This window comes from Neltuma alba, unplaced genomic scaffold, assembly GCF_004799145.2.
Source record: "Neltuma alba isolate B1F8T4 unplaced genomic scaffold, ASM479914v2 tig00010844_pilon, whole genome shotgun sequence".
Classification (NCBI taxonomy): Eukaryota; Viridiplantae; Streptophyta; class Magnoliopsida; order Fabales; family Fabaceae; genus Neltuma; species Neltuma alba.
Genome location: NW_021635641.1, coordinates 1 through 72,089, shown reverse-complemented (window position 1 = coordinate 72,089; position 72,089 = coordinate 1). Strand labels below are relative to the sequence as shown.

General features: G+C 32.4%; 2 protein-coding genes and 1 pseudogene across 5 annotated transcripts; all 3 read left to right on the top strand.

Annotated features, from left to right (window-relative positions):
• Window positions 1-2,419: 2,419 nt before the first annotated feature.
• On the top strand, window positions 2,420-10,775 carry LOC114759430 (G-type lectin S-receptor-like serine/threonine-protein kinase RKS1). Of its 4 annotated transcripts, none has more exons than XM_028948604.1 (9): window positions 2,420-2,849; window positions 3,227-3,330; window positions 6,131-7,492; window positions 7,585-7,716; window positions 8,548-8,723; window positions 8,892-9,102; window positions 9,625-9,862; window positions 9,945-10,095; window positions 10,245-10,775. In XM_028948604.1, exons 3-9 carry the CDS (start codon window positions 6,202-6,204, stop codon window positions 10,539-10,541), a joined length of 2,496 nt encoding a protein of 831 aa, XP_028804437.1. In that variant the 5' UTR covers window positions 2,420-2,849; window positions 3,227-3,330; window positions 6,131-6,201; the 3' UTR covers window positions 10,542-10,775. The 4 variants fall into 4 exon arrangements, with proteins under 4 accessions (XP_028804437.1, XP_028804436.1, XP_028804435.1 ...); XM_028948603.1 differs by having other exon boundaries at window positions 2,420-2,870; XM_028948602.1 differs by lacking the exons at window positions 2,420-2,849; window positions 3,227-3,330 and having other exon boundaries at window positions 5,855-7,492.
• A 33,321-nt stretch (window positions 10,776-44,096) lies between these two features.
• LOC114759433 (cystathionine beta-lyase, chloroplastic-like) lies at window positions 44,097-48,463 on the top strand. Its single transcript, XM_028948606.1, has 12 exons — window positions 44,097-44,160; window positions 44,277-44,392; window positions 44,491-44,561; window positions 44,650-44,741; window positions 44,926-45,016; window positions 45,148-45,259; window positions 45,370-45,466; window positions 45,728-45,809; window positions 46,550-46,667; window positions 47,016-47,123; window positions 47,214-47,316; window positions 48,288-48,463. The coding sequence occupies exons 2-12, from the start codon at window positions 44,303-44,305 to the stop codon at window positions 48,461-48,463; spliced, it is 1,140 nt and encodes a 379-aa protein (XP_028804439.1). The 5' UTR covers window positions 44,097-44,160; window positions 44,277-44,302.
• A 15,132-nt stretch (window positions 48,464-63,595) lies between these two features.
• On the top strand, window positions 63,596-67,930 carry LOC114759431 (cystathionine beta-lyase, chloroplastic-like; annotated as a pseudogene).
• The last annotated feature ends 4,159 nt before the right edge of the window (window positions 67,931-72,089 follow it).

The following is a 72,089-nucleotide window of genomic DNA, read 5'->3' as shown; positions in this document are numbered from 1 at the left end:
CTTTTTGGAATGTATATTAATGATAGAATAGCTTTACATGTGATTATGGTATGATTATAGTGAAAAACGAAATGCTGTTAGAATTAGTGAAAAAGGGGATAAAAATGGTCTAGATTTGACCAAACTTTGACCAACGAAGACCCTGGTCAAATGGTTGATTTTTCCCTGAAATTTGGCATGCAAATAGATCTTATTTTTCCCTTTAAAATGAGTGGTAAAGCGTCACAATCGGAGCTCTGTGTAAGAAGTTATGCCTTTTCAAAGTTAGGCAAAAATCCTGGAAAATAGAAAAATGACCAAATGAACAGTACTTTTTGAAATTGAAAACGGATGCGTTTCTGATTAAAGCGGAACCTGAGGTCATTTTTCCTTGATAGATGATGTTAAGAGCTTCGAGTGAGACTTGAAATGACCTTGTTTCGATTTTTCTAGAATTAGTTATGATTTTTCAAAGTTATGCTAAGTTTAAGGTTACAGTGAATAGTAATGCGAGAAAAGAAATTTTCAAATTCAGGTTTTTCAACCCAGTAACCTTAAATTGCGTTTCCGAATGTCTTAACTTGGCACAATATAAGGTCATAAACGTAAGGTGTTACAGGTCCAACTTAGAATTATTTATTTACTATTTATCATTTACTATTTACTATTTATTATTTTTAGTTATCTGTGTTGGTTGTGGAAACTTATATGGTGCTGTGGCAAACCATACTGAATGAGCATGAAATTGTGAAATATCATCTTGTGAGTTATAGTTGAGAATGTCATATATAAATTGAATAGCTATGGATGTGAATATGATAAATTACTATGAATTGTGATTGGATAATATTCTGGGGAGGAGATTGTGCAGAAGCATATGATATTGTGACCACGTGGTAGGCCGCCATATGGCGCTCTATGGCTGGCCCATATTACCAGGGCAGTAACCCTGGGCTTGCGACACTCCAGAGGTATCCCAGGGTAGTAACCCTTTCTGGAGGAACCCATGGCCCTTGTGTGCTCTGTCAACGTTGGCCGGTCCGCATCACACTTGTGGGAAGCTTGTGAGAGTCAGTTATGACGTGGGTAGCAATTAGCTCATAGGTTCAGTCGGCAGTTATAAGGAGGTTATAAGGTGGAACTGGAAATTTAATGTATTGTGATAATGTGACAACTATGATGCATTTTATTTAGTTTGAATATTATGACCTAATGTGATCTTGAATGATATGTCTGTTTGCGTGCTATTCATATGCCATTGGTAACTATTGATTTTGAACTGTTAGTCCTACTTGGAATCTCGTAAGGGTACTGGTAGGTAAGGTGGGTAGAATTTATGTTACTGAGACAGTGGTCTCATTCCGTTACTTCACCAATTTCAGGTGAGAGCAGCAGGGGAGATGCAGCGGGGAAGGCACTGTAAGCGTGAGGTCACTTACACTAGTGACTGCGCTTCGATTCTAGAATTTATGTTTGGTTTACGTTTAATTGCCACCCAGGAGCCATGATGTTCTTTAAACTGTTATTGGCTTATTTTAGACTTGTTATTACCACTAGAGTGATTTGCTTCTTTAGCTATGGATATTTTTATTGATTGCTTTAGGGGCCTTCGACCCACAACTGAACATTGCGGCAACTGCATTTGAATAAGTAGGTCATTTAGTGATGCTTTTCTTATGATTTATTTTATATCATGTCTATGTTAACCAGGTATGTTGGGGATTTAAATAACCATGTTAGGGGTTAAGCTTTTTTTTTTTCTAACATGGTTAAGGTGAAGTAGTAAGTATGATATTTTTTTTATAACCATGATATGTGCTTGGGTATGGTATCTCTTTTTATATATCATGGTTATTTAGCGAACTAAAACAAAAGTTAAGATTCTTCTTTTATGTACCTTAGTAAACACACACATGTGCTACTTGTATGTTTAAGTATGGCATAGCTTTATTTGGGATATTACACCAAGTGGTTTGGGGTCAACAAATATAAATATTTTGTCTCTGCTCTCTTTTAACTCATTGCTAATTCATTTCAGATCTCATTTTCTACATTGCTTCATTCTCCCAACTTGTCAACGTTGCACTGTTTTCGATTGGGAAAAAGGTTTTAATAAAGTTTTATAAGGTACCTAATTCACTTCCCTTCTTGAGTGTTGGCCATACTGCAAGAAGCATAGTAGACGAGCCAAGGAACCAGCCTAGAAACATTATTTTAATGGCACAATTCGCATGACAAGTATTTATGCTCTTATTTATGCGTTTAGTTAAGCTCTTCAAGCAAATTGAACTTACTGTTCAAGGCCAGGAACAATCGTATTTAGTCAGATACTCAGCGACAGAATAATGGGATGCATTGGCCAATTAAGCACTCAAAAGTAGTAAAGAGATATGGGGAAGCAAAATTATTGGACACAATGTCTGTACAAACTTGACTGCCGCTCAAGCATTTTATCAAACATATGCCAGGCGTATACTATAAATTGAGCTGAAACATAACAGTTGTGTGGCTTTTCCGATCAAACTCTCTCTGGCTTTTCTTCTCTCTGCGGCTCTCCTCTCTCGACCTCTTTTCCTCTCTATCGATAGGAGTCACGAACTTCTCTTCCCGATGAGAAATCATATTGAATTGTCTATTTTACATCACCATTTGCTTGATTGAACCTTCCCCCATCATCATTTTTATGCGTCTCTGTATCACTGTTTCAACTGCGCATCCGGCCAGGCTTCTGTTTTCAGCCAACGTTCATAATGGAAGACAAGGGAAGAGATAGGTTAGCCGATAGCTTCCTCAATTTTTCTTCAGCCGTCATGCCTCCTCCTTTTCTCGCTTTATCGCTCTGCTTCTTGACGCCAAAGTGGAAAACTCAGGTCAGGGATTTTACAATTAAGGTGTGGATCGAAAACGGTTCACCATTTTCCATTTCGTATCTAATAATCTATAATAAACGTGATTCTTAGGAGGAACTTTTGAAGGGAAATTGAACTCTGTGGATCCACTTTACCTTCCGTACCCTAAGTCTATTCTTGTTGTTGTTACCCAGAAAGTTGTTTGTCCAAGCTGCTGAAAATTTGGTGCTAAAAAAATGTAGAAAATGGGGTTCAGATGATCGATAATACTCCTCTGCATGTTTCGTATTACAGAGTTCATATTTCTTTATGGTAAATGGTATGGGTATGGTTATACTTACATGGACGATATTTATCTGATAACAAACACAATGTTATGGTAATTTCTTCGTGTTCAGATTCATGGTTTGAATTGGCTCGTTGATATTTGATTATGAATTTCAAGTGACTGACCCTTTGCTGAAGGATTTTGAGTAGTATGCCCGCCTCAGATCAGACTCAGGTATGGTCCTAGTTCTTCCCCTTTTCGCCCAATAGTTCGATCCTCATGGGTATATATTGGAATAGGTGGTGGATTATGAATGTGATAAAAGCAAAACTCATTTCGGACTTCTTGCATTTACTTATTTTAATTGTTTATAAGCATGTTCATATAAATTGGAAAAAAAATTATTATATATTTATCTAGTATTTCACAAATTATAATTGAAAAGTTGTTGAGCATACCTGAATTCATATTATTCATATTGGATCTCCTACATATGTGAATTGAATCCTATACACGCCACTTATTTACCAATTTCCATGAGATTCTGGGGAAAAAATTTATTAAAAAAAAATAGTACTGAATGAAAATTGCTATTTATGTGGAAGACAAAATGACCAATATATTGAGCATTTGATGGATATATATGAGAAGGATAATCATAATTATTTATTGTTTCTTCCGGTTCTAAATATAAGACCTATTTTATAGAGTAAATTACACAGGTTTTATAATTAGGACACGATGAGTATATTAGAATTAGGAGTGTTCAATTTGTCTCGTCCCGGTCCCGGTGAGTTTGGGACGGGATAGGACGGAACAAAAAAAATTTCGAGACGGAACAAAAACAGGACAGGACGGGACACTAACTGGAACGAGGCAGGACGCGCCGGTTGTTTTTTTAAAAATAATTTATTAATAATTATTATTAGATTATTCAATTTACTTATTAATAATAATTTTTATTTTTATGATGATTTTTAGCTCTTAAGTTATAGTATTATCTCAATAAAATCTCCTTTCTCATTATAAAGTCATTATATAGTGTTTTTTTTACGGTATTTTTTTATAGTATTATTTTTACACTTTTTTTATACTATATAATTGAGCTTTCTACAGAATATTTTTTTACAATGTTTTAATCTTTAGAAGCTCAATAAAAAATAAACATTATAACATAAAAAAATTCATATAAAAATTATAGTATTTTTTTTTAAAAAAAAGAGGAAGCGGGATGAGATGAGACACGAGACAAAATCCCAATCCTGTTCCTGTTCACCTGGACTGGACAGGATCAGGACAGGCCTGTCCCGGTCCCGTCTCGTCCCGTGAACACCCCTAATTAGAATATAAGTACACGTGAGTCAGATTTTATACAGAGATCAAGCTATATGTTGAAATTGTTCAAAATTCTTCGTTTCGTTCAGAATTGTGATCGTTGTGTTTTCAAATTTTACTTGTGGAATGGGAGGTGGGAATATTCTGCCTTTGAAAATTTTGCTTGTCAAAATGAATGTGCGGAAAAATATGACAAGCCCATTAGTGGTTTTCCACCTTATAAGTAATTACAAAGATTAATCACTTGCCTTTTATGGCAAGCTTATGGGCATATTCATGCACTTTCGAAGATGGAAATATCGGTCATTAGACTATATGTTGAAACTATTAAAAATTCTCCTTGCTTCATTGAGAAGTGTGAGTGTTATTTTTTGAAAATTTTACTTGTTGAATGGGAGGTTGGAATATTTTATTATTAAAATTTTGCTTGTCAGGATGAAAGTGTAGAAAATATGTCGAGGCCATTTTTTTTTTGGCCAAAATGTCGACGTCAATTCAAAAACAAGTTTATAGACTCATAACTTTTTCAGAAGATTGTTTTTTTAATTAATTTCATTTTTTTTTGGCCAAAATCATTTATATGTATTTCTGACATTATATTTTTTATTTCAAATTTTAGATGTAATGAAATCAAATCTGAATCTTGAAAACAAAATGCTGGCAGAAAGAAAGAGGTTTTGTTCCTTTGCTTGCTTCTAAAATATTTCATCAAGGCAATGATATATTATATGTTTTAAAATTTTAATTGACTCTTGTTTTTTCTTCATTTTAAACTAAATCTTAGAAACACAACTTACCTAATAAATAATGTGCCACTCAAACAAATTTTAATAAATTTTTTCAACGAAAATTTTCTTTTAAATTAGAACCAAGCGATGACTATTTAGTTAACTAAAAGGAAGTTTTAATCTTCGTTGTTTAATTTTAATTCTAATTTATTTAATAAAAATTACCTGGACAATATCTCCTTGTCAAATTGTAGTTATGGCTTTATTAGCACCATTGTGAAAACAAGCGTGACATGTGTCAGCTTTGAGATGACTTATTCAGTATCACAAGACTTTGTCAATTGGAACAACTTTTGAGAAATAGATATTCAAAGATTATATGCTGCGAGAAAGTTGAAAATTGAAAAAAACCATTCACGGAAGATCATAGCTTCTGTGTCTCGCGGCTGCTGGGCTCTGATGCTCAAAAGTCAATTGACTTCAACTTTTCTTGTGCCAGCCAGAAGCGTCTTGATGGCCAGCAGCTCGTGTGAGGATTTTTTTTTTCTTTTTCAGAAAACACCATTAAATTATTTTATAGACCTAATTAATTAATTTGAGTAGATTAAAAATATTAGTTAAATTAGTTAATATGATATATTTTTTTAAGACACCCTAAATATTTTTCTTAACCCATTTCTTTCCTCTCCTATTTAATTATTGTTGGAGGAGTATCAATAGGATTAATCTGAAAAGAAAATTGATAAACATGTTAAGTATGTCTTACATATAATAACAATATCTCTTATATTAAGTTTTGTTTTTTTTTTGCTACGTGATATTTTGTACAAACTTCTTCGCATAATTTAACAGCTTGTCTTTTGATGAGATATGCGCACGCGCACACACGGATTGTTAGATTACGTACTCAAGTTCCTTTCTTGCTTTCCTATCCGAGATGCTTCACTTTATTAACCATCGCTGGTCGCCAGAACCAAATTTGCAACAGCACTGGTGGTTCTTGGTGAAGTTAGGGGTAGACCAGGTCCCAGGACAACTAATCATGGCAGCAAAAGAACTGCTTACTTTGTTTGTCATAATCCATCACTGCTTCTTGTTTTGCGCAGCTACTGATATCATAACCACTGACAAGCCTCTAAGTGATGGTGATATTCTCATTTCTAAGGAAAATAAGTTTGCTCTTGGGTTCTTCGCTCCAGGCAAATCAAACTATCGCTATGTAGGAATTTGGTACTACAATTTGCAACAGCAGACTGTTGTTTGGGTTTCAAATAGAGACAATCCCATGAATGACACCTCTGGAGTTCTCTCTATCAGCTCAAATGGAAATCTGGTTCTGCATGGTAACTATTCTGACATGCCCCTCTGGTCTACGAATGCTTCTGTCACTGTTCCAAATACAAAAGTTATGGCTCAACTCACAGATTTAGGTAACCTCGTTTTGATTCAAAATGATTCCAAAACTATTATCTGGCAGAGCTTTGATCATCCTACCGATACCTTGCTTCCGTATGCCAGAATTGGAGTCAACAAAAGAACTGGTCAGAGTGAGTTCTTGCAGTCATGGAAGACCGAGGATGATCCTGGAACAGGAAGCTTCTCTGTTGGGTTCAATACTAGTGGGAAATCCCAGTTGTTCTTGTACAATAATAATGCCCCATGGTGGCGTATTGGATCCTTCAACGGCGAAATGTATGTTGGCAATCCGTTTATGAAACAAGCAATGGCAAGTGATTTCAATATGACCATCTTGGATGATGACAATGAGGTTGCGTTTAGATATAACGCTTTTGACAAGACAATTATTGTGCGGGCGGTAGCTCTTCAATCTGGATCTTTTCAAGTACTGATATGGGATTCTAATAAGATACAATGGAATCGATACTGGTATGGTCCAAAAGTAGATTGTGACATGTATGGTTCCTGTGGGGCCAATGGAAACTGTGACTCTTATGACTATGCGTATTTCAAGTGTTTCTGCCTACCTGGGTTTGAACCCAAAAATCCAACAGATTGGTATCAACATTTCCATCGAACAGAGGGTTGTGTGAGGAAGAAAGGGCCATCCGTGTGTGGGAATAATGGAGAAGGCTTTGTCAGAGTAGAAAGGGTTAAAATTCCTGATACAGCTTTAGCAAATGTTAATATGAATATGAGTGTGGAAGAATGTAAACAAGAGTGCTTGAGAAACTGTTCTTGTAATGCCTATGCAGCTGCAGATGTGAGAAATGGAGGAAGTGGGTGCTTAGCTTGGCATGGGACTTTGACGGACACAATGGTATTAAGTGATGAAGGCCATGATTTATATGTTCGTGTTGATGCCACTGAACTTGGTAATTACAATATTTTAATTCTTTGTTTATTTATTTTTCCTCCTCTGTTTTATGCTCTGTGTTTATGACTTCTTTCTTCCAACTCTTCCCAGCAAAATATGCTAGGAAATCAAAAGGAGAGCTTTCCAAGTTTGGGAAAGTGGGAATAGCAATGGCTTGTGTCGCTTTGATTGCTCTTCTCACCACCTTATCTGTATATTGCATTCGGAAGAGAAAAACAAGAGGTGACTATTTCATTTCATGTCTGACTTCCTTATGGTTTGTAATTTGGATGTTCTTTCACTTAATAACGACTCTTTTTCACTAGGACCAAAAGTCATTATTTAGCCGATTTATTTCGTTTTGCCTATACGCAGTTTTATATGTTTCTCCGCCATTTTCCCTTAGTTTGTTCTATGTTGTTTGGGTAGTCTCTTCCTTGGTTTTTTTGTTAAGGATAAGTTGCATTTGTTAAGTACATGAGCAATAAAGTCACATTTGTTAAGGATATTGCCAGAGAATTTGATCGAAACCTTCGTGTTTTTATTGATTACAGCTGTATTAGATGTTTTCGAGACAAAATTACTTGTTTAATCACAGTTTTGCCACCCAACACATTGATAAAGGTAAATAAGAAAACAAGAAAGACACGGCAATCTCAACAAGTCCTCTGACCAAAAGAAATCTCAGCAGGTCCCACCTCATACGCATTAACTTAGTCGCCTAACACATACTCTGTTGCCAACTCACCCCTCCTACTTGTCTTTTTTCTGCTATAAATTTGGGCTGGCATTCCAAGTCCAATATTATCCCCAAACCCATCAGAATTGTTGGGTGCTCAAAAGTCAAAAGTCAATGATAATGGATTAATACCCATGAAGGGCTCAAAAGTCCGTGCCAAATGACTTATTAAAATAGCAAAAACGCTAGGGGAGCATGGTCATCTAATTCTTCAAGCATTAATCTTGAAATAAACTTTTTTTGGATAAAGGGTTAAATGCTTTTTCCTCCCTTCTTGATACTACATTTTCAAATGTTCTTACAGACACTTCATTTCTTGTTTTTATTAATCTCAGATGAAATTGGAGAGCAAGAATTAGAGTTAGATTCCCCAACGAATCAAGAACGATATGGTGAAGATGGAGGACAATCAAGCTTAACATTTTTCAGCATCAAAACCATAATGACTGCAACAAACAATTTCTCAAATGAGAATCAACTAGGGCAGGGTGGATTTGGTTCTGTATACAAGGTAAGTGAACTGTTCAAAAATCCTGTTGCTATGCAGTTGGTAATGTAAGGGAACTCTGAGGCAGGTTGTCTTGCACATCAATAAATAGCAAGGTAGTAATAAGCCCACTTATTATATTTTTATATCTCATATTGGTTATAGTATGATATAAATCTTATGATATCTCAGGGCTTACTAGATAATGGACTAGATATAGCAGTGAAAAGATTGTCACAAGGTTCTGGACAAGGGATTGGAGAGTTCAAGAATGAAATTAGATTAATTGCAATGCTGCAACATAGGAATCTTGTTAAGTTGCTTGGGTATTGCATTCATAAGGAAGAAAGGATGTTGATATATGAATACCTACCCAACAAAAGCTTGGACTTCTTTCTCTTTGGTGCGTGTTCTTCTCCTTCTCTTTCTTTAGACTAATTTTGCTTTCAGATATCACACTTTCAATTAACATACCTCAATAAATTAGAGAATTGTGAAAAAAAATTTATATGCGTAGTCTCCCCCCCCCCAAAAAAAAATCATCAAATTTGGAATATACTCAAGATTTCTAATCTATTCTTGTGAAATCATAGAAATGTTTAGTGGCAATACTTTGAAAGGGCTCAGTATTCGTTTTCAACTCTTCATCAATATGTATCAAAGACAGCTATAGGAATGTATAATCAGTAAGTGCTACTTTTTTAGACTTAACGTTTTCACAATTACAAGGGTTCTATATGATTCCAATGAGTTTCTAGGAATCGAAGCTAGATAAGATTCTTGAAAATATTTTTTCTTGCATAAAAAATAAAATTTTATAGCCTTGAACGCCTATTGTATCATACTTGATTTGTGTATGTGTTCGAACTAGATTAGCTTAGCTTTCCATCATTTTCAATGTTAATTATTTTATGGTTCATTGCAGACTCAAATCATAGAATGTCATTAGATTGGGACACACGTTTTCATATTATTTTTGGAATTGCTCGAGGTCTTCTCTATCTTCATCAAGATTCAAGACTGAAAATAATTCATAGAGACCTTAAAGTTAGTAATGTTCTTTTAGATGCTACAATGAATCCCAAAATTTCAGATTTTGGCATGGCTAGAATATTTGGTGAGGATCAAGTCCAAGCAAAAACTCGACGAATTGTTGGAACATAGTAAGGACAAAACCATTCCACAAATTCTAAAACAAAACAATTGGGTTTCACAACAATGTTGTAACTATTTTCCTTATTTCAGTGGTTACATGTCTCCAGAATATGCAATGGCAGGACAATATTCAACAAAGTCTGATGTTTTTAGCTTTGGTGTTCTTTTGCTGGAGATTATCAGTGGCAAGAGAAATACCTATTGTGATAAAGAAAGATCATCCCTAAATTTGATTGGGCAGGTAACCAAATAAAACTACAATAGTGAAATTTAAACATAATCATTGATCTTTTCCTTCTCCTCTCATAACCTTGAAAGCTCCGGAACCAATTTTATTGAATTTTGGTGCCACCATTTTAAGTAATAATATGGCATTCACTTAATTTGTAGGTGTGGGACTTATGGGGAGAAGGAAAAGCCTTGGACATAATGGACTCAACACTTGGCAAATCATATCCTCTTGACACATCCCTAAGGTGTATACAAATTGGGCTCTTGTGTGTGCAAGAAAGTGCCTTCTATAGACCATCCATGTTAGACGTCATTTTCATGCTTGGCAATGAAGTAAGCATACCATCACCTCACAAGCCTGCTTTCCTATTCAATTATGAAATAAAGCATTTAGAGTCTTCATCATCGGGAGATCCTTCAATAAACGTTATGACTACTTCAATCGATGCTCGGTAACCATGACTTGGGAGATATGAGAAATGTACTCAATCGATCATCTTATGTCTTTTTTGTTGTTAGATACTTAGATTTGGAATTTTGGATTATTCTACTTGACTTTGTATCAAGGTTTGTATTATAATGCATAGATAACTAAAAAATGTTCTTTTTATTTGGAAAAAAGGGTATTGTAGTTGCCGTAATTGAATGGCTTTATAGGTGAAGTTAATTCTTTGGTTTGTATAGTTTGCATCATTTGTTGATTTGGTTCCTATAATTTACTATTCTTAGTTCTAGACATAAAATTTAGTTTGCAATATGCAATTTACACTACAAACTAGATCTTATATTTTAAATTAAATATAGTATTTCGTTTTAATGTTATCACTATATCGAAATGCTTCAATGTTACTCCCATTGCTTTTGAAACAATAAATCATCAATCCCCACCGTGTTTCCTATTATCAACATCATCAAAAGTAAGAGGAGATATGGATCTCTATCTCGTTAGAAAAACTGTCTATAAGCTTTCTCAAATTCATTCAATTACATAACTAAGCCAATTTCATTGCGGGCCAAGCAGTAAAAAACATTTCGAATGGAGGAAAGCCAATAGAAAGAATGGTAAAAAGATAAATTTATTTATTATAATACTAAAAAAAAGCACCATACATCATTAAAAAAAATATTACATGCAAAAATGTACATGAACATTTTAAATCGAGGCAAAAATGTCATCTCATAGACAGATGCTTTGTGCGGAAAAAAAAAAAAAAGCTTCATAATCTATTGTTTGGAATAAACTCCAAACTTACGAGTCAAAATAAAATCCAAACAATCAATTAATTCGTCTTATTAATCCCTCTGGGAAATAGAAAAAACCAATCACTTATAGCCGGCTTAATTGCTGCCGGAATTTCATAGCCAGAATAATGAGATAGAGGAAGGAGTAGAGAATCTCAAAGCAGACGCATAATTTATTTATTAGAGTGAATAAAGCAGTTATACAATGATAGAAACAAAGCAAATCCGAACTAAATGAGGAACCTGTTTTTTTTTTTCCTTTTCTTTTTTCTTCGTCATAATCTAAACAAAGGAACCAAAGCAGAATAATGAAGGCCCTAGTATATCAAATATTACTTGTCCCACTTCTATCACCACAATCTCATTACATTCCACAGGATCATACAGTTCCTCACTTGAAAAATAAATCTTCTATTCTGTAGCTGCAACAACTGCTGGACCTTCCACGTGATGATGATGTATTTCATCCATCAGATTATTAATTATGCATGTAATAATGTGTTATAAGAGATTAACCAACCATTTATCATTAAAAATTTTAGATCTTAAAAACAAGGCGACTCCTAGGCCCTTCATATTCATAAAAACGAGGATGGCATAATAACAGCCGATGGAGCACCAAGCATTTAATGAAGAATGACATTTTTGGCTAGTTTTGAAATGTCCACGTGTATTTTTTTTATGTGACATTTTATTAAGATATTTGGTACTTGTTTTTAATATTATAATAAGTAAATTTGTCATTTATCTGTAGAAAAATATTAATTACGATTACCAGTCCTAAATATAAGATTTCGTTTATAGTCTATAAATAAGATCTTATAATTAGGAAAGGAGGCAGTACAAATATAGAAGAGTATTATGCATTCAATACACAAACAAGGGCTTAGAATATTCTTATAAACAAAACAATCTAGAAGCTGGGTTATTGGTTTTCTGGCCTAGTTTGCAGACCATGTAATATTCCTGTCATGACAATACACATTTAGTCCTTGTAGCATTCTTTTCCCTGCAACTCACAAAGACTAATTATCTATAATTATAAAACATTACGGAAAAAAACAACTCATTACTAATAGAATTACCGATAAAAAATTATTCCGTCGCTATTTTTTGATAGATTACTGACAAAAAAATTTATTTAGTCGCTAATCTGCCAATCAATTTTTAGTGACGGAATTTTTCCATCATAAATTTTGTCACTAATCTTTGCTATGAACTTTTTAGTTAAAGAATTTTCCCTCACTAATTTTTGTCACTAAATTGTTTGTCACGAAATTTCTTATCATTAATTTTGTTGCCAAATCTATTATATCACAATTCTGTTATTAATTTTAAATTTTATAATTTTATATTACAATTCTTTGGAAAAACTATTCTTGAGGTACTTGTAGTTTCCTTTAATTTTTAATTTGGCACTTATGTATTTTTCTTCTTATTGAATATTTTAATTTTACTCTTGTAATACCATTAAACCTTAAAACTTTGTTCTATTAGCATTATTAGATCATATACAAATAAATATTTATTTTGTTAGCATTATTAGACCATATATAAAAACTAATTGTGCTAAGAGAGTAAAACTGAATGATTTAATATGGAAAGAAAAACTCACATGTACGAAATTAAAAATTGAAGAAAACTAAAGATATTTCAAGAATGGTTTTCGCTAATCCTTTTTTTTTTTTGCCACCATTTTAGATTATGATCCTACAACCATTTATATGATAGTTCTTTTATCATTAATATAAGACTTATTTAATTAATTTGATTATATTAAAGAAGTTAGATAAGTTAGTTAATTATAAGAAACATGACGTATTTTTTCTAACATACTATTATCATCTTCCTTAATATCTCCCATTCTCCTATTTAATTATAGTTGAGGGAGTATCTATGGGGATTACTTGGGAAAAAAGAGATAAATATGATAAATAGATCTTACATTTAGAATCAAAATCAATTCAATAATTAAGTTCTATATTAAGAATAGGAAGAGTAAAATAATTAATAATACAATAATTTAAATATATTTTTAATTGTAAAATAAATTAATATATTTGGGAGTTGGCGTTAATAAAGGTATCATGATCACTTATCTCATCGATAGATGCTTGCTAAAATAGAAAGATGATTTCTTAGAAAATTTGTTTTATGGTCAATTAAAATCAATTCCTCTTGATCATAATAATCGTTAAACAAATAGATAAAAATATTAATTGCTATAAATAAAGAAGAAAAAGTAGAGAGTTAGAGGGAAGAGAATATAAGAGTATTTCCTATTCCATTCAAGGTCCTCAATACATGATACATGCCCTCTATCTATAGCCATGACTTTACAAATTCAACAAAATCTACAGATTAATAGGAGATAATTGTGAGATCATAAAGATAAGATACGATAAAGAAGATAATAGAAGAGATATGGACATCTATACAAATATTATTATGTTCATGACACCCCTTCTTGGATGTCTATTATATGAATGTGCCTCATTAAAAGACTTCATTCAAGAAACAGTCTGTGGGACAAAGCCTAATAGAAAACTATTAATTACTACCTCTGATTCTAACTATAAGACCTTATTTATAGTTTATAAATAAGGTCTTATAATTAGGATCGGAGATGATACAAATATAGAAGGATATTATGCATTCAATACACATAGGGGTCTAGAATATTCTTGAAAACACGACAATCTAGAAGTTGGGTTATTGGTTTCTGGCCTAGTTTGCAGACCATGTAATATTCCTTTCATAACAATACACATTTAGTCCTTGTAACGTTATTTTCCCTACAGATCATAAAGACCAATTATGTATGATTAAAACACTACAGAAAAACAAATCATTGCTAATGGAATTAGAAATAAAAAATTATTTTGTCGCTAATTTATGATAGATTACTAACAAAAATTTAGTCTATAATCCTCCAATAAATTTTTAGTGACAAAATTTTTCCATCACAAATTTTATCACTAATCTTTGTTATGAAATTCTTGGTGACAGAATTTTTCCCCGCTAAGTTTTGTCACTAAATTGTTTGTCATGAAATTTCTTATCGCTAATTCTGTTGCCAAATCTATTTTGTTGTAATTCTATCATTAATTTTAAATTTTATTATCTTAAATTATAATTTTTTGAGAAAACCATTCTTGAGGTACTTATAGTTTCATTCAATTTTTAATTTGGTACTTTTGTGTTTTTTCTGCTTATTGAATCTTTTAATTTTACTCTTTCAACATCATTAAATCTTAAAATTTTGTTCTATTAGCATTATTAGACCATATACAAAAACTAATTGTGCTAAGAGAGTAAAATTGAATGATTTGATATGGAAAGAAAAACTCATATGTACGAAATTAAAAATTGAAGAAAACTATAAATACTTTATTTTCACTAATCCTTTTTTTCTTTGCTAACATTTTAGATTATAATCCTGCAACCATTTATATAATATTTCTTTGATCCTTAACATAAAACTTATTTAACTAATTTAATTAAATTAAAAAAGTTAGCTAAATTAGTTAATTATAAAAAAATGACATGTTTTTCCTAAAATACTATTATTGTCTTTCTTAATATCCCCCCATCTTATCCCATTTGATTATGGTTAAGGAGTATCCACGGAAATAATTTAAAAAAATTTGATAAATATGAGAAACATGTCTTACATTTAAAACCAAAATCAATTCAATATTTAACTCTTATGTTAAGAATGGAGAAGTAACATAATAATAATATAATAATTTAAATATATTTTTAATTGTAAAATAAATTAATATCTTTGTCATGTTGGTGTTAATAAATGTATGATAGTCATTCATATCATCATTAGATGCTTGATAAAATAAAAAGACAATTTTTTAGAGAATCTATTTCATGGTCAATTAAAATCAATTCCTCTTGATCATAATAATCATTAAACAAATAAGATAAAAAATATTAATTGTTATAAATAAAGAAGAAAGAGTAGAGTTAGATGTAAGAGAATATAAAAGTATTTATCATTCCATTTAAGGTCCTAAATACATTATACATGCCCTCTATTTAGAGCCATGTACTACTAAAAAAAACACTTTTAACGTCGCCAAATAACGACAGTTAATCAAAAAACGACATGAAAAAAAAAGGCGGTGACATTTTTGTAAATAAGTTGATTAAGTCATGATTTTTCACGGTGGTTTTCCTAATAACCACCATGGAAAGTTTTAAATTAACCCTACACGGCGCGTTTGGTTTCTCTCATTTTCATTTTCGTTTCAGTTGTGCCGTGATCCCCCTCTGTCCCACTACCGAAAAACTTCCATTACCGGCCATTCCCCCCACTCCCCCGCCGTTTAAACTCCTCCATTTAGCTTGTGGTGTCTTGTCACTGTCTGCCACCGTTTGAACGCCCCTCTTTTCACATTTGAATCATCTCTACTCTGTGAGTATCTTCTTCTTTCATTCTTTTCAATTTTTCTTCGTTTCTTGAATGTTTTGACCATAAAAATATGTTATATTTCAAATGGGTTTGTTAGATTTACATTGTAGTTGGCTTGTATTGTTGATTTTGCATTTTTTATGTACTTGAACCATTGATTGGTGGGCATTTGTGAGAAAACCTCAATTCCTTCCTATATACTGTATTAGAAATATGTTTTAAATGTTTGAGGTTGATTAGTTTTGAAGTTTTGATTTTTTTTATAATTTTTTGATATTTATTTCGAATTTTTGGTAGTTTTTTGTAGTAAATTTGAGAATTTAGTAATAAATAATCTGTTTGGTATTTTGTGATTTTTTTTTTCGTAAAGAACTTTAATTGATAGTAAATTGTTGTTTAAAATTTCATTGTAAATAGATATCATCTGTGTTCCTGTTTGGGATTCAAAAGTTTTAGCTTTAAGAATCTTTATTCATTGAATTGGCTTGAAATTGAATTTTTATTTTTGTTTTATTTGTTATATTTCTTCAAATTTATCATGTTGAAATATGTTATGAAGAATTTTTTTTTATTAAAATAATTTTTTTAACTATTTTACAAAACTTATATATGTTTGTTTGATTTTTTCTTTGTTAACATTTCGTTCATTCACTATATATACTAATTTTTAAGAAATTACTTAATATAATTTTTAAAAATAATTATATATTTCACTTTTTTATTATAATATATTTAATAAGATAAATAGGGGTTGAGAAAATTTTAATTTTGATTAAAAATTTTGAGTTTTTTTTTTCTAATTTGGTGTTTAATTTGTACATAGTTGTTAAGGGGAAATTCTATCAAATTTTTTATTTTTAAAAGAGTGACATTCCCTTTAATTTGTAATTAAGTGTTAGTCAATTTTAATTTATTGACTAACATTTAATGATATTATTAATTCAATATTTGAATTAAGGAATTAGAATTGAGCTTGACAACTACGTTCATTGACTCTATAGAACAATGAATCATAGTTGGATGAAAGCTAAGAGAATTAGCAAGGAATATGAGGATGGGGTTGAAAGGTTTCTTGAGTTTACTCAGAGAAATGCCCTTAGTAAAAGAGATAGATTGTATTATTGTCCTTGTGTCAAATGTTTAAACAATAGTCGACAAAGTATTTCTGAGATAAAAGAGCATCTTATCTGTGATGGGATAAATTTGAGGTATATAAATTGGATATGGCATGAAGAAATTAGAAAGACTACACTGTCTGCAAAGGAGAAGGTTGTGAATGAAGACTTTGGTGATAGAATTTCGAATATGTTTTGTGAGATAAGGTCTGAATCCTCTACATAGTTCTCTCCCACGTTTGAAACTTTATGTAATGATGCAGAGACGCCTTTATACCCAGGGTGCAGATATGATTACATAAGGTTGACAACCCAGTTGAAACTGATGAACTTGAAGGCAAGAAATGGTTGGATCGATGCTAGTTTCACAGAATTGCTTGAACTACTGAGTGATATTCTTCCAAAAGGGAATTCACTTCCAAAATGAATGTATGAGGCAAAGAAAATTTTGTGTCTAATGGGTTTGGAATATGAGAAGATACATGAGTGTCCTAATGACTGCATATTATTCAGAAATGATTATAAAGGGTTGAATAAGTGCCTTACATGTGTGACTTCAAGATACAAAGTGAAGAAAGATGATGGTGATTATAATGAGATGACCAAAGGTTCTCCTTTGAAGGTTCTATGGTATCTTCCAATAATACTACAATTTAAGCGTCTATTTGCTAATGCCACAGATGCAAAGAACTTGAGATGGCATTTTGATGAGAAAATATGTGATAGAAAGCTTCGTCACCCAACAGATTCTCCTAAATGGAAAACAATAGATCAAAAATTTTCTCAATTTGGTGGTGAGCCAAGAAACCTTTGGCTAGGGCTTTGTACGGACAAAATTAACCCATATGGTAATCTTAGTAGTACACACAGTGCTTGGCTAGTACTCCTCGCACTGTACAGCTTGCCTCTTTGGTTATGTATGACAAGAAAGTATATCATGCTATCTTTGATGATCTCGGGGCCAAAACAGCCAGGAAACGATATCGATGTGTATTTGGCACCTTTGATTGATGATCTGAAGAAATTATGGAAAGAAAGTGTTGATGTGTTTGATGCATATAAACAAGAGACTTTCAATTTACGTGCCATGATCTTCACCACAATAAATGACTTTCCGGCATATAAAAATTTGTCAGGATACAGTGTTAAGGGGCATGAAGCATGTCCAATATGCAAAGAAGGCACCCACTATATGCAACTTAAACATGGCAGGAAGATGGTATACCTTGGTCACAGAAGGCTTCTTAGTTGGTATCACCCTTACCGTAGATTGAAAAAGGCATTTAATGGCTCACAAGAATATGAAATAGCTCCAAGACCATTAACTAGAGAAGAAGTTTATTAGCGGGTGGAGGGAATTAATGTGGTCTTTGGTAAAAAGAAGAAGAAGACTGCTGGTGAGAGGAATATATAAAAAAACAGATCTATCTTTTTTGATCTTCCATATTAACAAAGTCTTGATATGAAGCATAGTTTAGATGTGATGCATGTGGAGAAGAATGTGTGTGAGAGTCTTGTTGGTAAACTTTTGTATATAAGTGGAAAGACTAAGGATGGAATCAATGCAAGACGAGACTTAGTCAAAATTGGAATAAGAAATATCCTTCACCCACAAGAAAAGAGATGGTAAAAGGGCTTATTTACATCCAACTGCACACACATTATCAAAAGAAGAGAAAAGAAGTTTCTGTGGTTTTGTCAATAGTATTAAGGTGCCACAAGGTTATTCTTCTAATTTAGGCAAACTTGTTTCAATTCAAGATTTGAAGATAAGGGGAATGAAGTCTCATGATTGTCACGTGTTGATGTAACAATTACTTCCACTTGCTATTCGAGGCATTATGACAACCGATGTGAGAAATACTATTACAAGACTATGTATGTTTTTTAGTGCCATTTGTAGCAAAGTCATTGATCCTGCTGAGTTGGATGAATTAGAAAATGCCTTATGTGATCCTCTCTCAATTGGAAATACATTTTCCTCCATCATTTTTTGATATTATAGTCCACTTGATAACTCATCTTGTGCGAGAGCTAAGACTTTGTGGCCCTGTGTGTTTAAGATAGATGTACCCTTTTGAGAGATACATGAAAATCCTAAAAAGGTACTCTAAGAATCCTTATCAGCCTGAGGCATCAATTGTTGAGAGATATATAGCTGAGGAGGCAGTTGAGTTTTGTAACGCATATCTTGATAGGATAAAGGCAGTTGGTCTTCCTCAATCTCAACATGATCAGGGGAGAAGCAAGGGAACACGGGGTGTTGTAGTGAGGTCTATGTCAAGAGAAGTTGTAATGCAGGCACATCTATACATTTTAAACAACATGGATGAAGTTTTGCCTTACTTGAATGCTCACAAGAATATGCTAAAGAACTTGAATCCAAGAGAGAACGATATGCAACTAGCTAATGAACATAATAAGTCATTTGCAGAGTGGTTCAAGCAAGAAGTGTTAAAAGATGGCAATCCTTCTGAGACAAAACAAAGGCTAGCTGCAGGGCCTTCTTTTGAGGTTTTGTGTTGGGGTAGATATGACATAAATGGTTATTCATTTTACACAAAAACCTAAGACAATAAGAGTACCATGCAGAATAGTGGGGTGATGGTAGTAGCAGAAGCTATGCATTTTGCTAGTTCTAAAGACAGAAACCCAATGTTAGCGGCAATATCCTATTATAGAATAATAGAAGAGATATGGGAGGTTAGTTATATCAAGTTTAAAGTTCCCGTCTTCAAATGTAAGTGGATTAATAGTAATGTTGTGCAAGTGGATGAAGAATTTAGATTTGTTTCGGTTGATCTTGAGAGGTTTGGATATGGAGATAAGCCATTTATTTTGACAAGTCAAGCAAAACAAGTATTTTTCATTCCCGATCTAGCAACAAAAAAAAATTTGTCTATCGTGTTTCAAGGTAAAAGGCAAGGAGTTGGTGGAGATGATGGTGACTTAGAGTTTAATCTTGATGAAACCCCTCCTTTCACAGCTACTTGACCTAAAACAGTTGAATTAGATTTGGTAGATGATGACTATGCTCTTAGAGATGATCATTGTGAAGGAATTTGGGAGGGTAATCGTTGTAAGGCTTAAATGAATTATTTGATTTTTTTGTTAAATATACTTAATAATGTTTTATATTAACTTGATATTTCTTATTCTTACATTTATTAATTCATTGTTCTTCAAACAGGAAATGGACGGATCCGGTCAACAGGGTTCTGGTGATGACGGCTCTTTTACTAGCCAAAGAAAGGGTAGAGGGCCAACTCGTATGAGGCATTTGGCTTTACGTGATGAGACCACATAGCCTATGAGGATTATAGTGGAGTTTGATGATGATTTGAAGCCTATCGGAAAGACTGGGGCTCAATTTACTAGTTATGTGGGTTATCTCGCATGCAGTAAGATTGGGATTGACATTTCTAACTGGAATAACATGGACAAAGATTTGAAGCAAAATATTTGGGAGGATATTTTGGTATATTATGAATTGTTTTCTCTACTTGTTTCAATTATAATTGCTTATTTACTTTATAACTCTATGCTATTGTATTGCAGCTGACATTTGATATTCCCACCACTAGAATTAATTATAAATTTTCAAAGTTGAGCAAAAATTCTAGAATTTCTGCATGAATAATAACTGCGAAGCAAAATTTTCAGGTTTGATCTTCTTGAATCTAAGGCCATCATCTAAAGTGGTCCTAATTGACAAGAAACAGACCTTAAGGATGAAAAATAATGAGATTTATGCTAGAAAAGTTAGAAAGAAAACCCTAAGACCAAGAGAAAGGGTTGAGGTTTAAGAGAGCTAGTCTTGAACTTTATGTAATCTAGTGGTTCTAATGGATTGTATGATCATTATGACTATGTTTAGGACTTTGGAACATCCAAGAGGATGTTTGATGATGTTGACCGAATGTCCACATGGTTGGAAAGTCAAGGGAGTCAAAGGAAAAGTAAGAAGAAAGCTTGAGGTGCAAGGTAGTGAACTTACCTATTATCATTGCTTGATGTTGTATGCTTGTGTATTTCTGTATATGATGTTTGAATGTTGTTGTGACATGTATTGGCTTCTGTAAATACTATTTATGATGAGTAGATTATGGCTCTATGGCCTTGCATCAAGAAGGTAGCTTTAAGCATGCTAATATGTCACTAACTAACAAGAGAACAAGCAAGTTGCATGTAGTGCATTAGCATCCATCTAGCATGATTAATATGGTACTGTTTGCTACTGAGATCCCCCAAATCTCACCCCTCCCTAACCAACCATTTAGGTCAATCAATGATGGGCAATAATGGCATGAGAAGCAAGGAGAAGAAAGTGAAGAATTTTTCATGTTAATGAATCATATTATTATTCAATGTGTAATCCTCCTATTATGTAATTTATGTTATGGATGCCAATTATGCCATGTATTTAATTATAACATTTATGGAATGAATAGAAATGTATAAGAATGAATAGGAAAGAGTAAGTCCAAGTTATGTATGTCAAAAAAATAAAAAGAATTAAAGTAAAGAGTAGTTAAGAGCTAAAACGTAGGTCCTAGAGCAGTAAATTTTTAGCTCTAGTTTGACCTATCAAACGAGTGAGTTAGGTCATGAGATTTGGCAATCAAAGAGATTTTATTTTTATCTTTAAAATGAGTGGTAATTTTCCCGATTTCGATAACCGAGCAGAAATTTATGCCTTTTCAAAGTTAGACAAAAATACAGTAAAATCCGAAAATGATCAAATAAACAGTAACCATTTCAAAGATAATTGACCTTGAATTTCAAGGCAATCAATTCAGAAACTATTTTTCCTCAAAATTTTATCCAAGGAGCTTTCTGTAGAACTTGGACTCACTTAATTTTGATTTTTCTACAATTAGTTATAAATTTTCGAAGTTTGTTACATTTTAAGGTGACAATAAATAGTAACCCGTAAATGAAAATTTTCAAACTTGATTTTTATCATTTGTAGCCTTCAAAAGTGATTCTAAATGCTTCCGCAAGAAAATTTAATTGATTTAAACATAAGGTGTTACACCTATCAAACCAACACCAATGCCAGTCATTCAACAATTATTCAAACACATTCCCTATTACTTAAACATTAAACCCTTTTTCTTAGGATTTTTGGCCTACTTGTTTTCCTTTTGATTCAAGAAACCTCCTTGGCTATTCCTACATGATTTTTCATGTAGAATTCAATTATCAAATCATATTTTACAAAATCTAATTCCTTCCTTAAGTTCTGGTCAAAACATAAACGAATTTCATAAGGGAGATGTCAAAATTTCCAACTTTGATTTTTAATGCTTCCAAATCCAATTCCTCCACATATCCCTACACAAAAGTACCCAAGGAACTCAATGGAAGTATCAAAACCATCAAAATCCAACCTTAAGTCTCTGAATTCCAAAATGGACGAACACACCCCTTTTGGTTCCTAAATTTCCACATTTGATTTCAATGAATTAAAACATACTTCCATCGCACAACCTACACAAAATCACATTTCAATTTCATTGGAAACATTAAAACACATGGAATCCAATCCTATTCTTGAGTTCTTGGTTGGGCCGAAACATTTTTCTTGCACCCTAAGAGGTTTTCTTTCCATCATCCATTCCAAAACAGCACCAAACACAATAACACAAGCTCATAATTCAAGTTACTATCCACTCCTAGGACTTTTAGCAAAACAGAAATAGACTGGCACTTCTTCCTCAATTTTGTCACGGTTTGGCCATTGAAAAAAGCATCAAATTAAAGCCTAAAGATACCTTAAGGAGTCTTGGATTAAAGCTTGATGATTAACCTTGGATTGGAAGTGGTTTGAAGAGTGTTTGGAAGCCAAGAAGAAAATTGTGCAGAACCTCCCCTCTATTGTCCCAATTCTGTCCGAATTTTGAGTGCCTTGTGGAGGTATTTATAGACCTCATTTGCTGCCCAAAAACCTGCCCTTGGGCAGCTATTTCTGCCCCAAATTAAGTGCAAAAGTCGGCCAAAATGAAGAACAAATCCTAGCCACACATCCTTTGACTCAAGTTTCAAGAGAGTTGATCCAATGGTTAAAAATTTGCCCAGCGCACAAGCCAGCTGTTCTGATCATGATGAGCATGAATTTGGGCCTTTTTGGATGCTAACTAAATGTTAAAAACTGATTAGGAAGCAATGGAATTGGTTAGGGTAATTTTAAAAATTATTTGGTCACATAATACCCAATTTCTTGCCTCCTATTAGGGAAAAATAGCTAAGGGCTTCCAAAATTCCATTTCCTTTCATGATAAATCCATATTTATTCTAAAAGTGTGATCTGAAAGTTTTGGGAATTTTTCAAGACCTCTAGATATTTATTGCATATTTTCTCCGAAATCGGGTCTTTACCGATAGGAATTCAGAAATAAATTCTTCATAAATTATTTCCTGCATTTCCCATGCTCAGAAACAATTTTATAAATTCATATATATTCCTAGGGAGTGTATCCATATTTTTACTTTAATTTTTGGAGTCCTTAGGTAATTAAAATAATTATATCACTTTAATTCCCCTTTATTTTCCCCTATTTTCCCAAAAATAATTATTTGTTTTTTGGGAATTTTCACCAAAATTTATTTTGGACTATTCTCACTCCCAAAACATCACAGGTGACTCAAAAACCCTAATTCCACCTTTTTCTATTTTTTTGGGGAAATTTTGAGAACTTTTCTCAAAATTACTGTTTTGCCCCTAGGGACCCGATAAAGTCGGTTTCGTCCCATTTTGGGTTTTCATGCTTTACTCATACCTTATGCTTATCAATCATATCTCATTTCGCATATTCCCATTACTAGGGCTTCAAATTTTGGGATGTTACAGGCACGAGCGGATTCCAGATGCCCCCAGTATCTGAACCTTCCCAGGTAATAATCACACATCTTTTCAAATCTTCTAAAGGTTCATTCGATCCATTTAAACTTATTTAATGTGCCTTAACTAATTTCATATTATGTTTCAAGGTTCACCTGTGATAAAAAGCGGGAAGGGCAGTAATAATCAGACACAGCAACTGATAGTGTCTGACCCTGACCCTAGCCCTGACCTTGTCAAAGACAAAGGGATGCCGTGTACTGTCTATGTGGATTATGAAAATCCACCTGTTCATGTCGCTAGTGGTCGAGCATTCATGGGCACAACGATTCACAGCAACAAAATTTCGAGCGATCAAGCAAGGGTGACAGTAGAGAGGATTGTTCGAGGTCTGGGCAGTACACCAGTGCCCAATCCTACTGATGAGGTTTGACTCTTGGCCAAAGCTAAAGGACATTTCATTTTGTGGCCAAAGAGACTTATTGCAAAGCCAATGGTGAAGAAGGTGGTAATGAAGAAGGCCACAAAGAGCGTATCATCAGATCCTGTACTCCTGCCTCTTCCTGGTGATGTTGCGCTTATGTATTCCAGTTTAGAGGTTCTTCATTCCGTAGTGCCAAACATGGATAAGCCTATTACTTTCAATATGCCGCTAGGGATTGTGGTTTTAGATATAACATACGACTTCACCGTTGACAAGAGGGACCTCGTTCAGTTCCTTAAGTTTGGGGAGCTTGATATAGTCTTCATGCAACTTGCTATTTTGTAAGTTACAATATCATTTTCTTATTTCATGTTATACTTTATGCATGTCCTAATGTTTCTTATTTGAACAACAGGCACTTTACTCAAATCTACAGGAACGGAGGACTTGAAGGAACATATGGTTTTATGTGTCCTCAAAGGGTGCAAAAAGAGCTTAATACTATGGAAACGAGGTCGATCTACATAATAACCACAATGACTCAGACCAGAAAGCCAATATATTTTGTACCTTACATGGAAGGGTAAGTGTATTATTGTATTTGAGATACACAAGTTATATGTGTAAGATTATAATTAACATGGTTTCTCTTTTGCAGTTATCATTGGGCTCTAATTGTTTGTGTCCCTTTTGATAACAAAGTTTACTGGTTCAATTCACTCTGTGGAAGTCCATCCGAAGAAACCAAAGATGTCATCAACACGTTAGTTTATGTTTATATATTTATTACGTGTGAAGTTTATAAAAACATGCTCTAATATCATTTTCTTTTATACTGTTGATACGGCTTTTCATGGTTTCAATGTTATGGAGATTAAACAAAATAGACAACTACCAACATGGATTCTCCCAAAGGTATGTTGTTTTGAACTAAATATATACTTTTAAACCTTTTTTGATGAATTAAAGTTAATGTTTATAATCAATAATGTCTAATATTCAATTTTATATTTCATTTTCTTAGTACCGTTGTCAATAAGGACATGTTGAATGTGGATATGATGTCATCCGCTACATGAATGACATCATTGAGACAGGAGTGACTGAGAAATTAGACGAGGTAAAGATAAGTTACGTTGCATGACATTCTTCAATTCATTTTACATTTTTTATTAAGTTTACTATGTTATTTTTGATTAACAAGTATTTCAAAATACTGCGCCATATCCCATGGATGACATCAACTTGATGAGGGACACTTTGTCAACAACATTGGTACAAAATATTGAAACTTTCAAATAGTTAGGTCATTCCCCAAAAAATTCATTGTTAGATATTTTCTCTTGGTTCCCTCCTATACATGTTTATTATTTCTATTGTACAGACAGAAGTAGTTACTTTTCTTTTCGGATGCTGGTTCTCTTGGTTCCAATCCTGTCACATCCTGAATTTTGGGCCTAGAAGTACCAGAATTAGCCTAAAATGGGTAGACTACCAGACCCCTTATGGCAGGAGTCCCAGAGATTCCCAGGAGGGACAGAGGGATTCCCAGGAACTAAATCGCAAAAGGAAAGTTTTTTGGGACTGAGAAAAAAGAGAGTTAGAGACTCTAGTGAAGTCTCGAGACTTAAGAATGAGAAATAGAGATAAATGTATGCCAAAGGTTATGTTGGAAGCCTCAATGAGGTGAATTTTGAAGTTAACCTAAAGTAAGGGCAAAACTGTCATTTTGTAAAGTTTTAGGTTGGTAAGGGCAAAAATGGAAATTATGCTCGAAAATCCCAGAAAAATCCCAGAAAATGGGAAATAGTAGATTAAGGCTTGAACATTTCAGAAAAATTTCAGAAAAATAGGAATAGGGTCCGGAGGCCCGTATGAGGCTAAAAATGATGAAAATGCCCCTAGAAGGAATTTATGGAATTCCCAGGATTTTGACTGATTTTGAATATTATTGAAAATGAATTATTTAAAGTATAAGCATACCTCATATAATTGGAAGAAAAGGGGAGAAAATACTTGAGGAATTATCACAGGTTTTAAAAACAATTCCGTCCCCAAAAAGCGAAGAGGTTGGCTTTAATGGAATTTAAAGCCTATTTATACACTATCCAGGGAAGTCAAAGTCAAATGTCTAGAGGTTGACTTTTGACTTAAGAAAAATTAGAGGAATTCCCTGTGATGAATAAATAGTATTGGTACCTAGAGACAGATTCTCGGAATCCTAGACCGGTAGAAAGAATTTGGTCAAGTTCACTCCGAAATAAATATTATTAATTATTAATTATTTTAATGGAAGAACAAGGGAAGAGCATTGCTCCTTGAAGAAATTAATTGGACAAGCTTTACAAAGGTAGCTTTGAATTATAATTTGATTGTTTATCTTGCTTGTTTGTTGTGATTTGTTGTCGCTTGAATTTGGAGGAATTATGTGGTAACTTTGATTGTTGATTGACATTGGTTATGCTTTGGCCAAATGCTTTGTGGTATGTCAATGTGGATGATATAATGTTCCTCTCCTTGCATGATATTTGGCATGAATTCCTATGAGTTGGGAATGAATTGGATTGCATGACATATCACAATTTAACTTGCAACGATTTACATGATAATTATAATTCATATGCTACTGAGATTTCTTTGAAATCTCATTCCTCCTATGTCATTTTATGCACTAATTAGGAAGTGGACCAAGCATGGATCAAGGAAAGGAATTGGTATTGGGATAGTGGAGCAATATGTAATTAATGTTGTTATGTCATGTTGTGTAAGGTATCATTGAACTTGATGTAATGGTTGTATCTAGTTATGGATGATGTTATGATGTGTATTATACTTTATTCTCATGCCTTAATGTTGGAATTATGCATGGTACATTATGGAAGGAAAGTGGAAAAAAGTAAAAGGGGAAATAAATCAAGAAAGTGGCAATTAGGGGATAGAAAGTCCCTAAAAAGTGCCAAACTTGTGGCACATAAAATAATGAGAAATTTTAGGAATCTGAGCATGAAATTTTATAGTCAAATAGATTTCATTTTTAGCTTTAAAACAAGTGGTAACTCATTAAATTTAGAGTTATGTGCTAAGAGTTATGCCCTTCCAAAGTTAGGAAAAAAATACTGGAAATTTAAAAATTTACCAAATGAACAGTACACTTTGACGAATTTTCTAGAATTATTCTAGATTGAATTGGACCTAATGATTATTTTTCCTCCATATAAATCTTAGCAATATTCATGTGAAAATTGAAACCACTTTGTTTTGATTTTTCTAGATTTAGTTATAAATTTTCAAAATTGGCCCATTTTTGAATGAATAGTGTATGGATAGGATGAACAGTGAAATCCTGAAATTCAAAATTTTTCATCTGGAAACGTTATGAAATGACTTATATTCTCCCCCTCTCAAAAGAAATTTCATCCTCAAAATTTCCGGGTCAAACCTCTATCCTTACCCTTAATAAGAGGTCAACTGAAGAGAGTATCCCTACTTATACTCACCTTTGGCCTCTTTAACTTTTCATTATACCTCCTTGCCAAGTTCCAATCCTTGTTTTAGAGCTTGATATTGTATGAGACCACTTGGCCTTTCTTTCTCCCTCTTCTTTCTCTCTCTAGAAACTATTTTGCTAGAGTTTCCCCAAGGTTTCCATGGCTTAGGACGAAATGAGAGGGAGGGGAGGGGTATTTATAGAAAAATCCATCTGCCCTCTCCCTCCTGATTTGCACGCCCAAATGACAGATAAGGAGGTGTGTTGGCAGCCATCAAGTGTCTCAAATCTTCAAATCTCACCATGTGGCATTTCTCTAGATTTTTTCACACAAATATCTCTTAATTTTGCATTTTATTTAATAAAAATGGTGGAATCTGGAAAGTGCACGAAATTGGGCCTTTAATGGGTCCTTTGTGGGCCCTACAAATGGTTTGGGTTGGCCCAAAAATATGGCCCACAAACCAAATCACTATCCCAAACCGATTTGAAACTTTATCGGTTACTATTCACTAGTAACATTCCATAATTTTTCTAGACCTCCAAAAATCCATTTCTCTCCATGATAATTCACCTTTTAATATGGGAACATGATCTGGAAATTTTTAGAATTTTTCATTTAGAAACGTTACGAAACGACTTATATTGGTTCCAATTGACATATAATGGATTATAAAGAGAGGTGTGACACATTTTGGTATCAGAAGAAAGGTTCTGGCAAAGGTTTTGGCAAATTGTTGAAATAGAATAGAGGCTCTGGTAAAGGTTTAATGGAGCACTGGTTCAAGTAAAGCCTAGTATGAGTGAAATCCCTATCCAGGAAAGTGATGGGTTATTAGGATTGGTCCAACTACAGTTATGAGATTGAGGTGACTTCTCCAAGGGATGTGGACACAGCAGAGAAGTAAGGATGTTTCAGTTCCTATATGTGTTCTTTGGTCTTAGGTTCCCCTTAGTTCTCTTTGTTCTCTATTTTTGCTTTGTGTAAAAGAAACTTCAATGCTTGCTGTATATATTAACTAACTAATTGATTACTTGTTCATATGGTCTTGTTCTGCATATTCTGCAATGCCTACATTTATTTGGAACTGTAAACTGCAGGGTGGTAAAAAAGAAAATCATGCAGAATTTTTTTAAAATTTTTTTTAATGGAGGTTATTAAAATAACCGCCTTTGAAACCATTTTCCATAGCGGTTATTCAAGAAATTGCTGTGTAAAGTTAACTTTTCACGGTGGTTTATTGGGTAACCACCGTGGAAATCTAACTTTCCACAACAGTTTCTTACGTAACCACTGTAGAATTTTAATTTTCCATGGCGGTTTTTTACGTAACCGCTGTGAAAAATCAATTTTCCACGGTGGTTCTCAACCACTGTGTTTTGTTTACCTTTCAACATCGAATGTATCAACTTTGCCTTCAAAACTGCCGTGAAAAACCACTATTAACTGCCGTTAAAAGCCTTTTTTCTGGCAGTGATGACTTTATAATTTCAATAGAATCTATAGATTATATAATAATAGGAGATAATTATGAGATCATAAAAATAAGATACGATAAAGAAGATAATCGGAGAGATATGAACATGCATAGAAATATTGTTATATTCATAACACCCCTCCTTGTATGTTTATTATATGAATATGCCTTGTTAAAAAACTTCATTTAGAAAAATGTCTGTGGGACAAAAACCTAATAAAAGTAAAAAAAAAATCATTTACTAATATATATACAGTGCTACCTCATTAAAAATCTTGCTAGGAAAACCCAATGGGATAAACCATATACAAGGAAAAAAGAGTACAATGTGCATTAACTCCCCCTCTTAGTAATATCAGTTGACATCTTTGAGTCTACAAAGTCTAATATACTAATCAAGCGTCTCAAATATTATATTTACACAAATACGACCGATATTAGTTTTACAATCCTTTGAAGATCATGAGACACAGTCCATTTATAATTTTCTGACATGAGTATCACTCAAGAATCCTTTTTTTGCATGGCCAGTAAAATTAGTCTTGAATATATTCAGATAAAATAATATCACTTCTATAATACCCTTAAAATAACAAAAAATGTGCTTTAGCCTTTAGCTTTATGCCAAAATCTGTATCATGCTAGTTAGGAAATGATATATGAGGTTGTATTTGCCTGGCTAGCGATGGCACTAAGATATGATATTTCTAGACTAGGTATTTATTCATCATCTTCTCTAGATTTAAATAGATATTTAACCCACATCTAAAGAACTAGCAACTATCATAACACAAGATAGATGTGACTTATCTATATAAATGTGCTGTAAGACCTTTTTTATATAACTTTCTTAATCTATATTCCAGTTTGTAATCCAAGGCAATCTTTTGTTTTTCTTAAGCCTTTTATTTCAAATTCTTTCTTTAGGTAATTTGCAGCTTTTGCAAACTTTTTAAGAGTTTGGATGCTATCAACATAAATAATATTGATAACAAACTCATTTTAGAATCTTTTCACACATAGGCAATTTGGAATATTTTTACATTATTCTTTCAATCGATATTTACTGAGGTGGTTATGCCATATATGTCCCATATAGAGACTGATTTTACTTAATTGGGTAGTACTCTTGAGAACTTAATTGTGTGCTTATGGAAATATGAATCCTTTCAAGGATTTTCATATACTATGATCCAAACCTATTCATATATTGGATTATTTGAATTAACACAAGGATTTGAATCCTTCTGGAATTCACATATAATTTTACTATATAATGAGTCATAACTTATATATTTCCAAGACACGTATGAAACTTTTTCATTGATTGCTAGACTGTTAGATTGATAAGATATATAATTTAATGTAGCACAAGACTTTATTTCTCTTTTCTTGTACAAATGCCCATTTACATGGTACTAATATTACACTTTGGGTACTCGATACACAAATTCATATTATAATATTACATGTTGTGTCTTTTCCTCTATGTTAGCCAATCATATTTTTCTCTGTATCTCATGATAGATTTGTATATAATTAAGATCCTTATTTAATCACATGATATTATCATCAAACTTATTGTCAACAATTCTATTATTTCTCGGTTCTCTTGTCTTTGGTGCTATAACATATCGAGATCTTTTTATTGGTTCCAAGTATTTAAACCTCTTTAGGGGTTAAATAGTTATGTCTTAGCCTTTTTTGCAATTCTTGCCTCATAAATATGATCATCTTAATTATTTGCTCCTTTTTTTTTTTGGAACCAATCATTCTTTCATGTTTCAAGCATGCCTTATTTTCATTATAATGATAGGAGCCCTTTTCACTAGAATATGAGAATTAAGAATTCTCACTTAGGTCAGTAATTGCATATGATAGATATTTAACAATATTCTATTAATGCAATATTTTATAAACTTCTGGTTATTACTACTATATTTGAGGATCTACATTTAATAGTAAAAATATATTACATATATTCTCTTTTTCAGCTACTCATTTTCTCCAACTTACGTTGAAAATATGCAGAATAAGTCTCATAAATCAATAAGTTTCCTTTAGAAACATTTTTTTTTTTTCAATTAGAGACAAACAAAAAGAAGAGGGTTCTTAACCAATATTGATCCCAACATTTTTTTTTTAATTACAAGCTAATGCTTAGGATGTGATTGAACTCATATGTCTATGCTTCAAAGGGCAACATCTGAGCCACTTAGCCAAGAGGATGTTGGCATCCTAACTTTCTTTTAATATCCATATATGTACATTATGTGGTATAATAATATATAATGCACATTCTAAGATAGAAAATATTTAGCTTCTGACCAAAAGCCAATTAGCATCGGAGAATTCATAATACATTGTTGGTTGATGCATTTATGTGTGGAAATATGTAACATCAATTATCTCAACACTAAAATAGGAATTTTGTTCTCATAAGTTTTGATCTAGCTGCTTATGGAAGCTTTCACTAAGCATATAACTATTGACAAAATGAGGAATAGTCACTAACAATTTCATCAAGAATCATATTTGTTCCATAATGAAGAACTTACGCACTCAATATAATTATTTGAACACATGTGCAAACTTTAGGTTGATCATAAACACCTATGTGATAATTTTATAGATATATCTTTTATTCATAACACTACAAAAAAAATATGCTATTGGCAACGAAATTTTTTATTTAGCGATGGATTAGTGACGGAATTTGTTCTGTAGCTAATTCCTTTGTTACTAATTGGATTAGAAATGGAGCCACAGATTAGTGAAAAATTTTTTGTCACTAATTACAGACTGAAATTTCCATCACAAATTAACAATTGAAAAATTTCATCGCTAATCCATCAAGAACCCAATTTCTAACAAAAAATTAAAATGCCATGTGACGCCTCTACACAATCACCATGTCATCATTAGCAACAACCATCGACCACCTCCACTTGTGCTGCCACTTCACATGTCACCTTGTACCGCCACATGTCGCCACTACATAATTCCTTCCTCAAAGTGACTTCTCTATAGCTCAAACCCAGGACTTCGTTTATGCGCATATGTAGCTTTACCAGTTGAGTTGCAATTAACCTATTGACTTATTATGCAAAATTAAATATATAAAATATTCTTTTGCATAAACAGTTTTATATACATATATATTATTAAAAATTTAAAATAAACTATATGATAATTTTAATCATAACTATTTTAATGACAAAATAAGTTTTAAATATTTGTTTTACTATTTATTTTATAATTTTTTATTGTTTAAAAAATATTTTTAATATAATTTTAATTTCCAATTACACTATTTTGAATTTTACATCATAAATAATTTTTTCATAATTTTTTTTAAATTTATTTTTTAATTAGCATTGATTAGATATACAACTTAATTATACATGTATTACATTACATTACATTATATTATCTATATGTGTTTTGCATATTTGATGAAAACCATTTATAATTAGTCAAAAAATCTTTTTTTTTAAAAATAGCTACTATAATAAAATCTAATAAATTATTCTATATAAAAAATTAAATGATTTGAATAAATTATGATAAAAAATATTCTCCTATTGTATATGTATTCTATATAATTTATTTTCTTAAAATTCTTTGTATATACTATTTGTTTTTGTATTGAAGACCAAAATCAATATATATCATGAGTATTAATTATATCATGATTAAATTTTATTGTGTAATGATTGAAATTTAAAATTCATTTCAATATTAGTTTGTGTTCATATAAATTCATTTTTTGGTTTTAAATTTCTATCATATATTATATCTTTCTATATATTGTACATATGATAAAATTATTTCTTTTTTATATCAGTTTGTATAAGAAAGTTATTAATATTCTTATTATATTTTTTTAACTATTATTAATAATAAAGAGGAATTGATTTTAATGAAATATAAGCTAGTTTTCTAAGAAATTGTCTTCCTACTCTCAGTATATACCTAGTGATAACATGAATGATGGGATACCTTCATTAATACTAACTCCACAAATATCTCAATTTATTTTACAATTAAAAATATATTTAAATCATTATATTCTTAATTATTTTATTATATAAATTGTTGTAAGATTATAATCTAAAATAATAAAATTTAAAAGTAGTGACGGATTAGCGACAGAATTGGGACGGAATAGAACTATTGACTGAATTAGTGATGAAAACTTCTGTGACAAACAATTTAGCAATGGAATTAGTGATAGAAATTTTTGACGGAAAAAATTCCATTGCTAAATATTTACTGATGGATTTTTTGACTGATTAGTGATGCAATTTAGTGACAGACAGAAATTCTATCACTATCCGTCTCTAAATTTAGTGATGGAATTTAGGTCGACAATCTTTCAGAAATTAGTGACGGAATAATTTTCCGTCGCTAATTCTGTTGATAATGAGCTTCTTTTTTTTGTAGTGTAAGGTATTAACTTAGTTCGCGTGATGTCTAAATGGGCCGATATATAAACTTGATATTATAAATATGCACAGATCCATTTTCAAGCATAGCTAGTAATATTTTCTTATTTAATTCTTTTTAAGAACAATCATCACATGATAATTCTTGAATATAAGGAATCTCTCAGTTCTTTAATAAATATTGACACACATTTTCCATGATATTTTATGTCATTATGATTTGAAATGATCTAACCAATCATACTAAACTATACACACAAACTTCTAATTTATTGTAATATTATTCTCAATTATTAGTAAATTTTTTGTTATCATGTCATATTCATTTTTCACCTTAATAATTCACAAAGAATATATTATCAATAATAGATTTTATTTTCATGATAATAAACTATGATATAACTCTTTTAGAGTCTTATTTTTCATCTTTCATCAAATAGTAAAAACTTGTGCACTCATGGAGCATTAAGCATGACCAACTCTTCTGGAAACTTTTTCAAAAGGAATATAAAATATAAGGAATAACATGAACATTAATGATATCAAATTCCATCCAAAATGACTCTTTCAAGTGTGAGTCATATAAATATATTTTCCTTATTTTTATATTTCAAGTAGAGTGAATAGTATATAGAAAGCTAATAACATATCTTTAACTTGGAAATCCAAGTACTTCTTGGTTCACATATAATCATGAAACTATATTATCAATTTCTTTTCTACCCACAAAAAAAGGGGAGGAACTACATTCGTTGTTTAAGAACTTTATTGATTTTGTTACTAATTGTTTCGGAACTATATCAACTTTTGTTGCTAGTTCTTCTGAATCTATACCAACTTTTTTGGTTACATATAGTATTTCAAAAAATGTCACATATGATTTTTCAAGAACTATCATATATTATTATTTCATACATACTTTACTTCTTTTTATGCTTCTGAAGTATCTTAAAATTTTCCCCCATATACATATTTTATCAATAATTCATTATTAAAAAAATATTACTCCTTTTATATATATTTTGTAACATTTCAAAACCTATTTCATGAATTTATAAATTAAATATAAATTTGAAGAGTGATCTACAAAAACTAAAATCAAACTACATAGTCACAAAGATTTAAATCATAAACCTTCAGGGCTATTTATAAATTATTAATTTTCAATACTCTATATAGTAAATATATTTTTCAAAGATTATTTGTATCATTCAATATTTAAACCATAAGCCTTTAAGGCTTTAATATTTATAATCAAGTCATCAAAGCATGACAAGTTATTCTTTTCATGTCATTTAATAACATGAGTATAATGACTATTGACTATTTAATAATATGAAATTATAATATTAATAGATATCAAATTAAATTTCAATAATACATGAGAATAAGATAAGAATAAAATTTAAACTTTAAGTTAATAGAATGTAAAATATAAATGTAACATGAAATAAAAAGAAAAAGTAAACTTTTAAGCCAACAAGTCCTTCACTCTATAATTAACAGTTTCTCATAATAAAAGATATTTGAGCCATGTACACCAAAATAAAAAAAGATATTTGAGTCATTAGTCTTGTAGGCTACATTATTTATAGTTTTTTGAAAAAAAAAATCTAAGTACCCTAATTTCTTCCTTATAAACAAATCATATAATGATCCTTTTTAGAATTAAAATTATATGGTTTCAGGCCATTTAATAATAAAAATCAAAGATACGTGGCTTCTAGCCATTTAATGTGAAAATAAAAAATAAAAAATATATAAAAGTCAAAGTTATATGTTTCTAGCCATTTAATCTCAAAACCAAAAAAAAAATCATAGATACTTGGTTTCTGTCTATAAGTTAAAAAGTCAAAGTTATATGGATTTTACCCATTTAATAAAATAAAGGAAAAATAAAATACATATAGCTTTTACCCATAAGATAGGAATCCAAATTATATAACTTCTAGTCATTTAATAACATAATGAAAAGTCAAACATACATGGCTTTTAGTTATAAGATAGAAAATCACATCTATATAACTTCTGGTTATTTAATAAAATAAAATATCAAATATGTATAGCTTCAAACCATTTAATAAAGGGAAAATGACCAAAAATACTCATTGAGAGTGAAAAAGATTAAAAAAAAAAAAAGCATCCAAATAAGTGAAATAACCAAATAGGCGCCATGTACGAATCTGAGATTATCAAATTTTGACAAAAAGACTAAAATGCCCCTCGCATGTTTAGAGCGTGTGCAGTGGAAGTTACCGAGTTTCCCAGTCGCCAAACCACAAGCCAAGCTTTCCACTCTCCGAAACTGCAAAGCCCTCATTCTCCCAAGTCCTTCACTCAACTTGCCGCCGTCGAGGGTAGCGTTAATGACCATTCGAGCCATCATCACGAAGAGTGTGGTCACAGTGAGGAGCAATAGCGTCAGTGGCCATTTAATCTAGGCCATTAGTTGTTGAAAGTGGTTTATTTTACAGACCCATAGACCCAGGGATTGCTGAAAGGCTGAATCGAAAGAGTAACCAATTCCATAGCTTCGATCTTTGTGGCATCTTCCTCTCTCACCGATTCAAGAGGAAGTAGAAGGTTCTTTTTGACAAGAGCCACAAGGTATACAGATTTCATCTCCTCAAGTGTCTTCTCCATCGCATGGCGAGTCTTTTCTTGAAAGAGGTTGCTTCACACCACTATAAGAGATCCTAGTTTGTTTTATTTTCTTTTCGATTGTTTTTTCATAATAGACAAACAGTAAATTAACTTATCCTACCGGGAAGATTGTCTTCCCTCAGGATTTCTAGAAGTTCGCCAAAAGCTTGAGTTATATGGTGAAACCCAAGCATAGTGTTGAATCCAATCTCTTCTCAGCTAAGTTTTTACATGCCTTTGGAGACTCAATTAGCTGCTTCTAGAAAATTGATTATGCTAGTGAATTATTGTTACTGATTGATCAAATGACAATACTTAAATTATCTATATTGCATTAATCATCTTAATGAAGTACTTCTCTGTCTTCCATTATTAAAATTTTCATAAAATTTCAGGTATAAAATGACCAGAAATTCGAGGGGATTGACTTGAACAAGTTATTATACATGTAACGTGATTAATAACTTGCGAAGTAAAAGTGGCCCATTTATAATGCTTTTTGCAATCTATTTTTAATTCATTTGCAACCAAATTTACTAAACATGTAACAGAAATAACAACTTGAAAAATAAAAGTAACTATTTGCATAATACTTTTATAACCTAGTTTAACGTATTTGAGGACTATTTTACAAAACATGTAATAGAAATGACAACTTGTAAAATGAAACTGACCATTTGTATAATAGGATTTGCAACCTTTTATAATCCATTTCCAAACAACTTTACTAAACATATAATAGGAATAACAACTTGAAAAATGAAAACAATTATTTGCATAATGCTTTTTGTAACTTGTTTTAACGTATTTGCAGATTTTTTTTACAAAACATGTAATCGGAATGACACCTTTCGAAATGAATTGACTACTTGTACACCAGGATTTGCAACTTGTTTATTTGCGACCTTTGTAATTTCATTTTCAAATGATTTTACTAAACACATAAGGGGAATAATAACTTGAAAAATAAAAGTGACATTTTCATAATCTTTTTGCAACCTATTTTAACACATTTGTGAACTATTTTACAAAACATGTAATGGGAATAAAATCTTGTGAAATGAAATTGACCACTTCAATAAGCTTGTTGTTATGTGAAAACCTTCATTTGCTTCTTTTTTTTTCAATAATTTTAGGGGTGTTTTAGTCATTTCACCAAAACTTGCAAATTCCAAATTTATAACTCATACCCATTTGGTCATTTCACTTATTTGAATGCCTTTATTGTCTTTTTGAATTTCAAAGAGTATTTTTTTTGTCATTTTCCCTTTAATAAAATAGAAAATCAAATATATATGTGTGTGTGTGTGTGTGTGTATGGCTTCTGATCATAAATAGAAAATCAAAATTGTATGGCTTCTGACTATAATATAAAAAATCAAAACTATATAGTTTTTGACCATTTAATCTGAAAAAGATAAAAAATCAAAGTTATATGTCTTCTGGTCATTTAATCTTTAGATGGTAATCCTTTAGGGAGACTATAAATATCGTTTGGAACTTCAAGTTCCATCGAAATAGTGACATCAATTCACCGAGGCATAGCGGAAAAAAATTCCTCCCATCACAAATCATTTGAAATGTATAATATCCATATTAAAATTGAATTGCATTCCTATAATGTAAAGCAAAATCTTCAATCTTAGCCATGGAACTTTATATATAAAACAGCAGTAAAAGATCTTTTCAATTCCACATAATTGCTCAAATTATTCTAAAAGATTGATTATAGATATGAATACTTCAAAACATCATATATACAATGCTCAAGATATTTTTATTTAAATAAAGCAAACGATACTCTAGGACAAAAAATGAAGGTGATGCTCTATAGTTATGTCATATCTTGGTCAGTGATTTGTATTGATAACATGCTATAAATAAAGAAGAAAGAGTAGAGAGTTAGAGGGAAGAGAATATATAAGAGTATTTCTCATTTCAGTTAAGGTCTCAAATACATGATTCGTGCCTTCTATTTATAGGCATGACTTTACAACTTCAACAAAATCTACAGATTATATAATAATATAAGATAATTATGGGATTATGAAGATAAGATACGATAAAAGAGATAATACGAGAGGTATGAACATCCGCATAGATATTATTATATTAATAACATTAATAACTTTCTTATATAAATTGTTATAAGAAAGAAATAATTATATTATATATGTACAATAATTGAAAGATATAATACATGATAAAAACTCAAAATCGACAAATAAATTTATATGAATACTTTCATTTGTGATTATAAACCCAACTAATGTTGAAGTGAATTTTGAATTTGAATGGTAAAATAATGAAATTTGATCATGATACAATTGTTAACTCATGAAGTAGATTGATTTGATCTTCAAGTTAAAGACAAATGACATATACAAATACTTTTTTAAGAAAAATTACGTAGGATACAAACATAAGTAGGAGAAGGATATTTATAGAAGTCTAGTCAAATCATTTAATTTCTTATATAGTATAATTAACTAGATTTTATCATAATAGTTTTTTTAATAATTAGATTTTTTTACTAAGTATAAATGGTTTTCTTCAGATATACTAAAAGCTAATAGATAATATAATGCAATATGATACATCTATATATAATTAAATTATATATCTAATCAATGTTAATTAAATATAAAAATAAAATATACTTATGAAAAAATTATTTACCATTTAAAGTTCAAAGTTTTTTTCATTTGAAATTAATATTACATTAAAACTAATTTTTGAAATAAATAAAAATTTGTAAAATAAATATAATGTAAACATTTAAAAATTATTTTGTCATATTAATAGTTAATATTAAAATTATTATATACTTTATTTTTATTTTTTAATAATACATATGCGTGTACATAATTATTTGGGTAAAAAAAATTATATACACACACAATATTTCGTGTTATAAGAGTGCAGATTTATTGCTACTCAGCTAGCTAAGACTCAGGCAGGGGCATACGAGGTTAAGGGTTTCAGTCTTAGAGAAGTCATATTTGAAAAGAATTATATGGTGACGACACATGGTGGCCGAAGTTAAGGTGGCAGGCGACATGTGATGGTAACGAGCAACACGATGGTGGCTAGTTAAGGGGCCACGCGGTAGCTTCTGAGAGGTTTCACATGGCTCTTTGAAATTTTTAGACAAATCAGATTATTCCCTCACCAATCACTAACAAAAATGCTGAATCCCTAATCCAATTAGCGACAAAACGATTAGCAATGAAAAAAATTATGTTGGTAATTCCATTATTGATTAGACAGACTCTCTAATTTGTCGCTAATTCTATCACCAAGTTATTTTTTAAATATAATAACAGAAAAATACATATTTATCCAATAATTTGATTCTAAATTATTTAATAATGTTAATTTTAATTTGATTTTAAACATAATGTATTTTGATATAATAGTCAAGATATTTTTATCATTTATATATTTGCTCATTTTCTCTCCCCTCAACTTTTCTTCTCACTGCAGTTAATGTCAGCGTAGGTGGGAGACGGCACCACTATAGTTAATTAATTTAAATTTAATTTTTTTTTCTTAATTAACAAAATTTTTCTAGCATGATAAAGATGACCTGGGATCATTCACAATAAAAAAAAATTTTAATTACGACTATTTTATTATTTTCTAAATAAGGCATCAGGTGGGGTGGCACGCCAATTCAATTCTTTCTCTATTTTCAAATTATGGACATTTTATAAAATTATATAAATATAGTATTATTGAGTCAAATTTGAGTATTATTAGGTTTAATTTGAAATCTCATTCTTATGTTCGATTTAGGATCAAATTTTGAAGGAAAATAAGCTGTTTTTCTTGCCCACAACCACGTTTGACAGTTGTTTGCCTGTTTGAATTATCTTCTGTTCATCTTGCTCATGGGCCGAATTTTTCTTTTTAAATAATTTTAAGCACAATTACATAAGCAATTTAAAATTACTTATGGCTTATTATGTGCTTATGGGTTGGTGAGGGTCATTGAAGACATAATAATTACATGCTGCCGTTTGTCTTTAATATAAAAGTTACATAATTAATTTATAAATATTAAAAAAATTAGTAAGTTATTTGTAATAAATGAGTGTTTTTTCCTAAAATATTCTTGTTAATTATGTGTATTGAATTACTCATTAATAAGATTCACTTAATTTGTGCAATCACCGTGTGGATTACTTGGGGCAAAACGGATAAATATGATAAACAAAGATGATTAAGATCTTGTATTTTGGATCAAATTGAATATACAACTAAATCTTATATTAATAATTAGATAGAATTAAACTTGTTTTTTAATAATAATCCAAAAAATTTCTACTTGTATAAAATTTATTATTTATAAAAATCAACCTAAATATAAATTAAATTATCCAATCTAATTTTTACTCCAACTAAAGTTTCTAAAATCCCAATTAAAAATTAGCTGCTTTTTATTATCAATCTAACAAAAAGGTCCTAAGCATTTATGACTCGTACTCCACTAAAATCAATGTCGGTTAATTTGTTTTTTTCCCGCCGCATCAATTGGTTCAAATATTTGATATTTGCCAGAATATGTACAAAATAAAAAATATTAAATAATTTGAATTATCACAAAATATAGAGTAAAATACGTTAACCTCCCTTAAATTTAACCTAAATTATTAGGTAGACTTCCTTTTTTACTTTGAAATCCTATATGAACTTTTTTTAAAATAAAAATATCTGTTACGCAGATTTTTTTTTTATTTTTCAAATTCAACTTTCATCTACTTAGCTGCCAGTTAACAATTAAATCATATTGTCGACATATTATTTTAATCAAAATGCCTCTTCTTAACATAGATATTACTTAGTAAAATTATCACTTAATTACATATGGCATATTTTATTAAAAAATGAAAATAATTTTAATACTTATTTTCATTTTTTTTGTTATATTATTAAATTGATTAAAATTTTACAAATTTAATTAATTTTTGAAATATATTTTTATTTTTTAATAAATTTTAATATTTAATCTCATTTTTTTGTTAAAACTTACTTTTGATGTACTCTTTTAAATATACATGCTGGCAGAAAATATTTTGCAATCATTACATTTATTTTCAATTATATGTATATTTTTGAAATAGAGCGAACGCCTATGTAATAAAAACAAAATAGAAAGGTGGTTAGAATATTTAACTCTGAAACCCAATGTTTCTTTAATTCATTAATTCCACAATTATCCTTTTACATATATATTATTCTTTGTCAAAGGTTGATAAGGGCCATCAATAATTCATTATAACTAGAATGCTGTGTTCATTGTATAAAAAAAAAAAAAAAAAGAATGCTGTGTTCACACGAAGATAAGTTACACCACATCTTGCTGATGATTTTTAGATATATATTCAATTAAATTGGATAAAATAATGATTACTTTAAGACAAAAATATTTTAAAACATGTAAATATGCGGACGCCACTCTATGAGACAGGACCTCTCATGAGATCCCAATTCCGGTAAGTCTTCAGCTGACTGGGTCTCTGATTCGTCAAAAGTCGAAGCCTAAAAGCCATCATTCTTAGAAGGAGGCTTTAGCAAGGACATATCTTGGGCAATAACTCATTACTTTCGCATGGAATTCAGGGCATTATATTTATAAAATACACACACACACACGCTAGTTCTATTTTTTATATAAAAGCTACTTAATTAATTTTGATATATTCAAGAAAATAGCTAAGTTAATTATTCCTAACAAATACTCCCTCTAATTCGTAATATAAGAAGTTAGTTAGAAGTAAATTATAATCCAAAAAAATTAATGACATTTTTGCACTTTTGTCCCCATTAATTGAGAATTGATTTTCAGGGTTTGGGAATGCGGCTCCCCATAATCTGTTTTTCAAGTGTAAAATAAAGAAAAATTTAGCATTTTAAGAGAATTTATCAATTGTAAAATATGATGACTAAACTACTATTTCTTGGCTTGTGAAAAAAATTAACTAACTTCTTATATTTTGGATCAAATAGAGTATAAGTTTATTTTCATAAGGCATCATCTTTAATCATGACTACTTTTAAATAAAAACATTCTTAATATATTTGTATAAATAATAAGAATGTTTTATATTTTGGATCAAATAGAGTATAAGTTTATTTTCATAAGGCATCATCTTTAATCATGACTACTTTTAAAGAAAAACATTCTTAATATATTTGTATAAATAATAAGAATGTTTTATAGAATGAATTATAAATTGAGACAGAAAGTGTATTTATATTTAAGACCAAATACAACTATCAGTTAGTTTTTATATTAAGAAGCAAAGTAGCATACATATATAATTGAATTTGAAATTGTTTATATATATATAGTACCCCTTCATTCTTATATACAAGATACAATTTTTGAGGCAGGCATGGTTGTATTTATGAAGATACACTTAATAATGGACGTCTGAAATTTAACTAATTTTCTTCATTTTTACCCCTCATTAATTATTTGTATATCCCTGTATTAATTATTATCCCTTTTTTTTTTTTTACTAGTTCTCTCTCACCCACTCTCACTCTATAAATAAGACTATTTTTAAACTAAAATATAATTTTTATACATTAATTGCCTTTAATTAATTTCTTAATCTATTCCCCCTGCCTCATAATAGAAATCATTTTAAACAATTCATGAATATCATAAGAATGGTATTCAATTCATTAAATGTATTTTAAATTGATTTTTTTTTCCAACCTTGCCCACATTAATGAGGTTGTGAAAGAGAGAGGAGCATATAAGGAGTTATATTTAAGCATTAATTGTAGGGCAAAACTGATAATTAAACATTAATTACTCTTCAAGTTATTTATATTTTGAGCCATACTATTTTTCTATAAGCGACTTATACTGTGGACTAGAGCAGCATGTAATTTAATTATTTATATCTTATCTATAGGATCCAAGGGAGTATAAATTACCCAGATTTGTAATGTTCAATACGCTTCTCAAGAATACATTTTTGGTTTTGTTAGAGACCAGTTTTCGAACTTAATAGGGACCTCCTGTGCCTTACTTTGCCAAACCCACATACTTTGAAGATAGTAGAAATCAATGCCTTTGATATAAGATACAAAGGAATTCTCAAACAAAAAAAATTGATGCGAAAGAAAGTATTATTGTTTTCACATCTAAACACTAGAAACCAACCTAGTTTGAATCATAAAATCCTTAAATCACTGATATTTTTGGTGTGGAGTCTAGTCCGACCCTTGAAAACATTGCATGTGAAAATGTGAGGATGAGCATATGACTTTCTTTTCCAATAATGTACGTGGAAGATAAGAGCGTATAATCCAATCAAAACGTGGGCTGCCTAGCTTAACCATAAATATAAAATATATATATATATATATATTTATATATATCCCAAAACAGGAAGCAGCCCCTTGAAAGCGAAATATAATCATTCTGTATCCCTTTGGTCATCTTTCTTTTTCAATAATGTCAGCTTCCCCTCTTATTCAAAAAAGTGCAAATGTGATTATGACTATATATATACGTGCATGCATGACTCTTATTCATACCACATTCGAATTTCGAGGAGCATAACCAGAACCTAGAGATCTCCTTAATTTCATCTGATCTTCATCAGTCATGGCATTGGCCTCAACTTTTCTCGTCAGCCCTTTCGTGGCACCAGTCGCCATTAATCCCCGCAATAAGGTAACAACGTAACGATCATTATTTCAAACACTTATATGTGATTAAACAGCAATAAACTTGAACTGTCAAAAGCATCTGCAATATAGTGTTTACGTTTCTCTTGATTGTATTTTAGAGCACAAGTGCTGGAAATAGGTGGGATAGCTTGGGATTTAACAATTTGAAGTCGAAACGACCCATCCATGCAAAGGGGTTCAGAGTAAACTGTTTGATCCAAGCGGAGGCCGACAGTATTGGAAAGAGAACTACTAATGTGCTTTTGGCTAATGGTTTGTGATGTGTTTCTTGTGCTTACATTATGTGTGAGAATATCTATCTACATATACATACACTCACACACATGATTTTTGATTTATATGTTAATAGTTTTAGCTTCTTTTTGCAGAAAAGTTGCAGACACGCGAACCGAGCATGTCCACAGTGTTAGTGAATTACCATAATGACTTTGATCCCTACAAAGCAACCTCGACACCAATTTACCAAACTGCTACTTTCAAAATGGTGAAAATTTGAGCTATACTTATGCCCAGATCTTAAGCATATTGGTTCCATGATATTCTTTTCATATTCTAATTGTCTTCTATATGCTTTTCATGCAGAAGTCTGCCACAGAATTTGGTGAATATGGCTATTCCAGAAATGCAAATCCTACCCGAGATACTTTGGAGAAGTGAATATAACTATTCTTGATTATTTTGTCCATAGTTTGCTTCTTCTTTTCATCCCCTTTGATGACTTGGCTTAATTTGTATCTTCAGGTTACTAGCGCAGCTTGACAATGCAGATAAAGCCTTCTGCTTCACCAGCGGAATGACTGCTTTGACTGCTGTTTGTGAACTCGTTAATCCTGGTTCATTTCCTCATCCTAGTTTCTCTAGTCCTTTTGAAATTCGTAATACATATATTGAATCCATAAAATTTTATTTCCATTAAGAAAATATTAGAGGGACGACTTGTGAACGGATATTCTCATAGCTTTCTACTGAGTGATTGCTTTTTATTGTCATTTACTGTTATATATAATTTCAATGCAGGTGACGAAATCATTGCTGTGGAGGATATCTATGGCGGATCGTATAAATTCTTGAACGAACTAATCGCAAGAAAAGAAGGAGTTAAAGTGACGTAAGTTTGACATTTCATCTTTTCGGATGCTTTCTTTTTTCTTGCGGAGTACTGGATTATGCAGAACAGATAATTCTTGGATTGATTCCTAGAACATGATGATGATGAGGTCATAATGTTTAAAAGCACAGAAAAGTAGATACAAGTAATCTAGAGAACGTGGAAGCTGCTATGGGAATTAACACTAAGTTGATCTGGTTAGAGAGTCCCAGCAATCCGCAGCTCAAAATATGTGACATTCGAGTAAGCCACGCCTATATAATTCTCATCTATATTCTTGCAAGGACCCAACCTCAAAAATTTTAAATGTTAGAAAATTAATTTGCTTCCCGTTTTTCTTGATTTATGTGCAGAGAATATCAGAGATTGCCCATGCACATGGTGCTATTGTATTGGTGGACAACAGTGCAATGTCTCCTGTGTTAAGTCAGCCCTTGGACCTTGGAGCAGGTATGTTTTATTAAATCATCCTTGCCAAAGATAATAAAATATAAATATATTTACTAATGTAATAACATACATGCATGCTTCTTAATGCTCTCTTTCCACTATTTGTGCGTGTGAGTTGAAAGAATTTTTAAGGAAAACAAAATTATTTTAACTGCGATTGGCACCCTTGCTTGGAATTTGTTTAGAACACCCTATATGTAATACAAACTAAACAATAAATAAATTTCTGCTAAGTGACGGTTCCTATTTTCCTTTTTCCAGATATTGTTATGCATTCAAATACCAAATTTGTTGCTGGAAATAGCAGTGTCCTGGCGGGGAGCCTCGCTACAAGGGATGAAGGGTAGGAGCTCTAAATATTCTTTCAAACACTTAAAATGTTGAAGATATTGATTTGTTTGCAAGCCATTTTCAATCTGATAATTATATACAACGAATTTTCGAATTAAATTTCAATTAAATGATAATTTTCATCAGTATTTTTTTTTGGCCAGCAAATTATCGTCAGTATTTGATACATAGCCATAAATATAAATGTGCGTGTGATCCTTATAACTATGAAGAATGAAATGATACTCTTATTAATATTTCCAACATCATTCTATGGTTTCATATTGCTTAGTCTTGCTGGTCAAAAAAAATATTGCTTGGTCTAAACAGCCATTCGTTAATTATATTTTATAAAATGAGAGATATTTGGCATCTTGCATTCACGAGAGACAATATTATTTTTGTGTTTTCTTTTTCAGATTTTATTAAAAAAATACCGTGACGAAATAAATTATGCATTTAAAAAATGTTATTAAATCTTGAAAAATATAAAACTGCACGATTTCTTATAGTAAGATACTTGGATGTTTTTTTTTTCTTTTTATCTATACGGAAATGGTAAAAGAAGAAGGAAAAAAATTGAGAAGTTCATGCGTTAAGTTTGTTGTATGTTCTGAATATTATTTTCTATTGATTCATTAATTAAGTTCAATTTTAATCAGCCATTTATTTTATGCTTTTTCAAGTTCAATTAATAATGTAAATCTATGTGCTTCCCTCATATTTCTTTTTTCATTTGATCATCCTATAAAGGTTGGCAAAACACTTGGAGGCTTTTAAAAATACAACGGGCACTGCCTTGTCCCCATTTGACTCCTGGCTCTGTTTAGAAGGAATTAAAACAATGGCCCTACGAGTTAAGGAGAAACAGGTACGCACCTCACAAAAACATTTTAATTATTATAAGTTATTGATAGCTTCAAGCTAAGTCTGTGAACAATATGATCGTTTGCCTTCCAATATATTCCCCTTTTGTACAATTCATTTGATAAAATGGTTTGTTTACATAGTCACTTATAAGAATATGTACACATACAAACAAATGAAAGTAAATAAAACTTTTAGAGAGACTTTTTAATGTTCTGAACTAATATGTATACATACGTATGGTATCTCTGCAGCTATGCTTCCAATTTAAAATTTCAACGACAATGTCATTATTTAGTTCCATTAAAAAAACATAATAATAATAAGTTAGAGCAAACATTATATTTTGCAGAAAAATGCACAAATAGTTGCCGAGTTTCTTGCCTCCCATCCTCAAGTAACGAAAATAATGTATCCTGGTCTTTCTAGTCATCCTGGATATGACTTGCACCACTCGCAGGTATGATTTTCCTGCAAAAATTAAATATTAATTTTTTTATTAAATATGCTTGAAATAAATTTATCCATTAATGGAGTTACTATTTCACAGGCGAATGGGCCAGGATCTGTGCTTAGCTTTACAACAGGCTCACTGCCACTCTCAAAGCATATTGTTGAAAGTACCAAGTACTTCAGCATGACTGTCAGTTTTGGTAAGTATTCGTATTTTTGGGAATATATATGTACGCACATTGTCACGTAAGTTTTTATCATTATGACATATTTCCCCTACTTTAAGAGTTATTTATCATAATTAACTAAAACGGTAAGGTGGGAATAGAAGGTCAAAATTTTGTATGGTTTGCCCTCTGACCATGTGATTTTTGTAGTCGTTTACCATAGTTGTTCTATTATTCCTTTACAATCAAAAGTAACAATAAGAAACAAATGTAAAAGTTATTATTGCTTTGAAAATTTCAAAATTACGCCAATAAAGTTTTTAAATTAGAAGAGGTTGTTCAATTAGTAAAGAGATTGTTTAGCAAAGGACATTTATAGAAATAGCATTATCAATGTTTTTGACAAGGAGTATTGCTAAGGATCATGGGGAATGATCTTCTATTAATGGATTGTTAGTCGTTTCAAGGATAAACTTGTTGATAATTCATCAGTAGCATCACTATAATCCTTATTATAAACTATTACTTGTAGGAGAAGTACAGGTTCTAAAAATAAATCACTTGTAAAGTACTTAATAATTACTACATTTAGTTCTTAATATAAGAGTTAGATAAATAATTTGTGAAAATTAAGAAAATTAATTAAGATGGTTAACTGTATCAAATGTATGTTAACCTTCTGAACCTACCCTCTTTAATCATGTATATTGGAAGTATTTGTTGGTGAAAACCCTTACTATCAATAGCAATATTTTAGAGACAGTATTATAAATTTGAGAGATAAAGTCGATCAAACTCTTATATTTAAAGTCAAATTTAATTTTCAAGTAACTCTTATATTGAGGACTGGAGGCATTACTTTCTAATTCTATCCTTAGTTAACTCTTGTTGAAACGAATTACTAGTGACTTGACTGGAGTGGTAGATGAGACATATGTGTTGAAGTTTGTGAATATGTTTTCATACAGAAAGCTGACCATTGTCAATTTTGTTGGTAATGTTAGGGAGCGTAAGTTCATCGATATGCTTGCCTTGGTACACGTCCCATGCTGTCATTCCTGAAGGAGAACGTGTTCGCATGGGTTTAACTAAAGATCTTGTACGTATTTCTGTGGGGATTGAAGATGTTAGTGATCTTATTACAGATCTTGACAAGGCACTCTCATTTGGATCACTCTAATTTTCATATGTTCCGACTTTCTCTTGCTTCAAATAATATGTTGCTGTCATTTTGGTTTCAATTGAGGATTTTGTTGATTTGTTAGCCGCATTACCACGTTGCCATTTCTTTTTCTTGTTTTACCTATTTGTATAGCAATTTGTTATAACAACTTGGAATAATAAGCTTATTAAAGCGAGAAAAATTTTTTTATCAGGCTTCGTAATTGGTGTCTTTACCTTCCTTTAAAATTATTTGAATTGTAGGAAAATGGGCCAGTCCACCTTTGGTGGATTGGGCCCAAGCCCATTAAATTTGGGGCTCTAATGCAAATAACATAACCTGTGGGTCTTAAATGGTTATTTGCAATTTTTCCTTCATAATATGGATAAGGACAGACGGGGGTGGTAGTTTTGTTTTAAGAGATAGGATCAGTTTAAAATAAACTGATTCATTCAACCGGTCCGAAACACTTCCCGCCTGCGTATCTCCTCTCCTCTCCTCCTCCAACACAAAGTGCATTTGCTGTGAGCGTTGATTCCCATTCCATTATCGTGATCGGAATTCCGCGCGTGGCTACCTAATCTGAGATTACTCGGCACTTCAGGTATGCCCGAATACCATTATTGGCATCAGAGCATCCTCTATTTCTTCCGCTGCCCTGTTTCACCTTTTGCGTTTTCATTTTTTGTTGTTGTGTGCCTCACGGTTTGGCACTTCATTTCCACTTCAGTGATTTGCTCTCAGATATTAAGCAAATCTTCTCTTTATATTCAGCATGATAGTTGTTTATAATGATTCTGTGTTATTAGTTTTTTTTCCGCTTCCATGAACGTCGGATGTGAGAGTTTTTTTTTGTTTGTTGTCTCCAACAATTATATGATAGTATTCTGCATGGGAGATGACCGAAAACAATTAAAAACATCTGAAAAACGGTAAAAACGTAGGTTTGGAAGCATGGAATTCATGATGAGAGAGACCCGTTTTCGCACAGTGAAGTTTTTCGTTTTGGGTGTCTGAAAAATGAAGGTTTTAGGCTTCAAAAATTATCCCATTGCGTAGAGCTCGGAAAAACGAAGAAAATGACACCAAGAACGCGAAGAACGGACGTCGGACGGAGGACATATGGGGGAGAGAATAATCCGGGTCCGACGGACCCGACCCGCGACGGAAACCGGGTCGGTCAGACCCGGCTGGAGGTTGAAGACAACCTCCAGCCCCCAAACGACGTCGTTTTGACGTCGTACAAAAAAAAAAAAACGAGGCGGGGCGGATGAGTTGGTTGGGCTGGCTTGGTCCGGATCCGGATAGGACCGGACCAAGCCCAACCCGAAAAAAAAAAACAAAAAAAATATAAAAATATATATAATAATTTTAAAAAAAAATTCCCAGAATTGCCACGTGGCGCGTTCCGCCACGTGGCACACCTCATCGACACGTGGACACCACCACCTGAAAGGTGGTGGCGCGTGCGGGCCGCCGTAACGGCGCGTGTCCTCTGCTGCCGGCTCCATGGCGGCGCGTGACGTACACGCGCCGACAGCGAGAGTGGGCGAAGTTTAAAAAAAAAAAATTTCGCTAATTCTTCCTTCTAGGGGCGCGTGTAGGCGCGTGAATGGTCCAATTGGGGTGTGGTTTGTCTCTAAAAATCCCTAAAATTAGGATCTTCATTTTAATATATATTTTGATAATTTTAGAGACAATTTAGGATCCATTTATGAGTATTTTAGTGCGTTTTCTGGTGTTTTTATGTGGATAAAAATTCCAGAATATTCAAAATAATTTATATTATTTTGTTCTAGGTGAAAATGGAGCAAGAGGCTTCTAGTAGCACTAAAATACCATCATGGTTCATTGGAATACTCATTCCTAGGTGATGGAATTCCAGAATATGAACCTGAGGATGAGGATCCTGAGGAGGACCCTGAAGAGGTTCCTCAAGAAGACCCAGAGGAGTTAGTGGCTTCCGGACCTGAGTCGGAAACTATGTTCCCCACTGAACCTCTCCCTATTGAACCTCAATTAGTCTATAAAGATTCACTGGATCTCCCTAATGAAATTGAAGTTGAGGAAGGAGAAGAGGTGAACCAACCTTTGACCCCCGCATTAGCTATAAGTATAGCTGAGAGAGATGCAGCAAAACTGACAAATATAAAAGGAATCAATGGCGTGCTCGCCAATTACATCCAATACATGACCGATAAGAAGAATACAGAATTCTACCTTAAAGTCATAATGGAGTACATAAGAGCAATAAGGGTTAGAGGCGGACCTAAAGGCAAACCCATAAGAAAATCTTACTGGATTTGGGCCATAGAGCTAGTATCCTCTTTTATGAACAAAAAACGCAAACTCAGGAGCCTAAGGAAAGCAATGCTTGATTACCTTTATGTGCATATTAAATAATGTAATATTTACATATGCTTTATTAATATTTGTTGTATTAAGTTTTTTTTATGGTTTCATGCATTGTAAACAGACTAAATATGTTGTTTCATTTAATGAAATTACTTGAATTGTTGTTACATGATTATCTTGTGAATAGTATGTGTATGCTTTTTATAAGTGGGAGCTTTTAGAAGATAAGACTTCTAAGAGTCATAATTTTTCTTTGAAGTGCTTATATAAAATCCTTGATAGGAAATTATGTTTGTTGCTTGTATCTGTGTGATGGGAGGTACAAACGTATGCTCTTGATCATGGATCTTGCAGCAACATTACTTTCTGATCAAGGATGATATAAGTACAAGACATTGTACACTTCGCTGTGCTATATATAACTAAGATGTTCTATGGTACGTCTCTTTTAGAGAGAACGTAGAATAATGTGGGATAAATTTGCTTCAGAACTGAAAATGGCAACCAAGAACATAATTGCTGAGCTTAATAAGGGAGAAAAGCTCAACGGGGATAACTGGGACATATGGCACCGAAAGGTTCAATACATCTTGGAGGAACAAGATGCGGTTGAACCTTTAACCACTGCAATGGTCGAACCTGAAGCTGGGAATACGGCCCAACATAGGAGAGACCAAGAGGCTTACCTAGTGTGGAAGAAGAAAAACAGCATAGCAAGAATTACGCTTCTGAGTGCCATGGCTGATGACATTATGTGCGAGTTTGAGAGGCACAAAACTGCACAGGCTATGTGGATAGCGTTAAAGGACAAGTTTGGTGGTACTTCTACCACTAAACTTAGAAGGTTGACGATTAAGTTCGACACCTATAAGCTCAAGCCAAACAATCCAATGAAACAACATTTGAGAGAGATGGCCAACATGATCAGAGAACTTAAGGAAGCAGGCCATGTCCTGTCTGATGAACAGCAAGTACAGGCTGTTATCAGATCGCTTCCTGCTAGCTGGGAACACATGAAAGTCAACCTGACCCATAATGAAAACATCGTTACTTTTAACGATGTAGCCAAACACTTGGAGCTGGAGGATGAACGTTTAGAGGCTTACAAGACCTCTGGACAAGCTTATTACACCGAGGATGCCGGTACTTCCCAATCAAGGCCCGATTCCAAGAAGGGCAAGAAGTTTCAAAAGAAAGGGAAGAAGGGTGGTCCTCAATCCAAAAAAGGAAAGAAGCAATTCAAGAAGAAGGGAAAGAAAGGTGGGAAGAAGAAGCTAGACCTGAAGAAGGTCAAATGCTTCGCCTGCCAGAGAATGGGCCATTTCGCACGTGACTGTTCAAAACAGGCTGAGAGCGAAAAGGTATTAGTGGATTATGTGAATTCACATGTTTCATATGTTTCTAGTACTGTTTTTCTAACAGAACCTGTTTCTTCTTCTTGGATTATAGACTCAGGCTCCACAGACCACGTAACCAGGGATCGAGGATCCTTTATCGAGTACCGTCGGTTGCCGTATCAAAGCAAGTGGCTTTACGTTGGGAACAACGCGAGGATCGAGGTTAAAGGTTTGGGCACCTGCAAATTTACTTTGCGTGGTGGGAAGACCTTGATACTCCATGATGTACTTTATGCTCCTGACATCCGGCGGAACTTGGTTTCTGTATTGTGTCTGTTAGAATTTGGGTTTAATGTAAACTTTCATGGTAAAGTTGCAGACATTTTTAGCAACTCTGTTCTTTATGGTTCAGCTTTCCTGTTTAAGAAGTTCTTTGTTTTAGATATTGTTGGTGATTTCAATAGTAATGAATGCTTTGCTGTTTCTTCGAATAACATTGACATAAACACCTGGCATGCTAGACTAGGACACATTAATCAAAATAGAATGATTAAACTAGCAAAAGAAGGATTGTTGGGTGCCATTCCCAATATGGAAATGTCACTATGTGAGAACTGTCTAGCTGGTAAGGCAACAAGAAAGCCTTTCGGTAAGGGAAAAAGGGCTGAAACTCCATTGCAATTAATCCATTCTGATATTTGCGGTCCAATGAGTGTGAGGGCAAGACACGGAGCTTGGTATTTTATTACCTTTATTGACGATTTTTCACGATATGGTCATGTCTATTTGATCTCGCATAAGTCTGAAGCTCTTGAGTGCTTTAGACGATACATAAATGAGGTAGAGAATCAAATGGACAGTAAAATTAAAGCATTACGAACTGATCGAGGTCGTGAATATTTATCTGATCAATTCAAACAGCTCTGTGAAGAAAAGGGATAATCAGACAACTGACTATCCCTGGCACTCCACAACAAAATGGGTTGCTGAAAGAAGAAACAGAACTCTTTTAGACATGGTTAGGTCAATGATGGCTCAAGCAAACCTGCCAATTTCTTATTGGGGTGATGCTTTGTTAACGGCAACCTTCATACTTAACCGTGTACCCTCAAAATCAGTCGCTTCCACACCCTACGAGTTATGGACAAAACGCAAACCAGATCTAAGCATCTTGAGACCCTGGGGGTCAGCGGCGTATATCCATGATGCTTCTCATAAGCATGGGAAGTTGGGTCCCCGAGGAAAGAAATGTATCTTCATAAGGTACTCTGAACAATCAAAGGGATACGTTTTCATAGGTGAAAACGAAGATGGAACCGTGACTGAAATAGAATCAAGAGATGTAACATTCATTGAGACTGAATTTCCTAATAGAGGAGATGTTGACCGTACTGTTTCTCTTTATGAGACACAGGAACAAGACAGTACAGAACAAATTGACAAACCAGAATCGTCTAGGTGTGTCAATCTGAGTGGGAGCCAAGAAAGGTCAACACCAAGACCTGAACAAAGAAAGAAAGATAAGCAAATAGCTCCCGTCAGAAGGAGTAACAGGAAAGTGTTCCCAAAAGACGCTTTCAAATAGAAGGCGAATCTCTCTTAGTTACTCCAGAAGGGGATGATGAGCCCCGTTCTGTACGAGAAGCCTTGTCAGGTCCTGCAAAAGATGAATGGATGAAAGCTATGGAAGAAGAAATGGACTCAATGAAAAAGAACCAAGTTTGGGTGTTAGTTGATCTTCCAAAAGGGCGTAAAGCCATTGGGAACAAGTGGGTTCTCAAAATTAAAAGAAAAGTGGATGGATCAATTGACAAATACAAGGCTCGATTAGTGGCAAAGGGGTACACACAACAGGAAGGAATAGATTATGAAGATACATTCTCACCTGTTGTGCGTTTCAATTCTATTAGACTTATTCTGGCAATAGTAAACAGTTTAGATCTAGAATTACATCAGATGGATGTAAAAACCGCATTTCTGAATGGTGATCTGGATGAAGAAATCTATATGGAACAACCATTAGGTTTCATTGAAAAAGGAAAAGAAAATAAAGTTTGTAAACTCAAAAGGTCCATTTATGGATTGAAACAGTCATCCAGACAGTGGTATTTGAGGTTTCACAAAGCAATAACCTCATATGACTTCCAAATGATAGAGGAAGACCACTGCGTCTACATTAAGCGGTTTGAGGGTAATTTTGTCATATTATCCTTATATGTAGACGATATACTATTAGCCGGAAATAGTCTAGATTCGGTGGTGGCTATTAAAAAATGGCTTTCGTCGAATTTTGAAATGAAAGACATGGGTGAAGCAGAGTATATACTTGGAGTTAAGATCCAAAGAAATCGTTCAAAACGAATCCTCTCTCTTTCACAAGAGAATTATATCAACAAGATTCTTGAGCGATTTAACATGAAAGACTGCAATCCCATGAGTACACCCGTTGCCACTGGAGTGGCTTTGAGTTCTGACATGTGTCCCAAAACCGAATCTGATAAAAAGAAGATGGAAAGAGTTCCATATGCCAGTGCTGTTGGTAGTCTGATGTACGCAATGATGTGTACAAGACCAGACATCTGTTATGCAGTGGGACTGGTGAGCAGATTCCAGTCTAACCCCGGTGAAAAGCATTAGAAAGCAGTGAAGAGGATCTTGAGGTACTTAAAGGGAACTTCCAATTATGCACTGTGCTACGAAGGAGGTGACCTACGTCTTGTTGGGTACTCCGATGCTGATGTAGGCGGAGATGAAGAAGAAAGAAGGTCAACTTCAGGTTATACCTTCTTACTCAACAATGGCGCCATATGTTGGAGTAGCAAGAAGCAAACGTGCATTGCCTTACATTCGATGGAAGCTGAGTTTGTGGCTTGCACTGCAGCAGTGCAAGAGGCTTTATGGCTGAAGAGATTTATAGAACACCTTGGATTTGGAAACGAGAGTACCAGTCCAGTGATGGTATACTGTGACAATACTGCAGCCATAGCCTATACTAAAGATCCTAAGTATCACAGCAAAACCAAGCATATTGACATCAAGTATAATTTTGTTAGAGATTACATAGCACAAAGATTGTTACTGTACAATATATTTCAACCAAATGTATGGTAGCAGATCCTCTGACAAAGCCAATAGGCGAAAAAGTTTTTAAAGAACATGTACAAGCCCTTGGCATACGTAAAGTGTAATATGAACGCTTCATTAATGAAATTGTATTTCGTTATCACTTTATGTGTTTGTCCGAAAGTATACAATGTCTAGTATGTCGTACAGGTTAAAAAAGGTTGACTCTCTCACACGGGCAACCGCCTTTGACACTCATGTGGAGTGAACAAAGATGAGACATTTGTGTTCACCAGTAAAGCAGCAATGAATGCTGATATGGTAGAGAAGAAACACAAACTTTATGTCGCCTTGACTAAAGTGTAGCAAGTCAAGATGAGATCCACGTTGATAAAGTTGGATCGAAGTTTGGAATCCCACTTCCATAATACCTGTAGCCAGACAACAAACTCTTCAACGTCGACGTCATAACAATGAGCAGAATTGAAGAATTTGGGTTTAGATACTGAGTGTGTCTGGACCTAAGTCTGTACGGTGTTAATAATAAATCTAAATCGACATACGCTCTTATAGTAAAAGAGTAACATCGTAGCATGTGTTTCATACCACATGTGCTGAGAGAACCGCAAAAGGGAAGCAAGTGAAAGATCCCTGCTTCATTGCTGTGTGAGTCCCAGGGAGAAATTATCCTCCTATTGGTGTCCTTTGACTTTGACAATATCATGAAGATATGTTTCAGTGACTGCTACTTTGGCATATGTCCTATGGTCATGATTGATGCGATCTAAGGCAGTATGCTAAGAAAGCGACTGATTCATTTCAAAGTGATGTTTGGGCGAAAGGAAGATTGACTGTGATATACACACTTATGCTAGTGTCTGTGACATGTCCCTTATGAAATTTTGTGGTCGTAAGTGTGGATACTAGACATAAGAGAAAGGTAATCTGAGTCAACTTTTGACTCGAGAGATTATATTTACCATGAAAAAAGTGTATATAAGTAAATCTAGGACATCTGAGGCATAATTTTAAAATTCGCGCTACACAAAAGGAGAAGGTAACTTGTGCTGGTCCTATAAAAGGATTTCTAGTAGAGGCACCCAAATGAAGACGTCATGCCCACGCGGTCACGGCAAAGCACTAAGTATGAAACTAAGGGGAGGCGAAGAGACGAGACCCTTGACACCTAATCCACCAAGTGTGAGTGGGAGATGTAGGAAAATGGGCCAGTCCACCCTTGGTGGATTGGGCCCAAGCCCATTAAATTTGGGGCTCTAATGCAAATAACATAACCTGTGGGTCTTAAATGGTTATTTGCAATTTTTCCTTCATAATATGGATAAGGACAGACGGGGGTGGTAGTTTTGTTTTAAGAGATAGGATCAGTTTAAAATAAACTGATTCATTCAACCGGTCCGAACACTTCCCGCCTGCGTATCTCCTCTCCTCTCCTCCTCCAACACAAAAGTGCATTTGCTGTGAGCGTTGATTCCCATTCCATTATCGTGATCGGAATTCCGCGCGTGGCTACCTAATCTGAGATTACTCGGCACTTCAGGTATGCCCGAATACCATTATGAATAGAGGATAATTTTCTCTTTAATTTATACCTCTTGCTTAATTTAATGCTTTTATGTTATTGGGACTTGGGATACGGACCTGTGAATGAACACAAGAGAGCTTGACTTTAAACTTTGTACCTTTGGTCCGAACTCGTGCGCCTCTAAATGTATATATTAAATATGTTAACTCTAAAAAAATTGCAACTATATTAAAGAATATATATACACATATCTATATAGGATAAAGTATCATCCAAGGCACTGATGTTAATTTCTATTCTTTCTTTATCGTAATTTTGTTCATGACTTATTCAGCATACATAAAAAAAATCATAACATTATTTACCTCCCTTTAATTTTTTTGAGTAAAAAACAAAACATGCATAAAATAAAGTGAAAAGATAGATACAGCATAAAAGATCTCTATTTTATAATACACGGCATAAGAGTTCAAAAAGACAAATGTCAATGTTGGAATGTTACGATGGACTTGAAAAATCAAACTTTGAAATTTGATACCATTAACCGCTGCCTATTTCATGATTTACAGTGGGCTAATCCCTATCCACCAGTGTGAAATCCCTATATTTTCTTATACAGTAATTTTCTTATATAAATTACCGTCAACCTTTAAAAACAATACATACATAAAATAAAGTGAAAAGACGCATGCAACATAAAATAACTCTATTTTATGATTAAAACACGGCATTAGAGTTAAAAAAAAAGGGGAAAGGGGTTTCACCAGTTTCCTTCCCCTCCACTTTCATTCACTTCTAATTTTTGTCATGAGATTAAAATTTGAACGGTTCAAATTTCATATTTTATAAAATTATCAATAAAATATTATTTTTTTTAAAAAAAATAAACTTAAAGTACTAAATTTTAGCTATGATAATTTAAAACAATAATAAAAACATATTTAATAAAACCATTTTATAAAATATATGTAAAATTTTAACCATTTAAATTTCAATCTTAGTTGTTGACATGAGTGGAGGAGAAAGAAAGTGCAGACATCCCTTTTCTGAGCGAAAGAATTGTCAATGTTGGAATAATTATTAAACATTGGGATGTTACAAGCGACTTAAAAAATCATACTTTAAAATTTCATACCACTAACCACTGGCTATTTCATGCTTTGTAGCTGTTTAATCCCTATCCACAAGTGTGAAATCCCTGCTAGATTCTCTAATAAAGTAATTTTCTTATATAAATTAAAGGATAAGGTGCACTCGGTATCCTAATATATTTTGAAAGTGCATTTAGTATCCTAAACTATTTAATGGTGCCTCCAATCTAATAAAAGTGGAACACTTCTACCCCTAGTTAATAGATAATGTAACTCCGTTTAATGGGGAGGAAAAAAAAGGCTTCCATTAAAATGATACCCTTGCCGGCGACAATGAGAATCCCACTCTTCCATCTTCCCATTTCTTATTATTCTTCTGTAAATTTGTCTTGATCTTCTTAACTCCCTGGTGCTGATTTCGCGTCTCACAAGATGCCCTCCAATAGAAGAAAAGTCGATGGACAAGATTCTAGATGTGGGACTAGGTTTTCTATTTCTTCTTCATCCAGATCGTCGTAGCCATCTCTCCACAACTTATCATTGGAGGTGGTGCTCATACAAAACCTCAGCGACATTTTCTTCTTCGAAACCTATCCCTTCTTCTTCCTCACACGAGGCGGCGGTGAGAGAGGCAAGACGCCGTCGTCGTCGTTGGACGCACCGGCGATTGAGGAGCTATAGATTTTGCGGCGAGACGCAGACCCATCAATCCAACACTGTGGATTTTGTGATACTCATGGCGATTTCTCTGGATTCACCATTTTCAAATAAATCTACTGAGAATTTATTCCTTTCTTCCTTTTATAAATTCTACTGGAATCTGTTAACTGTTTTTGTCTTCGAAAAGACAAATATAAGACGACATCAACTAAGTCAGGGGGAGCGCTCTTCATTTGAATTTGCCAACTATGGCAGATTAATTTGTTTGGTCGACCGCAGGGGAGGGGGAGGGGAGGTTAATTAAAGAAAGGGGAAAAGAGGAGAAGAGAGGTCATAGTTTTTGTTTGATTGGGGAGGAGGGGAAGAGATGGAACATTTCTTGTTTGGTTCATAAGAGAGGGGAGGAGAGGTAATTATAAATTGACAAATATACCCTTATCTATATATTTAGACTCTTTTATTCTTTTATTACAATATTTATATCAAAATTATTATTTCTTAATTTATCAATTTCAAAAATACCAATTACCTCACTTACATGTGATAAAAAATTATGATAAAAAGTTTAACATTCTATCTCATTAATTTTATAATTATAATACACACGCATGTGTATTAATATATATGATATGTATATATGATATAATTATAATACACACATGCTATGATATATATATATTAATATATATGCATGTTTGCAGCCTATTTGAGATTATAATACACACACATCATGACATATAATTATAATATACACACGTTATGATATGTATATATATCAATCGGTGTACATGAAAAATGATTCAATTGCTCAATACATGATATTCTTATTAGTTTCACTCTCAAAAACTGATTAAAATTATTCTCAATTTGGGTATTTTCTTCCTATTCGTTTTCAATCTATGCAAAATATAAGCCATGCTACATTATTATATCAACAACAAATTAAAGTTAGAACTTAATAGAAAACAATCACATAGCATGTGAAGCCTATATATATAAATTAAGTATGCAGGCATATTGACAATGACAAAGACTTTGACTTTTCAAATAGCTAAGCAGTAAGTCAGCAACCTCCCCTACAGTATAATAATACCGGATGAAAAGAGATAGAAGGGAGAAAAGGTTTCTAATAAGAGGGGCAAGTTTGGAATATTGAAAAACTAGTAGGGGTAGTTTAGTCAATATCAGATATAATATTTCTCTTCCCTCCAAAAAAACTCCAAATTTGGAGGGGACCAGAAGGAAAGAAGAGAAGCACTAAAAGACAAATTTCTTCCCTTCCCTACCCTTTATTTTTTCTAACCAAACACACTTATCCCCTCCCCTTCCTTCAACAACCCTCCAACCAAACAGAGCCACAATAGTTCTCGCTTGTTGCTGTGGAAACCATTCATCATTTAAAATTTGTTAATATTTTGATTTAAACCTACTAAGATTTTGGGTTGTCAAGAAGATCAAACCAAACTTGGGGAAGAAAAGGAAAGATGAAAGAGTAAGCTTTTCATCATCCCGGGTGCTCGTTCAGTGTTGTGATCATCACTGTGATGCAATCTAGACTACATTCAAAATTAGATATAAATGGTTTAGATTTAGAATTTTTAATATGCAATTTTCTCAATAATAACTTTATTTTTTCAAAAAGTTTTAGTTATAAGATCATCTTTATTTTAAATTATGTATATATTAAAAAATTATTTTAAATTATGTTTGTAATTATTTTTCTTTCTTGGGATTTCATTATAATTCTCCCATGAAGTTTTTTTTTACAGATGGCATTTTACAAAATATGTGTCAATATTAAAAACAAGTAGAAATATACAGGTCTTAGTTGCATTAAATGGAGTAACATGGTCCGTTACCTTGAGGTAGAATTGCTCCACTTTTATTAGATTGTGAGCAAAATTGCATCTCTAAATAATTTAGAGTGTTAGATGCACCTCTGAAGATAGTTCGAGTGTTGAGTACATTTTTATCCTAAATTAAATTCAAATTTAAAAAATATGATTTTTTCAAAAAGATTAAATAATGTTAAAAGAAGCTGTTTTTGGTTAATTCCCGTATATTTAATTTTTTTAATAAATATGCGTTAAAATATTTTTATTTTCTACTTTAACCCTTTCATTTTTATATTAAAATTTTTCTATTTATTAATAATATTGGATAATTTGTAATTTATTTATTTATTTTAATATTTTAAAAATTATTCATTTTTATTTTTCATCTTGAAAAATAAAATTTTTTGCTAAATTACTTTTAAAATATGATAACATGAAAAATATATGCTTACCAAATGATTTGATTCTAAATTATTTAATGATGTTAATTTTAATTTGATTTTAAACATAATATATTTTGATATAGGGGTTGGGTTTTTTTTTTTTTGTGACAAGGGGTTAGGGTATTTTAGTCCCTCACAAATTTGATCATTTTTCATCGTTCTGCTTTCTCTCATGCATCCATGTAAATCATTCATATATTTGATCATTTTTTTATGCTTTCTGCTTTCTCTCATGCATCTATTCAAATAGTATGGATAATAACCTTTTTTTTTTTTTTTTTGCTGGAGTTTTCTCCTTTCTCCTTTTTCTCTTCTCTCATTGTCGGTCTCTTTTCAACTCTTCTTCCTATGCAAACGGAGGTTTAATGTTAATATTTTTTGCCAAAAAAAGTTAACGTTAATGTTAATGTACCGCAGTTAATTAATCTTAAATTCAATTTCTTTTGCTTAATTAGCAAAATTTTTTCTATCATGTTAAAGATGATCTGACCATGTGATTCACAGTAAAAAAAAAAAAACCCCCTTTTTTTAGTGACTACTATTTTATTACATTCCAAATAAGGCATCAGGCAGCACGCCAATTCAATACTTTTCTCTGTTTTCAGTTGTTTGACTTTTTCATAAAATTACATGAAGATAGCATTATTGAGTCAAATTCAAGTATTATTAGGCTTAATTTGAAATCTCATACTCAAGTAGTTATAACTCATTCCACTAAAATCAAAGTCAAGTGGTAAGTTGCACTACATTTTGCTGTTGATTTTTATATTTATGTTCAACTAAATTGAATAGAATAATGATTGCTTTAAGACAAAAATATTCTAAAACAAGTAAATATGGGGACGCCACTCTATGAGATATGGGACCTCATGAGATCCCAATTCCGATAAGTCTTCAGCTGACTGGGACTCTCCCTCTCTGATTCGTCAAAGTCAAAGCCGAAGAGCCATCATTCTTAGAAGGAGGCTTTGGGGAGGACGTATCTTGGGCGATAACTCATTATTTTCACATGGATATTCAGAGCATTATATATATATATATATATATATATCTATATATATATGTATATGTGCTACTATTTTTTTTGTCATTAATATAATAGCCACTAAACTAATTTAGATAGCCTAAAAAATGTAGTTAAGTTAGCTATTTGTTACAAATATAAATTGACTTTTCTGAAGTAACAATTTCAATCATGACTATTATTAGATGGAAACGTTCTTAATATATATATATGTAATTAATATAGATACTTTGGAGAATAAATTATAAATTTAGGACACAAGATAGATTGAAGTTAAATATTTAGAATCAAATATAACCCTTAACCAATTCTTATATAAAGGACCAAAGTAGTATGTTTATTAAATTAAACATGATATTGTATATACGGTTATGTTCTTATTTACAAGTGACTTGTAGGAGAAAAATTCAATTTTTTTAAAATAATATAAGTCACTTGCAGGGTAATTAATGACATTTTTTCAATTTTACCCCTGAATACAGTAAAAAAAATGTGAGAAAATGTACAACATATTTTTTTTTGCCAACACCCTTTTTATAAAGAGGGGCAAGTGTAAAAAGATTTATCAACTTAATAAATTTATTGATATACGATAATGAGATACAAGTAACTTATGTATAGGAACAGAGTAATATATAATATTCAATTTAGTCCTATATATACGATATGATTTTTGAGGGAGGCATGGTCTTATTTATAAAGATACATTCAAGAAATATCCAAAATCTTAACTAAATTTTTCTTTTCATTTTTGCCCCCATTAATTACATGTTATATCATTGTATTAATTATTACTTCTTTTTTTACTTATTTTCTCTTACCCTCTTCCTCCATAAATAAAGATGTTTTTGAAAATAAAATATAATTTGTATACATTTATTATCTCTAATTAAATTTTTAATATGTGTAATTTAGGTATTCATATCATATCTATAGGATTGAAGGAAGTATAAATTACCCAGATTTGTGATGTTCAATGCGCCCCTAAAGAATACATTAGTCATTTTGGCAGAGTCCAGTTCAAACTTACGGACCTCCTCTGCCTTACTCTGCCAAACCCACATTGAAGATAATAGAAATCAATATCTTTGATGTAGGATAAGGAGGAATTCCCAAACAAAAAATTAATGCCAAAGAAAGTATTATTGTTTTCACAATATAACATTAGAATCCAACCTAGTTGAACCATAATCGTAAATCAAAGTCACTTATCTTATCGGTTTGATGCCTAATCTGATCCTTAAAACATTGTATATGACAGCTCGATAGGTTGGATCGACTAGTAGGAATTGTTGCAACTTAACTATGGATCTTAAGTTCCAGACTAGATAATGCAGCATTGTAAAGGCTGGAGACATCAATCGTAATGGTTCCGATCATGTATGGGCTTGTTTAAGTCCTTGTGACATAAGGGCTATCCTAGGACACGGGTTAAAAAAAAAAAAAAACATCACATGTGAAAATGTGAGTATATGACTTTCTTTTCCAATAATGTACGTGAAGCTAAGAGCGTATAGTCCAATCAAACGTGGGCTGCTTTCACCAATATAAAAAAGAGAATATCCCAAAACGGAAGCAGCCCCTTGAAAGCGACATAGAATCATTCTGTATCCCTCTGGTCATCTTTCCTTTTCAATAATGTCAACTTCACCTTTCATTCAAAAAAGTTCAAATGTGATTATGAGCATATATATACGTGCATGCATGGCTCTTATTCATACCACATTTCATCTCCACAGCCTCGAAGATCGTGACCAAAACCTAGCGATCTCTCCTTCTTGATCTGATCTTTATTATTCATGGCATTGGCCTCAACTTTTCTCGTCAGCCCTTTCGTGGCTCCAGTCGCCATTAATCCCCGCAATAAAGTAACAACGTAACGATCATTATTTCAAACACTTGTATATGCTTAAAGAGCGATAAACTTGAACTGTCAAAAGCATCTGCAATATAATGCTTGCGTTTCTCTTCATTGTGTTCTAGAGTAGAAGTGCTGCAAATAAATGGGAGAGCTTGGGATTTAACAATTTGAAGTCGAAACGACCCATCCATGCAAAGGGGTTCATAGTAAACTATTTGATCCAAGCGGAGGCCGACAGTATTGGAAAGAGCACTACTAACGTGCTTTTGGCCAATGGTTTGTGATGTGTTTCTTGTGTTTATATTGTGTGTGCGTGAGAATAGCTATCAATCTATCTATACACACACAGACATATGATTTTTGATTTAAATGTTAATAGTTTTAGCTTCTTTTTGCAGAAAAGTTGCCGACACGCGAACCTAGCATGTCTACAACGTTGGTGAATTATCACAATGACTTTGATCCTTATAAAGCAACCTCGACACCAATTTACCAAACTGCTACTTTCAAAATGGTGAAAATTTGATCCATGCTTATGCTCAGATCTTAAGCATATTGGTTCCATGATATTCTTTGCATATTCTAATTGTGTTCTATATGTTTTTCTTGAAGAAATCTGCTACAGAATTTGGTGAATATGGCTATTCTAGAAGTGCAAATCCTACCCGAGATACTTTGGAAAAGTGAATAGAACTATTCTTGGTTTTGTCTATAGACAGTTCTTTCTTCTTTAGATCCTCTTTGATGACTTGGCTTAACTTGTGCGTTCAGGTTATTAGCACAGCTTGACAACGCAGATAAAGCCTTCTGCTTCACCAGCGGAATGACTGCTTTGACTGCTGTTTGTGAACTGGTGAATCCTGGTGCATTTCCTCATCCTATTTATTTAGTTTTTTAATATTCCTAATACATATATTGAAATCCATAAAATTTTGTTTCCATTAAAAAAAAAATCACAGGGACAACTTGCGTCAACATACTTTCTGCTGAATGCTTGCTTTTTATTGTTATTTACTGTTATAGATAATTTCAATACAGGTGATGAAATCATTGCTGTGGAGGATATCTATGGTGGATCATATAAATTCTTGAACGAACTGACTGCAAGAAAAGAAGGAGTTAAAGTGACGTGAGTTTGATATTTCAGATTTTGGGATGCCTTCCTTTTTCCCCCCACCTTTGGATTGTACTGAATTGTGCAAACAGAAAATTATATTGTTGGATTGATTCCTAGAAGATGATGATGATGAGGTTATAATGTTTAAACGCACAGAAAAGTAGATACAAGTAATCTAGAGAATGTGGAAGCTGCTATGGGAATTAACACTAAATTGATCTGGCTAGAAAGTCCCAGCAATCCTCAGCTCAAAATATGTGATATTCGAGTAAGTCATTTTCTACTTCAGCCGTACAACTTGATTTCATAAGAAAGAAGTAAAAGGCCATGCTCATATAATTCTTATCTATGTTCTTATGTGGACGCAACCTCACATAATTTTATGTATGGCATGTAACTTGGAGTATGGAATTCTTTTAAATGTAAGAAAATTAATTTTCTTCGATTTTTTTCTTGATTTATGTGCAGAGAATATCAGAGATTGATCATGCACATGGTGCTATTGTATTGGTGGACAATAGTGCAATGTCTCCTGTGTTAAGGGAGTGTTTAGGAAGCCTAATAAGCACTATTTAGAAGCACTTTTCCGCAAATCAAGGCATACTCCTCCACATATTTACCTTGTACACTATGAAAGCACTTCTGAAACCATAATTTTAATCTTACCCAAACACCCCTTAAGTCAGCCATTAGACCTGGGAGCAGGTACATTATATTAAATCATCCCTACGAAAGACAATAAAATATAAATGGATTTAATAATTTAATAACATGCATGCATGCTTCTCAATGCTATTATTAATGTTCTCTTTTCACTTTTTTTGTGTGTGAATAATTGAAGGAATTTTCAAGGAATTAAACTATTTCAACTGCGCTTGGCACCCTTGGAATTTGTTTACACCCTACATGTAATACAAATTAAACAATAAATAAATTTCTGTTAAATGATGTTCCTATTTTCCTTTTTCCAGATATTGTTATGCATTCAAATACCAAATTTGTTGCCGGAATAGTAGTGTCCTGGCAAGGAGCCTCGCTACAAGAGATGAAGGGTAGTAGCTCTAATTAGTCTTTGTGTTCAAACACTTGAGATGTTGAAGATACCGATTTATTTTTGAGCCTTTTTCAACCTGATCATTATATATACAACGAATTTTCGACTTAAATTTCAATTTAATGATAATTTTTTCAATCAGTATTTGATAAATAATGTAAATCTATGTGCTTCCCTCATATTTCTTTTTTCATTTGATCATCCTATAAAGGTTGGCAAAACACTTGGAGTCTTTTAAAAATACAACGGGCGCTGCCTTCTCCCCATCTGACTCCTGGCTCTGTTTAGAAGGAATTAAAACAATGGTTCTACGAGTTAAGGAGAAACAGGTATGTACCTCGCAAAACATTCTAATTAAAGTTATTCGTTGTTTCAAGTCTATATATACGAACAATATGATTCTTTTCGTTCCAATATATTCACCTTTTGCACAATTCATTTGATGATTAAAATGGCTTGTTTACATATAGCCACTTATAAGAGTACACACACATATTTACAAATAAATAACACTTCTGGAGACACTAGTTAATATTCTGAACTAATATGTTTCTCTATAATATTCCTGTTGGATTTTTCTAAAATTATACAGTGTCGTATGGAGTAATGAATTTTGAATAATGTATTAAATAACGGTGCTTCGTCAAAATTTCATAGTATCTCTATGCATAGCTAAGCTTCCAATTTAAGGTTTCAACGTATTAAATTTTGCAGAAAAATGCACAAATGGATGCTGAGTTTCTTGCCTCCCATCCTGGAGTTACGAAAATAATGTATCCTGGTTTTCCTAGTCATCCTGGATATGACTTGCACCACTCTCAGGTATAATTTGCCTACTAAAATTATACTACTTTCGGTCCTAATTATAAGAACTAGTTGACTAATTTGATGAATTAAGGAAATAAATTAAGTTAGTTATTTGTAATAAATAGATATTGTCTTTCCTAAAATATCCTTGCTAATCAAGTATATTGGTTAAAACTATCACTATTAGAAAGACTAACTTGGAAAAAAATATATAAATATGAGAGACAAAGTGGATTGGGGTCTTATATTTAGGATTAAAATAAAAGTCAAACGAGATCTTATATTAAGGACCGGAGGTAGTATATTAATTTTTTTTATTATATATGCTTGAAATAATTTTAGTCATTAATTGAGTTACTATTTCATAGGCGAGCGGGCCAGGATCTGTGCTTAGCTTCACGACAGGCTCACTATCGCTCTCAAAGCACATTGTTGAAAGTACCAAATACTTTAGTATGACTGTTAGTTTTGGTAAGTCTTTTTTTTTTTTTTTTGTAGTATACATTTCATGTAAATTGTTATCATTTATACATATTATTTCCCTTTGAGACTTCTCTATCATAGTTAACCCAAATGGTAAGATAGCAGGGAATGATAGAGACTTCAGTTGCAAATGGAAAATTTAAGAGTTAGCATGTCAAAATTTGATATTGTATAGTTCTCTATCATAATTTCTTGTATTCCTTTCTCCAAGGTTATTCTATCAATAACTAAAATCATCCTGGTAGACCATATTAACAACCTTACAATTATGAAGAAATTAATTCAAAATTTAAGTAAAGGACATTTAAAGAAATTAATGTGTTTAGACTGAGGGTATTATATTAAAAATTAGGGAGGAAAGAATACTTAAAAAAATCCCCAAAATAGTAAATTTTATATTATTATTATTTTAGAAATTTTTTCTTCCCATTATTCCCTCCCTCCCACTTTCCTTTCACTTCTCCCTCCATCCAAACATAGCGATCGTGAGGAATTGATATAATGATAAGAATTGGTCTTCTAATAATAAGGAGGAATTGGTCTTATAATAAGAATTGTTAGATCTACATTTAGAGGATAAGCTTGATGTTACAAAATATAATGCTTAAACTCTTGTGAATTTTGTTGGTATTGTCAGGGAGTGTAGTTCATCGATATGCTTGCCTTGGTATACTTCACATGCTGTCATTCCTGAAGAAGAGCGTATTCGCATGGGTTTAACTAAAGATCTTGTACGTATTTCTGTGGGGATTGAGGATGTTGCTGATCTTATTACCGATCTTGACAAGGCACTCTCATTTGGATCACTATAATTTTCATATATTCCGACTTGCTCTTGCTTCAGATCATATGGTGCTCTCATTTTGGTTCAATTGAGGATTTTGTTTATTTGTTAGTTGCATTATCACGTTCCCATTTCTTTTTCTTTTTTTACCTATTTGTATAGCAATTTGTCATAACAACTTGGAATAATAAGCTTATTAAAGCTTTTATAGTGTTGGGATACTTTAGACCAAAATAAATGTGCTTTCGTTGAAATTTGATGAATGAGGACACTGGTTTGAATGACCTTTAATGCTTTTAGTTATTCAGATATTTACTTATTTTTTTTATTTATATTTTCTCTCATCCATTCAAATAAGAGGGTTCATAATATTTTGAAAATTTTTTGAAAAAATACCTTTAAAATTTCAAAATTCCAAATTAGAAATGATTACAAAAATAAGTTGTTATTTGCTTTTCAAATACAGTCAATTGCTATTAAAGTATGGTAAAAAATTGATTTGAAATTTTAAATTTTAAAGATATTTTTTTAGGGTTCTCCCTAATATTTTTTCTCCTCTCTATTTTCTCTCTTCCCAACTTTTATTGCAATCCAAACCTAGTGGTACAGAATCACCAATTCAAGAAAGACCCTACTCTCTCAAAACATTGGGAAACAGAAAGATAGTAAATGATGAAGATAAAACTAACAATGCAAATGCAAGCATCAACACTGAAAAAAGACACTGACATTAACAATTAACAACCAATAAGATGTTAAAAAAAAAACAACTATCATCTAAAATCTCTACGTGAATTTACAGGTGGAAACAGGCTGGGTGGCCTGTTAGGGGCTTATGGCCTACCTTTATTTGGTCTAGCCTAGCTCAGGCCTGTTTAACTTAATAGGCCAGCTTAGACTCTCTAAAAGACCTATTAAGCCTATTAGGCTAACCTGGGCTGTTAGAAATTTATAATTATAATATATAAAAAATTAGTTAATGGTATTGTTAATGTGCTCTTTTAATTTTATTTTTAATTTTAATTTATAGTTAATAGCTTAGTTCTTCCTTAGATTTTGAAGTTTAGTTAACAAGTGAAGATAAAAATATAATTTAAAATAAAATATCAAGAAATAATATGATCTTTAAATCTTAAAATATAAATAAAATAGGAAAGAAAAATTATGTTCCAAGAATGATGTATTAATTAACTTATGTATTATGTTAATTAAATTATGATACTCTCTTTATTCAATGTAAAATTAATAGTTTTTTCTCTTTATTTATTTGTCTTTTTTTTTGTACTTAAACATAGTCTTGTCCCAAATTTCAACATACAACTAAAACTAGTTTTCAATAATATCCTTGTAAATTGTAATTAAGATTAAAATAGTACTTATGATGCTAAAAGTTAAATAAAAGACAAGACTAAAAAATTAATTATTATGCACGCTTCTTTAATTTTCGCCTTTTTTCTAAAAAATATCATTGTAATCTGAATTTTTTTAAAATACAGGCTTTTTAACAGGTTTCAAGTCATGTCAGACCTTTATACAACTAGGCTCAAGCTTAAGGATAAGCCTGTAACAGGCCCATAGGTCAGGTGCAGGCCTATAGGTTACAAACAAGCCTCGCCTGTTAAGAGTAAGACCAGGCCTGTTTCCACCTTTTTACGTGAACTAATCACTAGACCGCTATAAGGTTTATAGATATATAGATTATATGATCATTCTTCATTTTGTTAATTATTTTCAAAATCTCCTTTTAATACTCTATACTTTTTCATATTGTTAAGAATGGATCGTAAAATATTTTAATTTTTTCTGAATAATTAAATTTATAACTTTATAATGTAAGTTTTATTATCTTCATCTCTAATTGAAAAAATATTTTAAATAATTAAGGGAGAAAGACATTTTAAGATCTACCAAATATGATAATTTCGAAATGATTTCTTGCAATGACTTAATTTCATTGAAGTTTTTAGAGAAATTCTAGAATTAATATTTTTGTGAAATAATCTAATTATTCTTTGTGAAATTAGTTATTATTATTGGGAAAATGACAAGAAAATGACTGTTGAATTCTAAATGACAAAATGGGCATGTAAATTACTGAAATGACAAAATGGGCATGGGGTATCATATGGAATTTGGATAATTCGCCAAAAGATTGAAATGCCCTCATTTTTTCGGAATCAAAGGGCAGGATATTATGCAACGGAACTGGAGTTTGGTTGGCGGTTCTCCACTCGTGAAACTGCATAGACCATAGGGTTCTCCGAACTCTCACATTGCACTCGGCAAACTGCATATGGTTGTCGCAAGTCTCACATTACCATGGTTGAGGAATTGTGAACGAGGAATGTGAATAGCGTCCGCTTCTTCGTCTTTTCCGTGGGTCGCAGTGAGAAGCAATAAACCAGTGACAAGCTTCAATCTTCAGAAGGGAGAGGGGGCTAGAGAGAGAGATTCTGAGGGAGAGCACCTGTAAGGTCGTCACCGGTTGAGGAAGAAGTCGATATTCGTTCCGACCTCGGTAAGCCACCTAAATCTCTCCGTCTTATGCTTGTCTGATTGGAGTGTTTTGATTTGGGAAAACGATGAATGTTGGTTGTAAAGTGGGGGAAGCAATGGTAAGGCTTAAAATGGAATGTAAAGGTAGATTAGATTAAAAGTCGGTGCTTTTGTGTGTGACGGAATTACAGAAGTTGTTTGCTTGCTCTGATTCATATAACTCGGTCCATGTTTGACGAGATATCTCTCTGATTGTTGTTGTCTGATTGCTGTGTTGCTGTAATGTTGGAAGGCATAATATACGTGTGTGTTTATGATTGCTACACTACTTTTTAGAAGCCCATAAATTAAGACCACTGTCGCACATAAGCCAGTGGATGCTTCCTGTTTCCGCCCCCTTGTTTGGTCTATTCGTGTAATGGACATTGCACATTTTTAGCGTTGTGTATGGGACTAAAATGAGTTCAGCTATATCCCCATATTGGTTATGCAAATTTAACATTGTAAAATAAATTGAAAGGGGTGACTCTTCGTGGGTAGAACTCTGTTTTGAAGATATAGCTACCTAATGGGCATAACCTCAGTCATTTAGCGGTGCAATTTACCTGGGGATGAACATGCATATTCATTTCAGTATGTACCAAGTGAGAATAACCTTTATGGCCTTCTTATGTATTGCTATTATTTACTTGGTCATCTGTGGCACTGTGTAGTAGTAATTTCCATAATATAAGTTACTTGAAGATGCAAATTTTGTAACATTTCATCGAGAAAGAATCACTTTTGATGCATATTCATTTATTTTTTAATCTATTGGTCTGAGGATTGAAGAGGTAGAGATTAATCTGCTGGTTTGAGGATTGAAGAGGTAGAGGTCACTGAAGTGCTGAGAAGCATCAATCGCATTGCTGTCATGGAGGGGTTGGCAAGTAACTGTGACTATGACAAACGGTAATATGCAGTTGTAATAGGAATTGAGTGGTTGAGTTATATAGGTTTGGTAAGATTAGATTGTTTTTAGTTTGTTGTTAAAGTATATTATGTCATTAGTCTCTATTTTCTGCTCTGTTCTATGAAGTGAGAAAGAAGCAATAACATTCATTACGTGATCAGCAAATTTAGTTATTTGAGTAGTAAATAGTCGAGGTTCATTTTGTGGCTAAATAACAACACCTATAATGTGAATGACTACACTGGAAATGGTAATGACAACTTTTTTGAAATGCAAAGAAAGTTGAGCTGTTCAACTGACCATATTTAGTTATTTATGCTTGTTGTAGAAGGAGGGCCAAGTGAAGAAGTGAAGAATGGCTACATATTGTTTAGACGAGAATTTCTTAAGGGTGGGGAGAAGTTTAAGAATATGTCTGAACAAGTGAAAAGGCATCAAAGGCATGGAAGCAGTTGACACAGAGGAGCAGAAGAATACAGTGATAGGGTGAAGCAATCAAGAAAGGAAGGGATGAGAAGAAGAGGAAGAAAAAAGTGGCTTTTAGCACTCGTTGCTCAGTTCGGCAATTTAAGTCATTAGTGGACTTCATAAAAGATGATGAAGATTTGAAAGTGAGGTACAAAATTTACACTTTGGCCATTTACTTGATATTGGATGTGAGAGACTCCCTCGTGACCTCATAGTATGTGTTCTCCAAGCATATGATCCGCCTACCATCAATTTCTAATAAGAGGGATAA

Coding starts and splice junctions, on each gene's coding strand:
- LOC114759430 (XM_028948602.1), top strand. CDS start 6,097: ATGCTTCACTTTATTAACCATCGCTGGTCGCCAGAACCAAATTTGCAA. Junction 7,493..7,584: donor TGTTGATGCCACTGAACTTG/GTAATTACAATA, acceptor AACTCTTCCCAG/CAAAATATGCTAGGAAATCA. Junction 8,724..8,891: donor GATTTGGTTCTGTATACAAG/GTAAGTGAACTG, acceptor ATGATATCTCAG/GGCTTACTAGATAATGGACT.
- LOC114759433 (XM_028948606.1), top strand. CDS start 44,303: ATGTCCACAGTGTTAGTGAATTACCATAATGACTTTGATCCCTACAAA. Junction 45,467..45,727: donor GCCCTTGGACCTTGGAGCAG/GTATGTTTTATT, acceptor TCCTTTTTCCAG/ATATTGTTATGCATTCAAAT. Junction 47,317..48,287: donor CAGCATGACTGTCAGTTTTG/GTAAGTATTCGT, acceptor TGGTAATGTTAG/GGAGCGTAAGTTCATCGATA.